Below are 72,089 nucleotides of genomic sequence, written 5' to 3'. Positions count from 1 at the left end.
CAATATTTTTCTGCTATATTATTAATGGCGAAGATATGGTCTATAGTGGATCTATGTGGCCTGAATCCTGTTTGGTTTTCCTCCATGATTTTTTCGGTAAGCACCTGTGTTCTCTTTTGTATAATTCGAATGAATAGTTTATAACTGACTTAAAAGTGTTATGGGTCTATAATTTTCACATTGTTTTGTCTCCTTTTTTTTTGTGAATTAGTATAATAATTCCTGTTTTCCAGTCAGTTGGAATTACTCCAGTATAAAGAATTTGATGAAATAAATTCTTTAAAAGCCATTAAGAAATTAATGGCTTCCTTGCCACCATAATTCTATAGATATTTCATCTTTACCCGTAGCTTTTGAAAGTTTCATTTGGTTTATTGCATTTATAATTTCTACTGAGGTTATGGGTGCCTTTTCATATATCGTTTCTGTTATACTTTCCTCCTCCTGTTCTTTTTGAAATAATGTTTGACAATAGTCCTTCCAAATTATCTTAATATTTTGTATTGACCCAGTTTCTAGATTGTTTTTATCTTTCATTGTTAATGGTTTATCTTTATAGATCTTAGTTAATTCTTTGATAATTTTGTAAACCGTTTTATTATCATTTCTTTTATTAGCTTCTTCGCAGAGTTTTGCTTTTTCCTCCAACCAGTTATTTTGGGCAGATGTGCACATTTTATCAATTTTGTTTTTAAGATTCTTATAATGTTGTTTATTTTCTTCTGTATTTTTTATATTTAATATATGCTTCGCTGTTCTTTTTTCTTCTAAAGTATTTAGAATTTCAGGGGTTATCCATTCATGATTTGGTCTTGATGTTGTACCAAGTATGTTTCTTGCAGTACTTAAGGTACTACTTAATGAGGCAAAAACCTTAAGAGAGCGAACTCAAGCTCTCGAATCTCAGCGTTCAATTAGTCGCCTCTCACGACATGCTTGGATTTGCATTGGTGCTATCCTTATCCCGGCAAACACACGGGGAGCTTGGTGGACTGGAGGATCCAAGTGAACCCCCAAAAGATCACAATTAAAAAATACCTCGAAGACAATAATTTATGACTTTTTATAGTAAATTAATAAAGGTGTCTTTAATTTTTCTGTTAATTTTTGGTGAAATTTTCAATCTATTTTTGAATATTTTAAGAAATTACAATTGTTTTTATTTAAATCTTAAAACAAAAGCAAGACCCTGAAAAAATATTTAAAAATTTTGAAAAGTATCCTCATGTTTATAGAGAAGCATGTTTTAAAATTTTTTTAAAGGGAATGATGATATTCAATAATTACAAATGAATGAAGTTTCATAATATCAAATGAAATCTTTTACGATCTTATTATGATATTCATTTTTTTTTTTTTTTTTTTTTTTGTTAAGGATCATATTACTGGTTGGCTGAATGCTGAGTGGTTGCGTATCCAGTAAGTCTTCCTCTGCGTGTTCAAATCCCTTCCAAGAATGATTGTCATTGGCTTCCACCTTCCTACATTTATTCATACAAAGATATTTACACTCTCCAATTGTGGGTCACCATGAGCGGAGTAGACCCAACCCTCTCCCAATGGAAGAATCCTTTACCCAGCAATTGGGAAGATTTTGTTTAATATTCGATTATATTATTTAATCCACTGAAAAGGTAAGACGTCTTCTTGCAATAGCACAATATGACCTTCATATTTGTGGTTGCCTTGCAATGAACAGACGCTCCCTATAGAACAGGCCAGCGCTGAAACAGGGCGTTTATGATAAAATCCATGAGCGATATGAGAGGGGGGGGTATCACCTATTAGCGGATCGTCCTCTTCAGTATATCATCAAGAATTCTTGGTGAGGTTTTGAGTGCACCTCCCGAAATGTGGGAACAATATTCCAAGGTTGGTCGGATCTGAAATTTATAAAGTGTTCTAAAGATGGCAGCTTGTTCAGGTGACCTCGTTGATGGACACAGTCGAATGCCTCTGAAATATCGAAAGCAAATTCACGAGTGTCTCCACATCTTTCTCCTGAGTCCAAAGGTGGATGAGATTAGTAAGGAGATCAGCTGAAGGACGAAAATGGCGTTTTGAATCTCCAGGTAGTGAAGAAGCTGATTGTTGATAAGGTTCACCATTACTTTTGATAGTACTAAGATGGAAGCAATGGGAGCAGTAAGATGAATGAATTTTGCCTCAATTTTTAGGTACATGTAAAGACTCGCTTCCATGCTACGGAATAAATGGAAGGTAAAATATATAGCTTACAGAAGCAATATAGGATAGGTGTTGATTCTGTAGTACGTGTGAACACAAGAGGAATGCCATCTGAACTTGTAATCTAGACTAAGAGCTATTAAGTAGCTGATAATCCTCTTCTTATGGTTGGGAAAATTTTGTCCATCATCCCTCGCATCGGATTGCTATCGAAGATTGATGGTTGCAACTATCAACCTCCCACTATTAATATTCAAATTCATCGCTGAAAATAGAAGTCTTTAAAAAAGAGTTTAATGACACTATTATTTATTTAATAGTTACTAAAAAGTTACTTAAAGTTACTAAAAGAGGATTATTTTTATTGACAAATATACCTTGATCACAATTATTTATAACAATATATGATATATCAATAACGAAGTTTTTAATTTTGCTATTAGATTATGATCAAAATTTTAATTGTACATAACTAATTTGTTATTTTAAAAATGATTTTAAAAATACAGTTGTTTTCTTATAAATATTCTAAGAATAAAAATTAGAAACGGATTAAATCTTTATTCGATTTTTTAAGCTCAAATTTTAATATCAAATAACGCTAACCACTTTCCAAACTCATCTCTTATGTTGATCCAGGCAATTCAGACTCCAATCACCCAAGATGCAACAGTTGTAAAACTACTTAGCATACTTTCTATGCTTTAAACAGCATAACTACCAGTTTATTAATGTAATTCAAATTCTTTATCAAAAATATAAATTACTTTATAGTTTTAATTAGGCTGTGCATTAGTTTAGTTTAAGTTTTATAATTCTCTTGCAGCTTACGTTATAACCGGAACTCCAAACAAACTGTTCTGTGAATGTTTACAGAACAAGAACGATAAAATAGTCTTAAAGACTTATTTCATCGTTTACAATTTACAATACTCACTAAATTCATTTGCATGAGTAAGGATAGTCATGTCGATTAAAAGCATAATGCCTCAAAGTCGTGACCCTAAAGTGCTTTGTAAAATATTCCTGGCATTTTAAACAGTATTTATTGGTACTTCAGTAAATAACCTTAAATCTGTAAATGATATTAAACTCAAATTCCAGTACGTCATTTTTAAATTCAAATATTAGCAAGTGTATTGTAACCACGGGTTTATTCCTATTGTTCTACAATCATGTCACAGACGAACTCATCATAATATATTTCACGTGAGTCAAATATGAGAAACACTCCGGTCATTTCTCGTGAATGTTTATTAAGTGCTAATACAAAATTAGGCAGCGAATAATAGGAATGAGCAACTTATAGCAACTCGGCTTGATTTCTAAGAAGCTGAAATTTGTTATGAAATTTCAGCTTCTTAGAAATCAAGCGAAAAGAAAAAAATATTTGCGAAAAGAAGTACGCAAATATCCTTTCTATAAAACTTTAAAACTTCCTTCGCGTGCTGAAGAAATGGGAAAAATTCAAATAATTCCTAAAGATGACATGTATGAAACGATAGCATACATACACAATACACAACAGTGTTTAAAAACTATTTAATTTTAAATTATTAATATATTTTAAAGGTGTTTAAAACTAATAAAACTGTTTTAAAGAAAATTTTAAAATAAATTATTTTCATTGTAGTTATTATTTAAGATGAAATATTTTAATATAACATTTATGAAAATATACGAAGCTATTTTTAGTATTTTGAAGAAAACATTAGTAATTTGTACTAATTAACATTAGTAAGTTGACACTGCTTTTCTCGGATTTTTTTTGGCTTAAAAACAACAGTATAACATTAATAACTGAATACAAATGGAATCTAAATTAACTTCAATGATTACAAGTAATTGACAGTTACGAAAATAAATGCTAAACTTTTTTTTTTTTTTTTTTTGTAATAGAGGGCGGCTCTAAACGTCTTACATCTTGAGACATTAAGGATTCATACTTGAGTTGTCTTGCAATAGCAACAATATAAATCTTACATTAGACAATAAAAGTATCAATGCTGTATGGATATCGAAGTGCTATTTTTTAAATAACTAACTATAAAATCGTGGACTTTACGTTCGCTTCACATAATTCATTTAATCGTTTTAAATTTGAAGTTTGAGTTTAGTTTTATAAATTTATAATTACATTATTTATATTAAAATAATGTAATTATAAAATTACATTATTTTATTTTGTTATAAAATAATAGTGTTTAAATAAGAAATTTCGGACATTACTCTAAAATACACCATTTTTAGATTCAAATATTTATTATTAAATTATCCATCGTACATTAATATTTTATTACGATTGGGTGATTGATTCATTCAATCCAATACCCTTGGAGAGTAATGGATGGCAATGCTGTAGCCAAAGAAGTTCTAACTGAGGCTCGGATATTGCTGTTACCCTCCTGCCATGATCAGAGCTTTAATAGCTCAATAACACCTTATCCCTACACTGTCCTCTACAGATAGCTCAATAACACCTTATCCCTACACTGTCCTCTACAGAAATAACACCTTATCCCTACACTGTCCTCTACAGATAGCTCAATAACACCTTATCCCTACACTGTCCTCTACAGATACAAATAACGGGTAATATGAAAAGCATTCTTGCTTCGCCCCTTTAAGCCAGTCCTTATAAGGACTACATTAATATTTTATTTTATAAATATATAAATATTATAAATGTTAATAATAATATTAATATTTTATTTTATCTTCTTTTACGAGAGTTTAGAAAACAGTGTTTGTGTTATGTGTTATATATATTGTCCGGAACTAAATTGTGGGGAATGAGATTTGATTGTCGGTTATTTACTAGTGTTTGTGCGAAGTGGAAGCTGTTTCACAGGTAAGTTACTTCCTTAAATTATGGATAATCTTGACACTGATGACTTAATCCAAAAATTGGATAAAAATCTTGCACTTGACTGCTTAAAGCAACTATTAAAGAAATTTGAAATCCAGTGACCAGGATACTTAAAACTTTTACTCGCCTTTACAAACAGTGACACAAGAGCAGCAGAAAAAAAAATTGACTTGTTGGGTTCCCTATCTAAAGAATTTCAACAAGTACATGCGCGTAAAAAAGGCAGAACTGAAGGAGTGCGCAGAGATGACAAGATGGATGATGACACCCCCTAATACTGATCCTTCTAGCTCTGTTAATGAGAAGGTGCCTCCACTCATCCTACGAGAAGGGAGAAAAAAAAAATGGACAATTCATTTCGATCATGAAAGAACAAAATTTTCCTCGATTTATGGGCTAAAAACACGGACCGGAGCATAAAGATACAGCCCACTACAATGAGAGACTATCGTCATCTAATCAAGTTAATCAATATCACACATTCATTCTCCCTCAGTTTAAAAAAAAAAAAACAACTAAAAATAGTTCTGAGAGAAGTTAATGAAGATATCACTATGGAGGAGATAGCGACTGATCTCTGCTGTCACAGTTTGCCTCTGGTCAAAGTAAGCAGAATGTTTGGAGCTGATAAGAGACCAATGCCACTTCTTTTGGTGGAAATTCAAAACTCACACAAGAATATTTATGATTTAACATCGATCTGTGGGTTCAAGATAACACCTGAATCTAAGTAAAAGAGCGTATCAGCAGGGGAGTGCCACAGATGTCAAAAATATGGCCATGCTCAAAAATTATGTACAGCTGATCACAGGTATTTAAAATGTGGAGAGAACCACGCCACTAACACCTGTACCAAGCCTAGAACCACATCGACCAGATAAGCCAACTGCAATGGCCCACATCCGGCAAATTATGAAGGATGCACCCACTGTCAAAAAAAAAAAAAAAAAAAAAACCGGCCTAACTTAGCCTTTATAATGCTTATATTCGACTTTGTAGAGCTATTGATATGATAATTCCTGTAGGATATCAATCATTAATGCTAGATCTTTTAAAAATTCCAAATTGAGAAGTCGGTTTAAAAAGCCCTTATATTTATCGTTCGATGCAAAATGCTTGCATAAAGCTGGGTAATTTCTCCACACAGCAAGAGCTGTTCGTAAACTGCAAGCTGCCCATCGTGGTCCAAACACACGGCCGATCTTTAAAATTTCGATACCAAGGTCTTTTGCAATCGTATTTAAATCCCGTTGATTTTTTCGTGATTGATGATAAAAAGCATATAATTTATCCATAAATATTTCAAAATGATTTATTTCTTTACTTTTTCTTTATTGAATCGTCTAATGCTAAATGTAAACGATGAGCACAATGCCAAATCACAACGTTGGGAAATATTTGTAGAAGTTTGATTGCAACACCTGAATTTGTTTCCTAACATTACACTGGCTCCATCACAACAAAATGCAATGAAATGATTTTTTAAATAGTTATCAGAAAAGTCATATGAATTTAATGTAGCAATTATAGTAGCATGTATGCATTCCGTGGTGGTCGCAAATTTGAGAGAAAATTAACAAAGGGCTCGCGCCAGCCTCTTATAGCTCACCACTGATCACAACCCTATCTTACTTAAATTAGGCAATCTAGAACAACTATCCCCCATTCACTCCTTCATAGCTTGGGAAAGATAATCCAAAGTATTTCCCGAATACATTGGTCCAGTAGCCAACATGAGATCGATGGAAGCGATTGATAATGCAATAGAAAACCAAACTAATAAATCAATAAAACACTAGCAACAGTCACCAAAACTACAACTATTTACAAGCCTAACCGTGTTTCGGAATATATCATAAAGAAAAAATAGAAAACGCTCCAGGTCCGGATGGCATTCCAAACAAAGTCATCAAATTACTACTGCGCAAAGCTATAGTGCATCCTGTCAACATCATGAATGCAATCCTTAGAATACAATATTTCCTTTTCTCCTGGAAAATTTCTGATTGCAGTTCATAAATCCTCATTTGCCTCAAAATTATCGCTCCATCAGCCTGTTATCAAGTTTAGGAAAAATCGCCGAAAAAAATTATCCTCTCCAGACTTTAAGAATCAGTAGACAGATTAAATATTATACAATGTGAACAATTTGGCTTTCTTCGAAATCACAGTACCACCCAACACATTCATCGTTCAAATTGAGTACATAACTACGGGATACAAGTGGAAGCAACACAAATTTGATCAAATTTGGCACTAAGGTTTGCTTTATAAACTTATCACTGCTAACATATCAATGAATATGATGCGTTTAATGAGGTCATACCTTACCAATAGAAAACAATGCAGATCAAAATAAACGGAACAAGCTCTACTCAAAAAAAAAAAAAAAAAAGTGTAGCCTTTTTTTTTCTTTCTTTCTTTTTTTTTTTTTTTTTTTGAGCATCTCCCAAAGGTGACATTATTCTGTTCTGTACCAAAATCCTATGACAAATAGAAACCAATCTCGGGTTACTACTAAACAAAAGATTGTGCTTCAGTAACCATGTCAGGCACATCTGTGTGAAAGCATCCAAAACTATCGCTCAGCTCTATCATTTGATTAATCGACCTTGCAAATTAAACACAAGGAACAAACTATTACTCTACCAAATGGTGTTTCGTTTTCGTCCTATAATTACCTTTGCTAATTACCCAGCTTGGAGCACACCTCCAAAGTTACCATACTAAAATTAGTACAAAACATGCTTGCGAATGATACTAAATGCTCCGTAGTTCAACAGAAACGAACCGATTCATCGTGATGCCAATATTCCATATATCTTCACATTCCTTTGCTCTTTAGCAGCAAAGTTCTTTTCAAAAGCGGCTACTCACCCTAGTCAACCGATAGAACAAGCTGTAGACTACAGCGAATATAATTTCTACAAGCACAGAAGACCTAAAGCCGTTTTACTTTGCACTATCGATTAATCCTTCAGCCCCCACGGGCGAGCTAAATGCGCATAAATTATTATTATTATTATTACATAACACCTCCAGAGAGTCCGAAGATTCATCGATGGAGGGCACCTACTCTACAACTCTCCGTCTCCACTACTCCACCAACAGCAACTACCTTCGTCATCTACACCAACTCCATCTACCGCCGACCAATTTTCACAGACAATATTCCTACCAATGTTTTCTTTGATTCGTTAAAAAGCGGTTAGGCTTCACTCTTTGCAACAGTACCGTTATGCGTATTTCACATGAGTAACATCTGTTTTTGGCATTCCAAACTGAATTTCCTATTCTCAACATAGAGCTGGAAACCTTAGGCAACTAAAATTTAGGGAAACATGGAGCAGTCTACCCATTTCATGTACCTTGAGAGATGGCAGACCAACTCTATGGATTCGTTGGACTCTATGGAAGGGGCAGATCATCCGGGTACCGGTCACCCTCTTGTTCTAACAAGGGTCTGATATACAGCAGTAACCTAAATCTCAGTATTCTGTTTAATTTCACATCCTGATACATAAAAACATTAAAGAATTTGTCTAAAGGCAGGTGGGTGATGGCAGATTGAAGTGTACAGGTTTTCGATTGGTAGAAACAATCTACATATTTAAGAGTTTATTTTATTTCTCTAGTTGTCGCTTAGAAACCTGAAAAATTAACAAGCTTACTACTGGTGTTCACTTTAAAACAGCTAACTGAAGCACAAATAGCGCATCATAAATACGCATCCTTTATATATTTGGCTATCGAAATTTGTTAAAATCGAGTTACCTCCACACTTAAAGAAATCGGTGATATATTTGGCTATCGAAATTTGTTAAAATCGAGTTACCTCCACACTTAAAGAAATCGGTGATAATTAAGATAAGGAAACGTTTTGAACAGTGAAACCAATAAGTTGAGAATGGATTTAAAAAATAAAAATAAAAATATATAGGTGTCAGGTAGGAATGAGTCATGTCTCTTATTATATCTACATAAAATTTGTAAAGATTACCTTACAAATATTTTTATCTATTCTGTGGTTGTATTACTACTGTAGTATTTCATATACTGTAGTATTTCATATTTATCTATTCATGAAATTGATATAATGGTAAAGCGAAAATTCTACAAGAATACAATTAATCAGAAATGCTAATACAGAACTATTTTACGACTGTGACAACAGTGTTAGTAAATAAAGTATGAGAAATCTGATAAATTAGGAAAATAGCTTCAAATGGTTTTCGGCTCTGTCGTGTGTGTGTGTGTGTGTGTGTGTGTGTGTGTGTGTGTGTGTGTGTGTGTGTGTGTGTGTGTGTGTGTGTGTGTGTGTGTGTGTGTGTGTGTGTGTGTGTGTGTGTGTGTGTGTGTGTGTGTGTGTGTGTGATTTTGTAGTAATATAAGCAACAACGAAGAAACATCCAAAATGAAATTATTAAATAGTGTCCAAATGATACGTTTTTTTTTTTTTTTTTGCTAACCTCGTATTGTACGGAAGTGAAATGTGGACCATGCAGAAAAAATAGACTAAGGAAGAATTCTGGTTTTGTCAAAAAAAATAAAAAATTCAGAACAGAATACATTAGATGAGAGACAGTTTTACTGGAATCAACCTTACATAAATGAAGAAATAAAGGAGTTCAACATATGAATATCACATCACTCAATACACTACCAAAGAAAATAAATAAAGGACATCAGAGATGATGTGACACTGAAACAGATTAAAAGACGACGACAGTTCTTTTAAATTGGAAAAATTTCATATTTGAAGTCCATTGCTACGTATTTGTTTATATTATATATACACACATCCAATCAGGATGATTGTGCATAGAAGGAAACAGCTGAGAAATGACTTAAGTGTTTTACTTGTTCTGCACGAAGTTTCAGTAGATGTGGCGTTTGCACAGCACAGCGCTTGACCCCACGAAGGAAGACTTCTTGGTTTCAAATCTAGTCGGCGACTAGAAGAAATTTTTCTAAGCATTTCTTCGACGGGTTCTCGGGTTAGTCAATCTCTGGTACGGCAAGCAGGATTTTCGTCCCGTTAACTCAAGAAAATCGACCGTAGAACCCATATTATTTCAGACATTAATTACGAGTGTTAGAGTTAGGGACCACGAGATGGCGGCACTTGTTGAGACGTCTCTCTTCGCTGCGTGCCGCTTAATCAGTGATAGCCTTGGGCCAGCTATCTCTGATTGGGTGCTTAGGAGATTGAACTTCCCACTCAGTCTCCAAAAGTTAGGTAGGGCTAAAACGAAGATTGAAATTAATCTGTCATATTCACCTTCTGTTTGTATTTTATCCTTGCTGTTAACGAGATATCCATCCCTACCCTAATTACTGAACTTATAAAGCCTTCAACTCCACCAACATTATTCAAGTAACATCGTCTTTCAAATATTGCGGTACATATGGGTTGGGTTGCAGTAGGTTTCCTTTACTCTCCTTTTTCATTTCTTTGTGAAATCATACACGTAAATATTGAAGTAAGCATACAAGTGGTTTTCGTTTAATACTTATTAGTTTTATTTTGCTTTTAATACAATAAAATATTTTTAAACGGCAGTTTAAAAGCTTACTCCGATTCACCAAGCATTGACCTTGAAATTTATTTGCAATGAGTACATCCAATTGTCTATTGAAATCGCACTCTGTTGATCATCAAATATCCTTGAATGGATTTTTTCCCCCAAATAAGATAGGTTTGAAGCTTCATAATTAAATACTTAGTATGAAAAAAAAAACAAGAAAAAAAAACATTAGCGTACTAACATTCGTCAATAATATAATAAAATATAATAAAAGAACCAATGATTTGTTGTCTATTGTAATTAATTTCTCACAAAGACGTCTTTATAGCTGTCACTTTTTCTCATTTGAGTCTGACTAATCGGTATTGGACCAGTTTCATGGAGATCAGCAGGTAATTCACCCCAATTGACTGGGGATAATCTGGGCTGTTAAAGAGTTTTGCCTCCAGATGGAGGAGGACTATGTTGCGATACGAGCTGAGATTATTTATCGTACCCAACTAACAGTTGCGTACGATAAATCGCACTCTGTTGATCGAAACTTTTAACAATAAATGATTTTATGATGCCTGTGTTGTCTTACAATTCGATAAAACTGGCCTAAGGGGGCTACATACCCTCGAGCTGGCACTGTGTTCCAGGTAGTGTTTTTGAGTTTAGATTTCGAAATCCGAAACATACACTACACAGTTGGAGTTGAGCATCTCAATTGCATCATATTCTAGTCCCTCTTTGCTATGCAGGGATTGCAAAGAGTATATACTTAACCCTGACATTTCGGTGTACGAAGTAATTTCTGAATTTTGAATTATGGGTTGGGCGGATGTGCGTTTTGATAAGGATTATCTCAAAATGGATTTCTTATTTTCCTAGGACATTTGCTTTCCACAACATTATCGTCTGTAATTCAATTGACCTTCTGTTGGTGTTAACCACCGATCAACAATACCCAGCTCACTGTCGAATGTTGGAAGTTTCCGATCCCTGAGAGAAACTCTTAGACAGTTTCCATAGCGATTGATCTGCAACTGAAACTTTCTTCACAATTGGTTTCTGTAATCTTTCTAGAGCACAATGAACAAGATTAATGGTCATGTTAGGTGTCTGGAGATTTTGGACTAACGATCTTGAAATTCATTCTTGTTGCAGATGAGTTTCGTAATTTCTTCCGGAATTTGGTCAGAGTTTCTCGCACAGCAGTAGAAACTCTGGGGGTTGACTATTTGTTTTTTCAACTTCATTACAGCGACGTTAATTTCCTCCATCTATTTTATGTTTGGTACTGAATCGAGGTTGAAAAGGCCAGATTGAAGCTTTTTTTTTACAATTGACAATAGATGGGCAATCAGGAAACTTTGTTTTGCAGCCAAATTCCGTTGTTTTGACACCTCTAGGGAGTCCAAGGATTCATCGAGGGAGGGCACCTAGTCTACAACTCCGTCTCCACCATTCAGTCACCAGCTGACCGCAACTACACCAACGCCATTTACCGCCCACCGCCACCACTAGTATTTTCACAGACAATCACAGTTGTTCATTCAGAACAATTCACAACTGACCTGTTCAAGAAGACAATCTTCTTGAACAGGTCAAGCAACTGATCTTTGCAAAAGGCTTGAACAATATCGCCCGTGATGTTCATACTGGGATAAAGAGCGCCTTGGCAGACATACCTCTTGTTCAGTTATGCCTGTTTAGGCAATCCTGTAGGCTTATTGCCTACAGGATTGCCTAATCAGATCCTGTAGCCTCACGAGGAAGTTTACTAGCTAAGTAACACAAGTTTGTAATGTCCAACTAAAAGAGGAAAGGAGTGTCAAGAACTCACTTGCACAGAGTGAAAACCTACCTCCTTAAAATACCATAAATCCACCACTGGTCCTCGTTTCAGTTGGGACCTACACGCCATCAGACCTCGTACATTTTTCATGCAGAGGTGGAGACGGTAGGATTCAAACTGTGTCAGCGCCAGTGCAATGTGAGATTCCCGTAAAATCTTACATAAAATCAAATCAGGCTCAATCTAAAATTACACGTCTAATCTCGTCAAAAGTTCAAGCAAAAGTCATCTCTTTACCAGTTATCGAATAGCTGTGATTTTTTTATATGAAAAATTTGTATAAAATCAAAGGTTTTATACAAATTTATTAAAGATTATGCTGATTAAAAACTTATCTATTCATTTATTTTTTAAATTTTCATTAGATTTTAAGGTTATATAAAAGTTTCATACTAATTTTTTTATGAAATTCTTACATATTTGCATAATAAACTTAAATATTATTCAAGAATCAAAGTAAGGCGAGGGTTGTATTTAATTAATCATAACATTGAACTTACGTGTATTTTATAAATTATTTAATATTTGTCAAAACTTTCAAACTGACTGTAAAATACAATTACTAAATGATAACTATTAAAAATAGATAAAACGAAATCCTTGAACTAATCCCTGATTAGTAGAATCAGCTCGCATTTATTTTAAACAGTTGCTAACAGAATAGATTTAGCATGATTATTGTTCATATATGAAGTAACACCCACAGACAACTGGGAAATATGCGTGGGATCATCTTTTATCAAGCCATTACAATTACTGAATTATTGCTATGTAGGATTTTTTGCCTTTTTATATCAAAAACGAAGTTGAATCAATTAAGTGCGAATCAGTAGCTACGTTATAGGGAATTTTCAATTGAGAAATTTCTAGATTCCAACATTTTATTATTTAGTGTATCTGGAATAACATATAGTTAATTTATAATATGAAATTTTTCCAGTAACTTCTAAATGGACCACACAGTGTCCAAAATTGGCAAATACTACAGTGAGATACAGATAATTTGAATTTTCATACGATTTTTAAATACAGCCATATAATACGAACAGAAATTGGAAACAGTAATCACTTGGTAAATTATTATTTTGGTACAAAACGGGATTCAGTACATCGTTCAACACTTTTTATAATTGTAAATATGAGCAAAAAGTTAAAATTATTTATTTAAAAAAATATATATATATATATATTAAAAACTTGTGTATGTCTGTGTCAAACACGTCAGTTCACACTTCACGCACGTAAGACAGATGAAACTCAGAAAACAAAAACAGCAATTTTTAATAAATGACAACGTTTAATTGTATTGGTCCACACAATAACCAATCACAGTCACTATCGACTTCTGAGTGCTATTGTCTCGTTGGGCACCCTGCCTCGCCTTCTGGGTCTTTTAAAACTACTGGACCACTAAGAATTTGACCCGCTGCGTCATCTGTACGTCTGCTCAAAAGTGTCCCTATTTTTGACTGCACACCCGAGCTATTAAAGCTATGATGTGTCCTTTTCATGAAGCATTAATATATTGTGTTTAATTTTAGGAATCACGCGAGGCCAGGAAAGAATTAGCCGAGTCGTTAACAGGAATAAATTCACAAATATAATATCGGTGATGTTGGTATTCTGTGGATGTGCACCGCACACCTGGAATATTCGCCCCCTTATATATATTTCAGTGATGATTTCAACAAGAATCTGTATTTAAGTAGGGGGAAACAACCTGATGATGAATCTTCCTATTTGGTATTGTAGTGCCAAAGGACACGAGATTAAGAATGACTTATGAAGGGGGGAGGGGGCGTTCCATTAGAGATGAAACTTGTAAGAAATTATGAGTAACCACGAGGAAACGTCATCCGAAACAAAAAAAAAAAAAAAACTGTACTGTGAAGGTGAATTGCTTTAAAAAATAACCTAGTGTTGGTGAGTGGAGAGGTTGGTCAATCACAGTGTTTTGTAAACTTTTTGAAACTTAGATCTGCACACACCGCACGGTTAGCCTAGTGGCTATGCTCTTCGCAACCATATCCCTGGAATGTCCTAGGTTCGATTCCCGTCGACGGTGAGAGGACCTTAAGAATCTTCCTCAGCCATAGCCAAGTTAGCCGGTCTTGCGCGGGGAGAGCAAGGCCCCCCCCAGTTTATCTGGGGGTTTTCACCCCGCAAGCAGGCAAACCGACCCTGTGAACATCCATGGATACAATCATGAATATCGCCCTTAGGAGACGCAGTGGAGAAGTGGCGAACCGGCTGCATTAATACGCCAGTAACCTCACATTAATAGGGAACTCAACTCGTCCTAGACGGAGGAGAAGGACAGGATAGATCTGTACAAGAAATGTATTTAGAGAAACCATCATAAAATTATTAGAAGCGAATTATGACAATGAACAGTTAACAAAATAATCTGGGAATGATACATCCTATAATTTTGAAGTATTCTTCAAAATTTCTGAAGAATATTTCAAAGATTTGTTTTAAGTGATGACGATATTAAGATGAAATTCTTAAAAACAGGCAGAAAACGATCTGAGTTGGAAAAAACAAGTGGAAAGTGAAAAATCAATACATATATGAACGATATATGATATATGATACAAACGACAAAAAGATAGATATAAAACCATGAACACAAAACATTTTTGAACGATGGGTTTGAAGATCGTAAAAAGAACCTGCAAGTTTTTCCTTCCAGTAAATACTTTTGCTTTCTCCTAGTTTGGATAGTGGAACTGGAAAAATTGGGATGCGGTTAAAGTTGTGAATATTAAATTCATCAAGAATTTAATGTTCAAAGTGGTCAAAATGATTTTCAGAATTAGGGAGGAGAGAACTACATATAAATGATACATAATGAAGTAAAGAAATCTTAAGCTGTAGAAGTTCTAAAAAGAGGAGATTTCACATCCTCTGGCAAAAAATATCAGTGTGCACAAAAGTATATATGCTATCCTTGTAGCAGAAAAGATAGATTTTGATTTGGATAATTAAATTGGACTCGCTTAGGTTTAGATGTATGCATATAGTATAGGATATTATTTAACTCGGCGTTAATACAACGAGTGGAAGTGGAAGTGTTACTTTTGTTAAGGAGACTTTTTGAGGTTTCAGATTTTGGGGGATTTTTTGAGAAACGTTTTTGAAAAAAAAATCGGAAGAACATGCAATCCACTGAGAGAGATAAATTCTTACATATACAGAGAACATCCAGTCTCTGATATACATGCATATTAACTCCACACACATGAGAGGTTGCAAAATCTAGAGCCCATCTGTTTGAGCAAGTGGCAAGAAAAAATAAGGAACCTGATGATATTTTCTAACAACTATAGATTGTATTTCCTTTGAGAAACTGTGTGGAGAAAGACTGTTCCAAAGCATTGAGGTAGAAGGAATGAAACAGGACAATGAGACGTTCATTCAATATGTTTGGAGCTGGTTAGTGATGTTGGCAAATGTTCGTGTGTATCCGGAGGAACATTGTCTTTAAGTCAGAGGTACAGCACCCTTAAAAATACTTGCGAAATAAGCATAAACCAGAAACAGTACGTCTGAGATAGTGACTAGAGGGAATATATGAAAGAGGAGTCGTCAGTTATCTGGCTCACTTTTCTTGTACAGGTAGGACTTGTACAGGTAAGACGTAATGCTTAGAACAAAAAAGTACACTTTGTGCTTTGGAGGCAGAGGCAGATCTGGATGTGATATGCTTCTGCCAGAAGTGTTTACATGTAGAATTCAGTTTTAGAATAGATGTCTAATCTGGCGTGGAGATATGAGTATAATTAAAGGTGAGGGAGAGACAAAGTATTATCTTTCTTGGAATAAGATAGGGCTGTATTTCGATGGCACTGAAGATGACAAAGTTGTCCTCGTTCCAAAAACAGATACTCACCCAGCATATTAACAGAATGTTACTGGCGTACTTCCTTATAGGAAGTATGCCAGGAAGTTCATTAAAATCATTTTGCCATAGGCATTCTTTCTTTTACTTGCAGTGTATCGAAACAACTGTTTGGGATTCTCTTTAACCAGCATTGCCAACTTCCTTTCATAATTTGCTTTTGCGTTTCTTATCACAGTAGTTACCCTTCTGGCCTGTACCGTGTACTGTTCATGTGCCTGCAGGTCACCTTTCTCCTCCACAATTGTTTCTTCTTTTTTTTTGCAGCTCCAGCTTGGTGATGATATTCATCCATTTAACACCTATTTGATTTACTCTCCTGACTCTAGGTATGCAGTCTACCATTATCTCCCTGAAACACTCCTTTACCATTTCCCATATACTATCAACATCCAGCCCTTGCAGTTTTACATATCATTACACCGATCTGCGCAATCACTTAAGTTTGTCATACTTATCAGCCCTATGTTCCACATATCATCTTAACTGAAAATTCTACACATTTGGCCATCTCCCAGGTCAAAACCATATTATCACTCTCAGTAATTGGTGGCAACGTAGTCATATTTGTTATAGTGAAATTCTCAGATGCAATTATTAGATCGAGCACTCTCGAACCCCTAGTATATTCCCTCACATACTGTCTCAAGTAATTATCCCATTACTAACTTCATAATTTCCATTTCCTTCTTCCCACGTGTCCTCTCCTCCTTCTACTTTATGTTCCCATAGTTGAAATTCCCCATAATAATTACCTTTCCTTCACTCATTGAATCTATTTGCCGATGCCTACTATCTCCATCTTCTTTTCTATCCCCCCTGGTCTATTGCAGCAACCAACTGTATATTTTGTTATGTTGGCCTCAATCTCACACCAGATAGTCACAAAGATGCTATTTTACTCGCTTGTAGTTGATTGTCTATCTACTCTCTTTGGCTGGAGTTCATCAGCTATCATCAATAACAATAACTCTTTCCCATTCTTTTCTTTCTATACTACTAACTATATCAACTTCTGTTAGCCATGTACAGCCATGATTAGATGAGATACTAGCTTGTGGGGATGTGCAAGAAAACTGGCCGATGCCTTGGACCAGGTTGTTTAATTTAAATATAAGCTCTGGAAAGTCCCGATGGAGTGGAAGGGGCGGAGAAATAATTGTTTTGCATAAAGGAGGAATAAGTCTGTGGTAGCAAATTATAAACCAATCAGTATATCATGATTGGTGGTAAAATTACTGGAAAAGTTTATCAAAAAAGAAATTCAGGAATCGGTGAATAAGAATATAAAAAAAAACTTCGCATGCTGCCCATTCTAAAATATCATATCTTTTTTTTATAAGTTATTTAAGAGAGGCAGCATTCGAAGGATTGTTGATACCTGAATATCCACAAACTTTTTATAATAGAGTGACAGATGAGTTGAATAAAGGGAACGGATATACCATGATTAGGCTGACCATACGTACCGTTAAACTATAATATATAATTTAATATTGGACAGTCATAAATTACTATTCAAAACTTATAATCGTATATCAATATCATGGATACCAGTAATTTGTATAACCAGGGAGTCGCATTGTTCGATACTAAATATTGATATCTGCAGTGATTTATTCAGAGAAAATAAAAAATACAGCTTGGTAACTCTTGTGTGTCTCAGACGCAGGATCTGTTCTGCTGTAGCGTTAGTTTCTGTTTTGCTTGTATGCTAACCGGTGGCTCTGTTATTCAATGCCGGTGGTTTAAATTTCTTTATTTTATAAACTTTTAAGTCTTATTTTTTAAAGCTTTAAGTCTATCTTGCAATGTCAAAGAGATGAAACTGCAGTTTTAATGACGATCTCTAGAAAGAATTAAATTGATTAAGTTGGACAAGCTATGCAGTGATGGAACAAAAGTGGTATGCCAAAATTGTAATATTCATTTTTCCCCTGATCATGGAGGCAGAAGCGACATTAACCGACATCTACTTAGCCAGAAACATAAGGATACTGAAAAGACTCTGGCTTCAGTTAAAAACATCAGTCGTTTATGGTGAGACGTGATGGTGATAGGCGAAAGTGATGAAATTGCAGCAAGTGAAGTTCTTGTTGCTTATCATACTGTGAGTCACGGCCAAAGTTTTAGCGCAAATGACTGCTTGTCGACATTGATCAATAAAATTTATGAACCAAAATTTTCTTCAGCATTTACCAAATCAGAAGCAATAATTACTAACGTTTTATCACCATACATATTGGGCAAAGTTAAACTTTTTTTATCGTCTTACTTTTCATGAATACAGAATATTACACAACCCCTTCCCGTTTTTTGCTATCCCAATGTCCCGTTTTTGTCTCAAGGAAATATGGTCAGCCTAACGATGATACTAGTAGATTTTTCAAAGGCGTTTGTCAGAATACCACATGGACTTTGTTTTGTTTTGCAAACGGGAATTAATGGGGATAGATATGAAACTGGTCATATAGACAAGGGTGGTGATGAATGGTCCTAATTAATAATAAAGGCCGAGAGAACAAACAAGAAAAACAAGTTAAGTAGAAAATTGATCAGTGATCAAGGGAGTACTTAATGAAAGCGTGACAAAATCATGTTTCCATGCACGAAAAATTCACCATATTAGTCACGCCAAACGGATGCAAAAAGGTAAATTGAAGGAAAGAATTGTCTTGGTTGGTAAAAATGATTTCAGAGGCGATATCCTCCCTCATAGAGAAGACTCTATGAGGAAGGATATAAACCCAAATCTCTGGCTTCGTCAACTTTTTGGAGTACAGTTCCACCAATGTGATATACTGCTGCTAATTTTTTCACCCCAAAATGCATAACCTCACACTTTGTTACATTAAAGTGACATGCATTCTCATTAGTCCAGACTGTCAATCTATCCAAATCATCCTGCAAAAGTTTGACCTTCATGTGCATTCACTATTGCTCTACCCAACTTTGCATCAGCAAATAAATTAACACAGAAATATTATATACATTCTTACACTCAACTGCCTCACTGATGTCTGCATGTCCACTTAACAGCATTCCCACCCTCCCTAAAAGCACTAATTTCCCTGATTCTATAGGCAAAAAATAATGGATTTCAGTTTACTGTAGAGAAATGTAAATTTATGCATTTTGGGATAAACAGATTAAGATCTGTGTATCACATTGATGGCACTGTACTCCAGGAAATAGATGAAGCTAGAGATATATGGGTGGTGGTAGGCAGAGAGTTAAAGTTTTGAAAACATATTGCTCAGGTTGCTAAGGTGGCACATAACATTACTTGACTATTGAAGAACACATTAACAAGTAGAGATAAGGAAGTTGCTATTCGTATATATAAGGCCTTGTATGTTCTCATTTGGATTACTGTGCTGAAGTCTAGTCTCCTTGGTTTCTTGGGGATGAAGTGGTGGAAAAGATTCAGTGGCAAGTGACCAACATAGTGAGTAGTCTGTGGAATGTTTCCAATGAAGGTATATTAAGGGTGCATGGATTGCAGAAGTTGGTTCATAGGAGTAAAAAGAGGAGATATGATAAAAACATTTATACTGCATAAAGGGTTTTATAGGATAGATGAAGGGGAAATGTTTCAGAACTTGTCTAGAGAGACGAAAACAAGGGGTCATCCCTGGAAATTGAATAAAGGTGTGGTTAATGGGGGTATGAGGACTAGATTTTCTGCTTGGGTAGTTGTGAATGAGTGGAATGGGTTATCATCGTAGTTAATTGTGAGTGCTTTGTCTGTTAATGGGTTCATGGAGAGGTATGATAGATTGCGTGGATAGTTTAGGTCTCCTGTGATGAGTCTTCGGACTCCATGTAGGTTTCCTTATAAAATAAATAAACATAAATAATAATAATAATAATAATTTTGTTACTATAATTATATTATTGTAATTTGATCTTAAATTTGTATTTCGTTTTTCTTATTAAGAAAATCGATCACATAGGAGTATGTATTTTATAAAAATATTATATTTAATAGCATATAAATGTTTAATAAATTGGCCAGCGTGTTCCTTATAGACATTTTAATTTGGCTCTCCATTTAAAGAGGTTACACATCCCCACTTTGGGATATCCTTTGGTCTGCACAGCTAATTACTCTTTGACTTAAGCTAACTATGGAGAAGTCGCATAATAATAATATTAATAATAATAATAAGTTGAGTTAAGTCCCGTTGTGTTCTCATTATTGTACTCAGTTGTAAGGACACACAACACACACACACACACTATTTGCTTTCATGCTCTGTAATGTCAACAGAAATGTATCTCGTAAAGAAAGTTGTATTTTCGTTTACACGTTGCAAGCCAATAAATTTTCCTTTTATCATCATCATCATTATTATTATTATTACATGATATCTCCAAGGGATCTAAAGACTAATCAAAGGAAAGAGAGAAACTGCGAAAACCTGGGACGAACGAAGGACCTTCAGTTCTAACACTCTTGCAACTGAGCTATTTCGGCTTTTTACTGATTTACGATCCCAAGCACGATGCGTACTGACATCATCCTTTTCATACAACACCGGTCAAATAACATAGAAATATCGATGTTTTTTATTTAATTTATTTTTTCTGTGTTGTTTTAATTTTACTGATTGTGTCCACCTGCAATCTTGCTTATAACTTTTGGCTATACGTGGCAAGTTGGGCTGTTTATAAGAACACCCTAACGTTCTCACTATACTGGAGTATCCCTCTAGCGGACGTCTATTTAACGACATAAATTCTTAGATATTTTATGTCGTAAGATTAACGGCAAGGCGAGAAGATGGTAAGTTGTAATTATAAAAATAACTTTTTATAATCATTGCAATCTATTTTCATTAGTTTTATGTGGTGGAGTGTGTAACAAGTACATATTTTGAAATTTACTGTGCCTGTGTTATTTTTTGATACCTGCGTATGTTCAATAATATATACGTGCTTATATTGCACTTTTCTTGGATTTGCTTGATTTTAATTTAAGTGTGGGTTTCTTTGTTTCGTAATATCAAAATAATTTAATGATAGACAAATTCGTTTTTCTAAACTTCTGTAATATCGCAGTGAAATTCAAAAATGATAGTCATGATGAACTACTTAAACGTTTGACGTTAGGGATCTTGTCTTTAAATTTACAGTCGATGTGTTCATAGTATGCAATTAAAATTGACATTTATAATGGTAAATGTTTAATGATATTAGTACCACGTAAAAATGTTTAATTTAAAATATGTAATCAAACCATGCATATTCATGTTTGTTAATTGCATGGTATTACCAGCTCATTCAGTTTTGCATATAATATACTTCTTGTTGCAGTACTACTACTAAATACTATTCGATTGCTAACAGTGATTCACTGTCAGGATATAACACCATTTCACTTCAACAAAATTACTTCTGAGAAGCTATTTAAAAATCTGAATTGGTTTTTATTTTCAAGTACATATCTAAAAATTATTTTGCTTCACATTGCACAATTTTTTTTTTCATTCTGTTCATCATAACATGACTGAATCCTTCTGTTAGGAACACATGGAAAATACTTCCATGTAGAAGATAAATTACATTAAACATGTGGTACTTATGTTGTATGGTTACCTGGTAGACAATATTTCTCCATTTACGATGAATGGAGAAATATTGTCTTCCAAATGATTACATGGAATAGTAAATTTAGACACCAGGAATGCAACCTCCAATTCAAATAACATATGAATTTGAATTTTCTTCAAACACACTTACACTGATGCAGTATAGGTTTCACAATCTTTCATGTTTGAGCCATATATATATATATATATATATATATATATATAAAAGGAATGATTAATTAGGTATTTGATTGTACTGCTTTTGGAAGTATAAATTGCTGAGGGTTGTTTTTGTGGTGGAGTGTTTGTTTAATCTTAATTTTTATGACTTCAGTGCTCAAGTAGGAAAAATTATATAGATTTTCTACTGTACACAAATTATTGTGTGTTATGTAATCTGTCACGTAGATTATATAATTAGTAAAGTTAGAGCTTTACTAATAGTAAATTAGTAGTAAAGTTTGCGCTTGAACAGCAAAATGCATTGAGTGTACCTCTTTTGTTATAATGCTCTGCAAAGTAAGAATTTTGGTATAGACAGCAGAAATTTTCATTTTTGTGGTAGAGAGAGAGAGATGATTGTACTGTCAGGATGATGCAACATTTGGCCTTTGGAGAAGTTGGTTGATAGGAGAAAAAGGGGGGATATGATAAAAACTGGATTCAAATCCATTCATACAAAAGTGGTAGGGTTTCGTCCTACTCATGCCTCCAAAGCTCAGTTTCTATTTGATTGGAAAGAGTGCATTCAAATCCCACCTGGAATACAACTTTTATAGCCTTGTAAGAGCTTTTTCATCAGAAGTCAAGTTATGGAAGTTTGTAAGCCATTTGGCTGGGGGCCTTAGTAACCTTGCCTGTAATCTCAAACAGTTGGGTAGTGGTGGGGAGGGGACCCAAATTTGCACTTTAATAAAGCAAATTATTATTATTATTAGATCTCTAGGGAGTCCATACATCACCCACACTAGCTGTCATACCCACTTTAAGCTTATCCACACTAGAGATGTGCTCACTACTACTTCAGTAGGCAAACTGTTCCATGATAGCCATACACAAACTTAACTTCCACAGATGATCCCTTTTCCTCTCTCCACCTTTCATATAATGAGAAGTAGTCTGGGCGCAATCATATCAAGGCCTTGTGAAGAGATAACTTCCATACATGTCCAGTGTTCATTTCAACATTTCAGTTATCTTGTCAATTGTATTTTCAGTTTTTGCTATGTGACCCTTGAATTTCAACTTTCTATCCACCATAATTCCAAGATCGTTAGCATTGTCAGTTATTCCAGGCATAATCCCGCCAGTATAATATGCCATTGGATATCTTGTTATGCCATAGGGCATAACTTTACACTTACTAACATTGAATTGATTGTCGATTTTGTTTACTCATGCTTCCACATTCAAGGTGATTTGATCACCCTGTATATCAGAAGGATCACTGATTATTCTGCCTATCTTTGTATCATTAGCAAACATTTGATTATCTCTGGTCTGGCCTTTCCCATTAATGTTAATTATATATAGGTCAAACAATGGTCTAAGGACTGATCCCTGTGGCACATTATTGGTCACCTTAAATTTGGTAGATTCCCCTCACATACACACACACCACTTTCTGATACTGTCCATCAGCCACCCACCTACAAATAATATTTAAGTATAAGAAAAAGATACATAAATGCCAGGAGCATTAGAAGCAAAGTGGTTGGGTTTGTTGCTTGGTGAATACATTGTGGCCTAAACTGCAGTAACTGTAATGAAGCATAAAGGGTATAGTATTTTTAGGAATGACAAGAGATGGGGGAGGTTACTAATTGTATCAGATGACCTTATGGTTTTGACTTGGACAATGAATAGACATGCAAGAGTATCAAAGAAAAGGGAATGTATGTGGAATTATAAGGCAGGTGATTATAATAGACTTAGAGATATCGACTTGGGACAGTTCCATGGAGGGAGAAATTGGAAGGGCGAGATATCATTAGTGCTTGGGAAATTGTGAAGGAATATTTGTTAGCAGCAGTAGTAAGCTGTATTTCACGAGTGAAGAAGAAAACACAATTTGGTGTAAAGTGGATGACAAACAATATCAAACAGGAACTGCAATTGAAAAAGAGATTATGGAAGAGATATAAGGAGAGGGAGTAGAGAGCAGGTGCATGAAGAATATAAGACTCAGGCCAGGAGAGTGACTAGTATGGTGAGGAAGGCAAAACTGGAATATGAGAAGATTGGCATTAAGATCTAAAGAAAATCCTAGGGAATGTTTTAGCTATGTGGCCAGTAGGAGGAGATATGATTGTGGAAGAACATTGTGGGATAAAAATGAGAATAGAGTAACTAATGCAGAGGACATAGTGGAGTTGTTCAGTGAACACTATTGGAGTATTTCATCCTGGAGAAATAGGTTTTAATACTAGAGGGGTAGGGCAGCTTCGAGGTTTAGAGGTGCACGAGGAGAGTGTTCCAAATAGTACTCTGGATGTCAGTAAAAGTGTCGGACTGGATGGTATTTCACCATGGGTTTTGAGAGAATGTGCTAAAGAATTGACACCTCCATCGACCTGGCTTTTCAGTGAAAGTCTGTCTATGGGGAAATGTACCCAGGGAATGGAAGGAAGGTAAGATAGTGCCATTGCATAAGAGTGGAGTGGTAGCAGACTGGAAGTGTCTAATTATAGGCCAGTTTGTGCAGTAATGTGTCATCAGTAGTTAAGGGTCTTGGAGAAATTGGTTAGAGGACCATATACAGCATTGAGCATGAGGGTAATGTTATTTGTGAGAATCAACATGGATTTGTTAAGGAGTGCTCTTGCTTTAGTAACATGATTGCCTTTTATAATAAAGTGACAAGAGCAGTTGATGAGGGAAAGGCATATACTGCCATTTTTTTGGATTTTGCAAAGGCATTTGACAGGGTGCCACATGATAAGTTGATATTTAAGTTACAGCACATGGGTTTAGATGTTTAGTCAGTTGGATTTGTACCTATCAGACAGCCAATATGGAGCAATATCAAGGAAGCAGAAGGTTGCAAGTGGAGTTCCACAGGGCTTAGTACTGGGACCTGTATTGTTTAACCTTTATATGAATGACATTGTCAATGGATTGTAAGGGGATATTCAGTTATCTTCAGATGATGTGAAGCTGGGAAGAGCTATTAGTAATAGTGCAGATGTGGCAGCCTTGCAGGAAAATTTGAATGAACTAGACAGATGGGCAAATGAATGGAGGTGCCAGTTTAATGCAGCAAAATGTAAAGTCTTGAAGTTTGGGATACATTGATGGGTGGCTGCATACTTGATTGGAGGAGCTGTACTGGAAAAAGTAGGGGAGACGAGACATCTGGGGGAAGGATGATGATTGATAGAAAACTGAAATTCATGGAGCATATTGCAAAAGTCAAGGTAACCTAGAAGATTGCTGCAATACTGAGAAGGATGCTGACCTGCAGAGAGTTATCATTCCATTGTATAAAACCCTGATCAGACCACACTTAGACTATTGTTCTCAAATTTGGTCCTCAGGATTTGAAGGGGATAAATTAACTGCGGGAAAGGTACAGAGGTGGATAACAAAGATGGTTTCAGGACTGTCGGCTGAGGGAATGTGAAGTGCAGAATTTGGATAGGAGGAGAAAAGGTAATATAATTGAGACTTGAGACTGTTGAGAGGCAGTTACAGCGTTGACACTGGGGAGTTCTTTCACTTCGAATAGCAAGAAGGAGTGAAGGGGTCATCCCTGGAAGTTACAAAAGAAAGTTTTGAGCAAGAGGGTGGGGAGTGGTTTCTTTGCATGGAGGGTGGTTGGACCGTGGAATGCGTTGCCTGATAGTGGTGAGAGCAAGAACGGTCAATCAGTTCAAGGAGTGGTATGATAGACTTCGTGTTTCCTAGGAAGGACGTCCCACAATGAGTTTTGACTCCATGAAGGCCTAAATAATAATAATAATAATATATAAGCCTCATAACTTGCTTGTCACCCTATATGAACAGAACTTAATGACACTTCTGATTTTAAACTTAAATTTTTTTTTTTTTTTTTTAGTAAAAAAAAAGTGATTTATGGATATTTAATACTTGAAATAAATAACATGGAGAATTAAATGTATAATATAAAAACTTCAGTGATTTTGATTACTGTGTGTGCTATATTTTGCATACGGTCTTCTGGAATTTAATAATTAGAGAAAATTTAAGAACTTAAAAAAAAATCAAAGAACATCTTTGTTTCAACTTAGTTTTTGAGGTTTATGTTCCACATTTCTCTTGCAAACAAGAGACATGTTAATAACCTATTTCAAGTGGAGCTATTTTATATAGTGAAAAATATGTAGAATGTGATCATTTGCAAAAATTTCAATTGAAATAATTGTAAACTTATCATTTAGGTTTGAAATTTGCTTCTTAATGACACTTATGATTATAAACTTTTTTCAGTAAAAAAAAAAAATTGGATTTATAGATATATTTAATACTTGTTCTGTTCATATAGGGTGGCAACAGCAAGTTATGAGTCTTATACAGTGAATGTTATTTCTGGCCAGTCATTTTGATGTAATAATGTATTACTAATTTGTACAATGCTAATACACATTAATGAGGTTAATCATGTGTTGAGGAATATATACATTTTTTTTATATTTTTTTTGTAATCATTCCATAATGGTAATCAATTTAAAGGTTTGTTAAAAAGTTGCTTCACAGATGGCTTGTGAAGAAACAGTAGGCAGAAAAGTTAATTTAACTCTTTCAAGTTATATATAGTGGGAGTTGTTCAGAATTGTGGCTTAGGTAGTACTCCTTGCAACATCAAACAGGACTTTTTCTTCTTTTTTTTTTTTCTGGCATTTGCCTTTTTATCATTTGGATAATTACACCTGGAAGTCCACAACATTCACTGTTGTGGACTGTCAGGTGTAATGATCAAATTGACCAAAACAACCATGCATATTCTAAAAGTTGCCATCACTTTTTGTGTAAACTGAGATGAGTTAGCCAGTGTCACGGAAGTGGCAATATTACCTTATGCAATGCAACCTACACATAGCATTCAGAATGAACATGTACATTTGTTGCTGCTTAGTATCCCTAGACAGCCAAAATCTATCCCATACTCGGAATGTCATGAGCCTTTTTTTGCTGAATTCTGTGTTAACCTCAGGGGACCTTTCAGCATACTATTAGTTTAATGATGCTGTCTTGATGACTTCTCACTCAGTGACAAGTCTTCAGTAACAGATGGGATTCCATCTGATAGCTGACATGATTATCTGTACTACCTAAGTCGTGTTTTGATTGCCTTGCTGCAGCAGCATTTGACAAGCTGTGATGTAATGTCCATTTGTGAATTTATGTGATTACTTTCATTCATGCACTCATCTGACCATATTCAGACTTGATGCTATTTCCCTTACATATGGAATTGGCATTGTGATATTGGCCTCTTCTGTCAGCCAACACATTGATCATAGAAACAGGTCACTGCCTATAGTAGGAAACTCGCATTTCTCTCAGACACCGAGAAATATAATTTTTCATTATCAAAATAATTTCTATACATGAAAAATATTAATTAGGTTTTTTTAATCCCTTGAATAATATGCAAAAACATTAGGCACTATTTTAGGTTTTCTTTGCTTAGGACCACAAAGTTACATCATTCCAAAGATTATCACTTATGGAATTCTCAACTAATACATAAAATCATTTAACAAAAAAAACCCTTTGAGAGAAAAATTACACCTCTGAAAAGGTGTAGGACATGTGATTTATCATTTCAGTCTATAAAAATAAAGTATTTATGGTTCCCAAATTCATCTCAGAAAATAAATTTTTCTTCACTTTTTTTATTTATTCATACAGCATGTTTTGCATTTTTCTTTTCAGTCGCTTGTAATACCAGAGAAGTTCCAGCACATTCTTCGTGTTATGAACACAAATATTGATGGAAGGAGGAAAGTTATGTTTGCTCTAACAGCTATAAAGGTAAAAAATTTGTTTACTGTAATTTGCATTTATATTTCTTGATCAGTGCTTAAATTCAGTATACTGCTTTATTTCACTAAGGTATAAAGATTATTTTTTAAAATTCATAGGTAAGCAAATATTTCATTTAGAATTTTTGTTTTTTCCTTATGAAGTCTTGAAAAAAATTGCTCATTTTCTGATGTGAAATAAATATATATATATATATATATATATATATATATATAGAATATATGGTAAGCTTTAACATCACCTCACTGTTCACCATAGCTGTTCCCCCCACCCCACTTGCCAATGTTTACTTGGAAAACTGAAAAATGACTCAGACTCAGCCCCCACTCCTGAAACCTTCCATCTGGCTAAGATATGTAGATGTGTTATCCAATTGACCTCCCCAGACACATTGGACTCCTTCCTGTCACCTCAGTAATCTACATCCAGGAATACAGTTTACAATGGAAAAGGAAATCAACAATAGTTTACCCTTCTTAGACACTTTAGTAACACCTTCTGAATATTAAACTCTCCATCACTGCATGCAGAAATCTCACTTAGAGGTATATACATTCACTTACTTTCCACCACCACCCTTTCCAAACAATATGGCATTATTAAAATTAACCAATAGAGGGTAAGGCCAGTGTGAGGAGGGGTAAGAGTTTGCAAGCTGTTTTGACAATTTGTAGTATGGAGCATCAGTGGTATCTGTATAGGTTTTAGGAGGGAATTAAGTATGAATTTTTGGTAAACCATATATCTGGTGGGGGGGGACAAGAATAGAAGGATTAGAGTTTTTTTTTGTGATGTCAGGTGTCCAGGAAGATACGTTTTTTAAGTAGATTTTTTTAAATTTTTATTTTTAACTTCTCGGAGAATAATATCTATTTTCTCTGTGGCATTATCATTATTTGCTTTGGTGGTGACAATAGTTTTATCTTTTCATAACTTTCTGAGAGCAAGTTGGCTAGAAGATAATCTCTTGGATATTCCAGAAAGATCTGCAAAAAAAATCCTAAAAATAAAATTTAAAAAAATGTATATATAATCTATGCAATTCTAAAATTGCAACTGCATATTCAACTTCACCATACCATAGAGAATCTGTCTTTGAAAAGGCTCAGCAAAGATGCCATTAGTGCCCTAAGCCTCAGCCATAATTTTGCTGGCACCCAAAGAATGCCAGTGTTATACCTAATGTACAATTTTTAGAACATGGAATGTGTCACTTAGCTCCAGAAATCATTAACATCAGAGTTAACGTAGCCATTATCTTCTCCTAGTCTTTACCTCCAAAAATAATTAATCAGTTAATTTATCTGTTTTAAGTTAATAAAAATTAGTCATAGCATTAACAGAAGCTCAGAAATTGACCAGGTCTGAGACTGAACATGCAACTCATATTTGGCAACCATGTCTGACTGGTGAGCTGGCATAAAATTTGTCCAATCCCTGTCAATAAGTCATAAGGAAATAACTTTGAAAGACATTTATGAAACGAATGAAGCATAGTATACCATACAAATCATTGGTAAACTTTCATTGTGTAATTTGGAAAAGAAGAGCTTCCTTTTTTTTTAACAGGTTTAGTATTAAATACACTAGTACCCAACATCCTAGTGCTTATAAATGGATAAGATGTGGTTCTGAATTTTTCTGAAGAAAATTTTATATATGCACGTCTCACCTGCTCCCCTATCAGTGATTGATATATATATATATATATATATATATATATATATATCACTGATAGGGGAGCAGGTGAAGGTAAGAATTGAGAAAGAAATCTGTTGACCTTGAAGGTTTGAAGTTACTGGAAAATGCATTAGGAGGAAGGATATTCCAGAGGACATTTAAATTTAATAAATGAATTTTAGAATCAGGTTCTATGAATTGATAGTTATACTGAAAAGGGGATGTTGGGGACCCACTACTCTTGTTTTAACATGTCCAGTAGAAATTAGAGAATGATCATTAAAACAGCTGCTATGGAATTATCTTGCATTGAGGAAAAATTAAATCCATCTGTCAGGTATAAATATTTGTACATAATTTCTTTGTATTATTTTAATAAAACCTTTTTTTATAATTAATGTTATGAGTCAAAGGTAATTTGATCATTAGAAAATAAATTATTTGGTTTTGCTTTCCATCTCAATGGACACTGATGCCAATTCTATAACCAGCCACCTCATTCTTTGTTTTTCTGGAACTTGTTTGTCAGTACTTGAATATTTTATGGAAATATTGATTGTCAATATTAAATGTAACATGGAATTCAGTATAAGTAGCTTCAGTTTGCCACAGTCAGTATGAAAATAATTTAAATTGGATTGGGTTAAATGGAATAATTAGGTCTAATTATGTAAAACTTGCACACTATAATTTTGTAATTATGCAAAATCTGCAAGAAATTGCACCTGCACAGGGAATTACATATAATATACAACTATAATAATTGATATTTCTCTAATACAAGAGAATATATAAAGAGAATCTGGTGTTGACATATTGCCTACTGTTTGCTTATTCATGTAATGTGTATAATATATTTATAAAAATTATATAATTTTCATTTCTTCTCTCTTAATTTTCATTTTAATATTAAAGAATCAAAATTGTAATTCATTAACTACTGATGCACCAGCAAACTTTTAGCTCTCCCTTAGTAGGAGAGCCGAAATGACCTTTATAAGAACATGAGCCTAAGGCGAGTTAGCAGTTTCATTTGGAAGTGGCAAGGTTATTCTTTCTACAAAACAGGTCAGAACACGTGCAGTCTCATAGCCTTAGTTAATTTTGCTCTTTATTAACACTCCTTATTAGGAGAAGATAAATTACTTAGATTAATGTCATACCGTTTGAATCATTTTAGTAATATCCCAGAATTCATAATTTTGGATTTAGCTATTATCATGCTTTTGTTGCATAATATACTATATCATGCACGGGCATTGTATACATGGTATGCTATGTGTCTGTATCTTTTGATGAATGCAAACAATTAAATATTATGATTGAATGATGACTGTATTTTTTATTTGCAAGATAGTGATTCCCTTTACAGAAAACATGTTTTCTGTTGGTAATCATGCATTTGCTAAGAATTCCTGTGAAATATGGCACTGAAGATAACTAACTAGATAGGAAACAAAACTAAGACAATAGAACTGAAGTAGTAAGGCAATTTTCATACAGAACTGAACTAGAAAGCAAGCTGGGATACTGCCTTATATGAATTGTGATGCAAAAGCATAATGTTATGCTAGAAAAGTTTGATAATTTCTTATTGTTTTGTCTTGCTCCTTCTTCGTTCCTGATATCGCACCTCTTCTCTCTCTAAGACATCCTCTCCAAAACAGTATGGTCTAGTTTCTCTGTTGTATTTTGTTGAAGCATTACTGAAAGGCAAACAAAGTTGCATAATTATTAGACAACATGGAACCAATTTTTAAATTACTTAGTATCTTCTGTAGGGAAAAAAAATTGCCAGATTTATGCAAAACAATTACCAGCTCTTGTATATGTGTAGCATATGAATTTGGCCATGACTTTTTTTTTTTGAAATAACATTAAAATATTAATTATAAAAACTAATTCTTTCCTATATTTTGGCAATGTAACATTGCCATCATCAGGGGATCACAAAAAGTGTAGATATGTAAATTTATTTACATATCTACATATATTATCAAATAAAATACTTAGATATTTTACGTAATTATTCAGTTTTGTTAATTTAAGTTTTCTAGTTTTTGGATGACTCCTATTGCTCATCCTTGTTAGTTATAAATTTTTTGGGAAAAAAATTATTATTTTTATAGTTTTAGCTTAAGAATTGCTTGAAATACTTGGCAGAGATGTATTGATGCTTTTGCAAATTAATTGCCTAATTGATGGTATTTTGCAACCATGGGTATTGATCAGCAGTGGTTAATGAATATGAGGAGAAAGTTACTCAAGGAAGATTTATTGAGTGAGTGAGTGGAAAGGCTTGCAATGAGAATTTGTTGGTTAGATATAATATTTAATTTTCTACTGAAGGTAAGAAATTTATGAACCTCTAGTTTAGGGAATATATGGGATTGATGGAAGTATATAAACGAATCACGACCTATGTATAAATTCATGAAAAGGAGGCAAACATACAATGATTTTTTCTCCTAAAGTTACTGTAAATTTATTGTAAAATTTATAAAATAAACAATTTATAAATCTTAGTTTTTTTTTTTTTTTTTTCCTTCAAAATGCAGGGTGTTGGACGTCGGTTTTCAAATATTGTGTGCAAGAAAGCAGATATTGATTTGAATAAACGAGCTGGAGAACTTACAGATGAAGAGGTAAGATTTTAGATAATGTAGTTTTTTTTTGAAAATACAAAATGAATCCAATGATCAAGTACCTTTTTGAAATGTTTGTGGAGATTTTTTTATGATGATGAATACCAAAATTACCAGTCTTTAATTAAATTCTAGGTAAAATTTCTGATAAACCTAACTTATAACATGGTTCACCATGACATCTCACTCTTGTTACTATTAACTAGTATAATGGTGTAAAGCAACCCCCTCACCCACTTGTATGTGCATGAGAACTATTTCACCACCCAAATGTATTCTATATTATCATGGTTGCACAGGGCATTACTTCACATGTTATGCTTGCTGCCAATGTGAACTTGTTTTACTGTATGTACGTATGTCCCTTCCATGTCGGTAGGCACATTTTCAAAGTTTATATGGTATTTTAAACTTTTTCGAAGTCATTTCAAGTTATATGCCTATATATCTGTTTGCTTTTCGTAAATCATTGCTTTCTGTACCCAATGACTGAATTATCAACAGGCATTACCACATTTTCTGCAACTGAAAATTTAAAACAGGATGCGAGGACAATTGTATTTAGTTCATGTGTTTCGTGCTACAATAAAATTGTTTTGCTTGTATGTATGCAGTATAGAGTCTTTTGGAAGGGAGGTGTTTTTCATTATGTAAGGTAATTTTATTTCAGTTGTCACAGATTACTAATTGTTATTAAATATGTACTGTATTCAGCTATTATGTTTTGTATTTTGTGATCCAATAAAGTTGTTTTTCTTCTATCTGCAGTATAGTTTTGACAATGGGATGTTTCTCATAATATAGGGACATTTCATTCCAGTCTTGGAAAAGAATATATATAATGAGTAAAAATTCATCTATTCCTGAATACAATGAATCCTATGTATTATAAGAAGTGTGCATCTGTTGACCTCCAGCAAAATACTCATGCAGGATATCTATTACTGATAAAATTGAAGAGCCCTTGACAAAAAAAAAAAAAAAAAAAAAAAAATCACAAAGGTAGAATTTGCAAACTGGTTGATAATTCCAAAGATTGGAAATTGTTTATATTCCTGTGTAAAAAAAAAAAAAAAAAAAAAAAAAAAAATTAAAAAAAAATCTTAAAGCAAAATATAAAACCTAGAAATAAATACGCAAAACAAACAACAAATTGTTCGACATGACTTGCTGCTTAATCATTCCACGTGTATTCTTGCCACCTAGATGAATCACCTGATTTACATTAGTTCATTGGATAATCCCCTCCCTATAGTTAATTACTGTATTAATGTATACAATTACTTCATTATTTGTTAGTTTGTGCTTGTGTTTGGGAAAAATCTTTCTCATATTTTTTAATTGTCATCATTATCAATTTCCTAATATATATCCCTAAGTTCTGTTCAGGTTACTATGACAGCACTACATGATTAAGTTTACATTATTATTAATCTCCTATCAACAATTTTCCTTCAAATTAGTCTATTACTTGTAAGCACTTCAGTATTGTCATATCTAACATTTCATTCTTCTAAGGCAGTTCTGACAATCAATCCACATTGATCTTGGGTCTCTTTCCTGCCATCTTGGCATCAAACACTCGTTTTGCTATTCTTTCTTCACCCATTCTATTTAAGTGGCCTTACCACCTTAGATTAGCTCTGCTTACACATTCTTGAATACCAATAGTGTCAAATTCTTTTCTAATATACTTTTCCTCTATGCGTTTATTCCACTTCCAATGCAGGGTCCATGTGTTACATTGATGTGACTTTGTTAGTACAATTCCCCAACTGGCTTGCCTTTTATTACTTCAAACTGGCCCTGCATATGTTCACAGGGCCAGTTTGCCTGTTCTGAGAGACAAAAAACCTCTAGTTTCTGGGGAAAAAAAAAGCCCTTGAACTCCTTAAAAGATGAGCTAACTCAACTTTAGTCGAAAGAGACCAGTTAAAGATTCCTCATGTCGCTGACAGGAATCAAACCCAAGTCTTTCCAGTCAAAGGGCTTTGTCTATGCTGACAGCTATGGAGGCTCCAAGTTCCTTTCTAATATCTTCATTTTTAATATGATTATGCCATTGGTTCACTTTTCTAATTTTTCTCAGAACCCTGTTATCTCTGATCTCCAGTCATTGATCAAGTGCTTTATTTCTAGCCCAACTCTCAGATTACATAATGTAAAACTGGTTTGAACACAGTGTCTTGTATACTGCTAGTTTGGTATTTTGGCTAATTTCTCTTTTATTCCATATAAATTTATTCGCTGGCAACCTGCCATAATACCAGCTTTGCTTATTCTGTTTTCTATTTCCATATTTAACCTGCCATCTTCACCAGAGACTGCCTAAATAGTTGAAATATAGGATCTCTATTCAGAATGCAGCTGAAGTTTTTTATGTTCCTGCCTATTTTCATAGTTTTTGTCTTTTTATTGCTGATTTTCATGCCGAATTTGTTATTCAATTTAGTTAGAGAATCCTGGAGACTTGCCACAGATGTATTTAGGAGTACATTTGCATAAAGCAAAGAGCTGAGTTGATCATCTCGAATTCTAATATCAGGCCTAACATCACTTTCTTTCATAATGTGATCTATAAGTTTCTCTTCAACGATCTTCTCAACCTCTTCAAGTATGCTTGCATAAATCTTACCGGAACACTTAGTAGGGAAATTCCTCTGTAATTCTCATATTCAGCTTTATTCTCTTTTTTTATATATGGATACTGTTATGTCATTACTTTTCCTATAATAATTTACTTTCTTTATGAATTTACCTCTACAATGACTATAAGACTTACAAAATTTCCCTGACTCTAATATCTGTATTACTTCTTACGTGTTCATTCTATAAGGAAAGCAAATTCTATATCTCTAGCCGATTCCTAATTTTACTCACTTGCTTACCCTGACTGATAAAGGTTATTCCTTGCTAAAAGAAACAAATCTTCTAATTTCTTTCTGGGGCCCGTCTCCTCTTCAGATGTTGACAAATTTATTTTTTAAAGCTGTGCCAGCCAATATCTTAGAATAGAGGGGACTCTTATTCAGGGAGCTTTTCTAGACTTTTGGTGCACATAAGTGAATAAATTTAATGCTTAAACTCATAAATTAAATGCTTTATTGTGGCTAAGTAAATTCTGGTTTGCAGTCGTAACCTCTATAACAACACGTTATACCTTTCTTTCAATCTCCCCCCCTATGGTTCAGATTAATGAGTAGTAGTTTTGATTCATATCAGAGGCAAAACTGAGGTATAGAAGAAAAAACATTTATTGGAATCTAAAGACATACACTTAGACCAATCTCACTTTGAATTAATTCAATGACATGCTCAATCAAACTGTATCAAACTGATTAATACTCTAATGCATGAACAATAAATCCTTCTTTTGAGTTATGAGTGATTAAACACACATAATATACACATACACTTCTAATCAATATTCTACCTATGCTAGTCTTGCACATTAAACTAGTCACAGTCATCTATGATCATTCCAGACAAATCTTATGGACATTAGCCACTGGTAAATAATCACTTAAAGTTCTTAAATATTGTCCATACTCGATTATTACACTACAATGATCTTTCCCTTTTACTGACTGGGTAATTATACAACAAAATCTGTACTTTACCATTTCTTGGGGCGGAATCTCCAGGTCTGTCTGAACTGTACTTCTTTGTTTGTATTACCTCTCGATACTTCCATAAGCCTGCGTCCACATGGTGGGTCACTATGGTCATCAGATTAAGCTATGCTCTGCACCTGGCGTTTTTCCCTCGTCTATTCTCGATCTGTTTTGGGCCATCCTCGTTTCTACTGCCGGTTCATAGGATACGTTCGCGATATTATTCCATCGGAACTTTCAGTGAAGGAGCAAAGATAGTATATGCCGACATCTCGTGCTTTAGTACTGGCAGAAATTCAGACATCGAAGGGAAAGGCGCACTGTCCGATATCGTACTATCGCCAAGAAACACCATCAGGAACTTCCGGTCCACGGGAGAAGTCAAATCATCATCCATCGAAAAAAGCCTTGAGAAAGGAGTGCATACCCTTTTTTATTCTGCCTTCACTTCCTCCCCTTTTTAGCACCCTGTTACTAGCTGCGATAACGCCCTCTTACTTTCTTCGTCTGTGGGAATTTCTGTACATCACTAGATGTCTAGCAGTGTCTTCCGGGAAACGAATGTACGATGCTTTCCAAGATTGCCAATGCCATAGGCGGGCATTGGTAATCAATAGTCTAACCTTTGGACTATTGTTTACATCTAATTTACCCATTCATTGTATACATGATGCATTCATATAATACCAGTTTATACACAAAGTTCTTTACATGGTCTTACAATTCTACTAAAATAAAAGGAGGTATTTCTATTTACAGTTAGTACTTTATTTCTTCTGCTTGAGTACAAGTTTTTTCTCTCAGCTGATTTTTCTGACTTGTTGAATCCTGAATGAATTGTTTCTTTTTTAAAGTTCTTCATTCAGGATGTAACAATACTCCAATGAGAGCTCTACTCCAGTCATTGGGAATTCGACTTCTGTCCAAGCTTTTTGAATTAAGCAGTGTAGCACTGCAAAACGTTTATACCTCCGTACTTGAGCATTTCTGGTTGAATATCATCTATTCCAGCTGCCTTTCCACATTCCAAGTTTTTGATGACTTTTTCTACCTCAAGGTATTGATATGTACTCCTCTTGAAAATTTTCTAGTATGGTTCTGTCACTGTTTGGTTCATTTAAGTGTTTCAAAGTAATTACTACAGATGTCTAGGATATCCTTATCAGTTTTGATTCCTTTTACAGTACTTTCTAAGCTTCTTCAAAGGGATTCAGAACATTTTGCTGCCTTCGTGATATTATTTTCTATATTGTTACCAAAGTTGTTAAATTGTGCCTATCATAAATGCATGCATGTCTAGATTTTATAGAATTGCATGTAATTCACTCCATCTCAGGAACTTGTTAAACATAAATGTAATAACACAGTTGCGAATTTAATTATTCATTTGCTAGTAGTGAAATTATTTCTATTGTCACCTCTTCATCATCAAATTCCTGATATGTACCTCCAAGGGATATACAGGATATGATAGTACTACATGAAAAACTTGCATCATTACCAACTTCCTATCTACAATTTTCCTCTAAATCAATCTCTTACCTATCAAGATTCCAACATTATCAGATCTTATATTTGTCTTCTAAGGCACTTTACTGTATCAATCCACCTACATCTGGGTCTTTTCCTGCCATCCTAGCAGAGAACACTTCTTTTGCTGATCTTTCCTTTCCCATTCTGTTTAAGTGACCATACCACCTGAGATTAGCTCTGCTAACATATTCCTGGATGCTAACAATGTTAATTTCTTCAATATCCTCCTTTTTAATATGATATTGCCATTTAGTCAGGGAATCTTGCAGATTTATTTAGAAGTATAACTTCATCTGCATAGAGTATCATCATCATCATCATCATCAAATTCCTGCCATGTACCCTCAAGGGGTGTACAGGATATGACAGTACTACATGAAAAAATTACATCATTACTAACTTCCTATCTACAATTTTCCTCCAAATCAGTCTGTTACTTGTCAAGACTCCAACATTATCAGATCTTATATTTCTATCGTCTAAGGCACTTTATACCGTATCAATCCACCTATATCTTGGTCTTCCTCTGGGTCGTTTTCCTGCCAACCTGGCAGAGAACACTTGTTTTGCTAATCTTTCCTCTCCCATTCTATTTAAGTGACCATACCATCTGAGATTAGCTCTGCTAACGCATTCCTGGATGCTGACAATGTCAAGTTCTTTCCTAATATCCTCATTTTTAATATGATATTGCCATTGATGCCATCTGTTCACGCCTCTAATCTTTCTCAGGACTCTCATATCTGCGGTCTCTAGTCTTTGGTCAAGTGTTTTACTTCTGACCCAGCTCTCAGATCCATAAGTTAAAATTGGTTTGAACACAGTCTTGTATACAGCTAATTTAGTGTTCCGACTAATTTCTTTCTTATTCCATATGAATTTATTCAATTGACTTCCCACGATACCAGCTTTGCTGATTCTGTTGTCTATTTCTATATTTAGTTTACCATCTTCAGTAAAAATTGTGCCTAAGTAGCTGAAATGTTTTACTTGTTCCACAGGTTCTCCATTCACAACACAGTTGACATTTTCAATGATTCTGCCTATTTTCATTGTCTTTGTCTTTTTATTGCTGACCTTCATACCATATCTATTACAACAGCTATTCAATTTAGTCAGAGAATCTTGCAGACTTGTAGCGGATTTATTTACAAGTATAACATCATCCGCATAAAGCAAAGAGCTGACATTAACATCTCCAATTTTGATATCAGGTTTAATACCACATTCCTTCATAGTGTGATCCATATAGATAATGAATAACAGAGGGGATAATGTACATCCTTGTCTCACACCAGATTTAACATTAAACCATCTTCCTGTACTTCCTTCAATTCTAACTGCTGACTCACAACTCAAATAAAGACTAAGTATTGCTTGATATAATGCCCCATTGACACCATATAACTGCAGCGTATTGAATAGCTTCTCTCTTGGCATCTTGTCATATGCCTTTTCCAAATCGACAAAACTTAAATACAGATCTTTGTTATATTCCCATGCTTTCTCGACTATTTGTCGTAAAGTGAAGATCTGATCCTGACAGCCTCTATTTGGCCTGAATCCAGCTTGTTCTTCACCAAGCTTTTCTTTCACAATTCTTCTCAACCGTTTCTCAAGTATACTTGCATAGATCTTGTCAGGAACACTCAGTAGGGAAATACCTCTGTAATTCTCACATTCAGTTTTATTTCCCTTTTTATATATGGGTACTATGAGAGCTCTACTCCAATCATCGGGAATTCGTCCCTCTGTCCAGGCTTTCTGAACTGTGCAGTGCAGCCACTGTAAGACTCTTATACCACCATACTTCAGCATTTCTGGTCGAATATCATCTACCCCTGCTGCCTTTCCACATTTCAAGCCTTTGATGGCTTTTTCTACTTCAAGTATGGATATGTATTCCTGACTGCATGTCTGGTCAGTGTTTTTTATCACTGTGCTGTCATCACTGCTTGTTTCATTTAGCAGTTTTTCAAAGTAATTACTCCATACTTCAAGGATATCTTTTTCTCCTGTTTTCATTTCACCTTTATCATCTCTAATTCCTTTTACAGCACTCTTTCCTCCATTCCTAAGCTTCTTCAACAACCTCCAGAATATTTTGCCACCTTCTTGATATTTATTTTCTATATTCTTGCCAAAGTCCTCCCATGACTTTTGTTTAGCTAGTTTTACACACTGTTTAGCTTTCTTACATTTGTCTCTGTATTCTGTAAGAGTAAAAGCTGACTTATTTGCCAGGAACTTTTGATATGCTGTCTTCTTTTCCTTCACTGCCTCTTTAACTTCCTGTGTCCACCAGGGAGTTCTGATTTTTTTATCTTTGCACACAACCTCACTACATGCCTCTCTGGCAGAATCAATCAATGTTTCCTTCAGAGTTTGCCACTGAATCTCCAAGGTTTGATTCCTGTTCTCAAACTCTTTCATTTTCTTTTCAATAATATTTCTGTATTTTAGTCTACAGTTTACATCTGAGAGCTGCTCAACTTTTATTCGCTTTAAAACTTTCTTACATGTTATTCTTTTCAATATGAAATTCAATTTTATGCTGCTCAAGACTAAATAGTGATCACTTCCAATTTCAAATCCTCTGTACACTCTGGTGTCCTGCACCAGGGAGAAAACATCACTATCAACAGTAACATAGTCAATGAGACTTTTCTTATTCCTAGCCTCTTCTCTCCATGTGAATTTGTGCACATTTTTATGTTGGAACATGGTGTTAGTAATAACCAGTCCATGTCCTGAGCAGAAATCCAACAGATATTTGCCATTATTATTAGCTTTGCTCTTTTCTCCAAATTTTCCCAAAATATTTTTGTATGTCTCACAATCATTTCCTACTCTGCTATTTAGATCCCCTACAAGGACCAACTTTTCCTTTTTCATTGTGTCAGTTGCTTTTTCTAGAGCGTCAAAAAATTCCTCCACTTCTACCTTAGTAGAACCTTCTGTGGGACCATAGGCACAAATAAGTCTCATTGTCCAGTTCCCCATTCTCATATTTGCCCACATTACTCTACTTGAGACTGACTGCCATTCAAGAAGATTAGCCTCGTATTTTGTGTTGAATACTATGGCTACTCCTTCTTTTCCTTGATTGTCATTGCCTGAATATAACATTTTGTATTTATTGCTTAGAAAGATCTCACCAGTTTTGGTCTTTTTTTGTTTCAGTCACCCCTATTATGTCGATCTGGTACTTATCTAATTCCTCAGCTAGCTCCATTTCTTTGCCATTCAGGCTTCTTAGAGTAAAGAGTAAAGAGCTGATATTAACACCTCCAATTTTGATATTGGGTATAATACCACTTTCCTTCATAATGCAATCCATATAGATAATGAATAACAGAGGAGATAATGTACATCCTTGTTTGACACCAGATTTAACATTAAACCATTTTCCTGTACTTCAATTCTAACTGCCGACTTACAACTCGGAGACTAAGTATTGCTTGATATGATGCCCCATTGACATCATATAACTGTAGCGTTTTGAATAGCTTTTCTCTTGGCACCTTGTCACATGCCTTTTCCAGACCTACAAAACTTACAGATCTTTGTTATAATCTCTTGATTTCTCAACTATTTGTCATAAAGTGAAAATCAGATCCTGACATCCTGTATTTGGCCTGAATCCAGCTTATTCTTCAAAAAACTTCCCTTCCACAATCCTCAATCGTTTCTTAATTATGCTTGCATAAATCTTATCAGGAACACTCAGTAGGGAAATACCTCTGTAATCTCACATTCAGTTTTTTTTATTTTTTTTTTTATATATATATATGGGTATTATGTGAGCTCTACTGCAATCATCTGGAATTCGTCCCTGTGTCCAGGACTTCTGAATTATGCAGTGCAGCCACTGTAAGACTTATACCTCCATACTTGAACATTTCTAGTCGACTTCTTTTCCTTCACTGCCTCTTTAACTTCCTGTATCCACCATGGAGTTCTCGTTTTTCTATCCTTGCAGACACTCTCACCACGTGCCTCTCTGGCTGAATCAATGTTTTCTTCAGGATTTGCCACTGAATCTTGAGGGTTTGGTTCCTGTTCTCGAGCATTTTTTATTCAGTAATGTTTGTGTATTTTAGTCTACAGTTTACCCACTTGACCAACTAGGCTGACAATTACCACAAAGTAATAATAATTCATATTAAGGGTACAAAACATGTTGGACACGAAGCTTGGAGAACAAGCTGGGTTTGGGACAAACGGAGGTTGCCAGCAATATGGAGAATGCTACATTTGGTTTGTATATCTGAATTACTAAAAGGTGTAAATATGGGAGCCAGCATATTTTCACCTTAATGAGCTATGTGAGAATTGTAAATAAGGACAAGAAAGAAGAGAATTTGTGACATAATTTCATGCCCACTGGAGTGTTGCCTAGTTAAACGAGGCCCAACATTGTTTTCGCCAGGGAACCTGGTAAACAGTGAAAAGTCAGCTACTGGAACAAATCCTGAAACACATCCCAACTCAACAGAGTTCTAGATCAGTGCTGTCAACCATAAGAAGCCTGAATGTCAAAAAAAAAATGGAGATAGCAGGGGAATTGGATAAGTTCCAGATTGACATAATAGCAGTGTATGAAACAAAAAAAAAAGACAATCTGGTGAGATTTTTCTGAGCAATAAATACAAAATGTTATATTCGGGTGATGACAATCAAGGAAAAAGAAGGTGTAGCCATAGTACTGAACACAAAATAGAAGACTAATATTCCTGACTGGCAGGCAATATCAAGTAGAGTGATGTGGGCAAATATCAGAAATGGGGGAAATAAACAATGAGACTTATTTAATGCCTATGGTCTCACACAAAATAGAATGTTCTACTAAGGTAAAAGTAGAGGAATTTTTTTAGGCTTTAGAGAAAGCAACTGACACAAAAAAAGGAAAAGTTGGTCCTTTTGGGGATCTAAATAGCAGAATAGGAAATGATTGTCACACATGCAAAAATATTTTGGGGAAAAGAGAAAGCTATTAAAAATGGCAAATGCCTGTTGGATTTCTGCTCAGGACATGGACTGGTTGTTACTAAGTACAGTTGATATTGAATATGGGCAGGAAGGAACTTAACATTTAGTTTGAAGAGCTGTGGATTATATTCCTTATAGGACTGTTCTAGAATGCAACAGTAAAAAGGATAAATAAGTTCTGTGGATGTGAAGTGGTGTTGAGAAGCTGCTGCATGTGTTTCAGTAGATATAACAAAGAATGAAGGAATTATTGGTGCCACTTTGGATGAACATTGAATGGAAGCATTTTGTAGAAAATGCAAGAAGCAGAAATTGTATGCTAGTTATAGTGGGTGGAGTGAATTGGTGAGATGGGTCATTAATCGGCCTAATTGCTTTCTTCTGTATTGAGCCAAGTAATTCTAGGGAGCTCTTGATACTGAATATGGGCAGGAAGGAACTTCACATTTAGTTTGAAGAGCTGTGGATTATATTCCTTGGGAGGACTGTTCTAGAAAGCAACAGTAAAAAGGATAAATAAGTTAAGAGCTTCACCCCAGATAGCAAAATATATTCAATAGTTGGGTGGATTTGATTAGTACAGAGTTAATAACTATTCTGAGGTGAAGTAACTCCTTTTGAAAGGGATCCTAGTTGTTTGGATGCTGTGAAAGCAATAGTTATGTGCCTGCTTCTTAGGAATGCGGTCAAAATCTGTGACTTTTCTCTTTATATTAATGTTTTAATATTACTAATAACCAGTTTTAGCTTTATAAGCTTATAAAGACCTTATGACAAATTCAGAAATGCTTTAATAGTAATAAAAGTAGAGATTAAAACATGATCTTTGCACTTCTGATTATTACTCAAAATTCTTGCCTTTTTTGTACACACTAATGCTATTTAGATTTCTGTGTAGTACTATAGTGACTATTAGATAAACTGCACTGATGTAGTGATTAGAGGAATGATATACAAGTTCAATTGTTTATTTGAAGTCCGTACTTAAATGTTTTTATTGCAGGTAGAGAAGTTGGTAACCATTATGTCAAATCCTCGTCAGTACAAAATTCCTGATTGGTTTTTGAATCGTCAGAAAGACATTAAGGATGGAAAATATAGTCAGGTAACTTCTAATGCACTGGAAAATAAACTTCGTGAAGATTTGGAACGCTTGAAGAAGATCCGTGCACATAGAGGTCTTCGTCATTATTGGGGGTATGTATCATTCATTTGCAGTTATTAAATATTTTTTATTAATACATGTTGTGTGAAATTGCTATAAAAGCCTTTCTTTATAAAAAAATAAAGCTTTGATCACATTAAATGCACACAGCAAATCATTTCATCATAGTGAAATGATGCGCAATAACTGGTAAAGACCCGGTTTGTGTTCATTAGAAGCAACATTATTTTAAGCTCACTCTTGCAAACAGTTCATTTTTTACATTAAAACTAGACATAAAGGACAACTTTTTTTTTCCCTTTGCATAGAAATTTGTTTCATATTGCATTATTTCAATAAATAACAATTTTTTTGTGTTTGGTGTTTGCATTGTCTAAATCAAATTCATACTGTGAATCAGCTGTAAAGACATTAAAGTCAGTTTTGTTAACAAAATGGGGGGGGGGGGACTGAGCTGAGTGGAGAGAAACCCAAGATAAACCAGCATGGAGAACTGCTGCTTGAAAAACAAGACAGAAGTTTATAAATACCCAACATAACCAAAACAGTGATTTTCTACTGAAGAGGATAAATTAGGGAAGAACACTGTAGTTAAGGTCATTAAACAAAAATGATGAGAAATCAAACCTTGCTGATGTTGCAGAGGATTTACGACATGAAAAGTACAAATGGAAACAGTAATGGATAGATCTAATTAGATATTAGATTTGTTCAATTAGGAAGTTAACTTGTTTATACCAATGCATCAGTTCTTCCTCTGCTGATTAATACACAGTAGCTGTTCATCACTTTCTTTCATACTGTTCTCTTATGTTTCCTGTTGCTTTCATGTACATTTTTCATGTTTTTTTACTTTTAATAGTTTTTTTCCAATCCTTTCTATTCTGTTTCCTACCACTTACTGACATCAGCTACAGTTTTCTCCCCAACTTTATCTCATTATGATGTTTAGTTGTTATTTCAGTATTGCCAGCTATTAATTCTTAAAGTTCAGTGCATGGAGGGAAGTAAATTATGGACCACTTGAGGGTGGGGGGGGGGGATATATGAGAGAGAGAGAGAGAGAGATTGCAACAGATGACCTGCTGAACTTTTCAAACCAATTTAGAATGAAGTTCAAGAAGCTGTTAGCCATCTGAATGATATTATCTTCATATATATTTCCTAGGAATGGAGTGCTAGATTATATTTTTTCTGTTATAGTTTTGTATGGCAAGCATCTTATACTTTCTTTTAACTAAGTTATTAATTTTAAAATCAGTAGACTTCAATAATTAATAACATGCCATAAACTGCTAATTATCATTTAATAATTCATCAAGTTCTTAAACGATATTTCAGATGAGGTGAACCACTTTAAAATCCTGTTTAAGACCAGATAGGAATGACACGAAATTTTGTGGTATCTAGTGATGTAGCTGAATGAACATTAATCAAGTTTCAATTCAAATTTCACATTTATAGATATTCACTTGAAATACAAAATGCATGCCAAAATTGTTTATTTTTGTAAGGACTGCTTCATGGGTGATGTTTAAAGAGCTCTTTTATATTTGATAACTAAAGTAATGTCATTAGAATTTTTATGGTTCTGCTGGTGTTGCCATGTGTTGACTCTTACTTTTCATTGGAACTTATCTTGTCTCCAGTAATTTTGTATTTTTAACCCATCTCTCTGATCCATATGTTAAAATTTGTTTCAACTGCTGGTTGGTATAATGCTAGCTTCATTTTTATGGTTGATGTTTATTGTTCTGTATAAATTTTCAGATTTTCCACTGGGTTTTATGGTTCCTGTTTTTAAACAATTTTTTTCTATAATAATTTCGATTCCTTTTAAAAATATTTACATCTTCACAATATGATACACTGATGTCTGCTTAATGTTCTAATACTTATGACATTGACCTTACCACAAATTTTCTTCTTTTTTGAAACACATTAAAAACATTTGCAGTCAAATCTACTTAACTGATTTTCCCAGGCATCTGGAATTCTCCCCCCCCCCCCCCAATTGCAGCAAGCACAATTTCATGTTGACTATGACATAGTGGGAAGTAAAGCAATAAAGCACAAGATGTTGCACCATAAAATAAATAATAAACAAATGTGCAATCCACTTCTTTACTCAAACTACATGTTTTTAAGCCACACTTTAAATATGTAGTAGTTTTTTTTTTGTTTCCAGTTATCACAAATGGTGAGTTTTGTCATATGAGAAATTTTTCTGGTAGCACTAAATATAAAAAAAAAAAAAAAAAAAGTGGAATAAAATGTGTCAAGAGACAAAATGTATTGATAGAACTGATTTATGAGAAGGCAAAGTTTGTGATCAAAAATTTGCTTAATTTTTCACTCTTTTACATCAGCATAATTTACAGTTCTTTATTTTAATATTTCTTGAAAAGATTATGAAAGCACTTTTTTACATAATCTTTATTAGAACATTGTATTCTAAAATCATAATAATGTATCATGATTTTATTTTTGGTGGGTTATCATCAATTTGTGCACATCTTTGGAATCTACCTACAATTCTACCTCAATTAGTCATTAACCTACAATAGATTGTAGGTTAATGACTAATTGATGTTCTGAGCAGAAATCCAGCAAGTCATTACCATTATTATTAGTCTTATCTTTTTTCTCCAAATTTTTCAATAACATTTCTGTAGGTCTGTGATACATTTCTACTCTTAGGTCTAAAACAAATTGTGTTAGTTTCACTGACTTGGTTTCTCTACTTCATGATTGGTTTCATTAGTAGAACCATAGAAACAGACAAGTGATATTTTTCATTACAATTTTGAAATTTGCCAATGTGCAATACAGTAAACCCTTGCCAAACGCGGGGGTTACGTCATTAATACATTGCACGCACTGCAATGTCTTAAATCTTAACTTTCTATGGAAAAAAATGCATTAGGTATAGTTCAAATTAAGAAGGTATGTATGTATAATTTAAACTAACCTAAATATTGTTGTAATTAAAAGGGAAAAATGAAACATGTTAATTGAAAGGATTTTTATTACTGCTTAATAAGTAGGTACATGATACAATTATTTTTTTAAAAAGCTAGTGATTTTTGCTTGGAACAATGACTGACGCAACTCTTTAAAAGTTAAAGGAGCATAGAGTTTTTCAATGCTTTTCATAGAGTGTCCTCTTCTTTCTAAATTTGGGTCAATCTCCATTGCAAAATCAGACAGTTCCTGTGCCTTTTTTTAACAATTCGTTTAACTTCTTGTAAGTTAAAGGCGCTTCATATTCTTCTTCACTATAGCTGCTTTCACTGTCGGCTGGTGTTACAAGATCATCCAATTCGTCATTCTCGATTAATTCTTTGACTTCTCCTTCTTCCATATCTGAAAATCCTTTGCCGCCAATTGCTTTTGCAATTTGTACGATTTCTTTGGCTTCATTTTCAGTCAATGGAAATCCTTTAAAATCATTGACAACTTCTGGCCAGAGCTGATGCCAGCAAGCATTCAATGTTGATGAATTCACTTGTTCCCATGCGAGTTTAATCATTTCTATGCAGTGGCTTATGTTGAATCGCTTCCAAAATGCCATTTGCCTGTCATGCTTTCCTTCATCTAGTGCTTTATTTGCAGACGTGTAAACATGCCTGATATAATAGGCTTTGAATGTTTTTATGATCCATTGGTTGGATTAAGGAAGTGGGATGAATAAAACCTACATTTGGATGCAATGTTGTGATGGCTTCAGCATTGTGTCCTGGAGCATTATCGAGAATTAAGAGAACTTTAAAGCACAGGTTTTGCTGTTTAAGTAATGTTTGACTTCTTTAACAGATGATCTTTTCTTTATTCTCTCATATTGCTCTTATGCTTGATTCGTTTATAGCTATTTCTCTTGCAAGCGATGAAACATGTGTACCATTTTTTAACTTATCTAAAATTTCAATTTCCTGAGGTAATGTCAAAACTTTGCATCTTTTTGCTGCTTTATCATCTTCATTCTTCCTCTTAGATGTCATATTGAATTTTTGAAATTGAAAGAAATACAAATGCAAAAGGAGAAGAGGATAAACACTGATAAAGACGTGATTACAGCTCTGCTAACGTGAGTGAAATGATCGCAACTCGGCCTGGGTCACTCAGCTAGCGGGCAGCGCCAAGCAGGGTTGCCGGCCGATGCTCTGCAACGTACCGCGTATGAATGAAATTCTAGCGTTGGACAAATTAAATTGAAACAATTAAGATAAAGCGCATGTGCAAATCCGCACTCGGCAAGGGTTTACTGTACTTGAAATTCCTTTTGTTCAAGAAGTTGCTTGAATGTTACATCTGTTATTTAAAAAGGATCTGAACTATATTAGGCTTTTTTCTTGATACTTAGTCCATATGGCATTTCTATAATTCTGATAGCTCTGTTTTTCATTAATGCTTAAATGCAAATAATGCATATCTACTCATCCATGACATGAGAATTTTTAGGTGAGTAAAATACTTAGATGTGGAGCATAATCATCAATTTTATTTACAGAATGCTGATTTGGCATTTTTTTTTTAATATGTTTATTACACCTAATAGGAAATGCATTACAAATGTTTGTTGATTTTTGACTAATTTTGTTATACTGCAACATGTACTATCTTTTTGTGATGTTTATTGTTCTATATAAATTTTCAGATTTTCCACTGGGTTTTATGGTTGCATATGCAGGTATCATAAAATTTTTGTTTAAAGGCATAATGCAAACTAACCAACTATTCAAATAAAGGAAATCTGATTTAGACAGCCTTTATTTGGCCTGGACCTGCCTTGTTCTTCTCAAAAGCTTCTTTTCCATAATTTTTCTTAGTCATTTCTAGAGTATATATACTTGCATAAATCTTACCAAGAACACTATTAAAATTGCTGTCATTCTCGCTTTCAAATTTTCTCTTTTTATACCTAGTATGAGAGCTCTATTCCAATAATCTGGAATTTGACTCTCTGACCAAGCCTTTTGAGTTATGCATTATAGCTACTGTAAAACTTCTGTGCTTCCATATTTGAGCATTTCTGGTTGAATATCATCTATTCCAGCTGCCTTTCCACCTGTCGGGTTTTTGATAGCTTTTCTACCTGATTGCATTCCTCTTGAATGTTTTTTTACCATGTTGTTGCAACTTGTTTCATTTAGCAGTCTTTCAAATTACTCCAGGCATCTAAAATATTTATATAGAATAAAATGAATATTATTGACGCATATGTAGCATGGAATCTGTCTTCAGTTTTCATGGCACCTTTAACATCTAATTCCTTTTTACAGTACTCTTTCCTCCATTTCTATTTTAATAGTCTCCAGAAATTGTCTATTTATTAATATTCATCTGTTATATTCTTATCAAAGCCAATCAGTCATAGACAAGAATTTGTCCCTAGTGGCATAAAAAAATAATTAAAATCCAAAATATTTCTGAAATCGAACCTACAGAAATGTTATGGAAAAATTTGGAGAAAACGATAAAATAAATAATATTCCAAGGAACAAAAATTATTGAAAGAACATTTGATTAAAATGTTATCCATCTTCAAGACCCACCTTTCCTAATTGGGTTGTGGGGACAGCAGCTGCAGGAGTGACTTCCGATGGTCACGATCCTCCACCACCAAGCTCAGGCATTCTAGTGGTACTCCCAGACGTGTCCACCCAAGGTTTTGGATATAATCTATCCAGTGAGTCCTTGGCCTGTCACATGCCCCCCCCCCCCCCCCCCCCCCGGCTTGGCAAAGAGGGCCTGCTGGGGAACCCTCTCTTGTGGCATCTGACCAGGTGCCCGTACTATTGTACGTGTGTTTTCAACACGGAGAAGCAGCGGTTGAGTATTTTGGGTTTCCCGAAATGCAGAGTTTCTGACCCTGTCGAGTCTTGTTAGCCCCACAACCCCTTGAAGGAACCTCATTTCAGCCACTTTGATTCGTGTCTGCATTGTTTTGGTCATTACCCAGCTCTCATGACCATAAGTGAGGATGGTGACACAGACTGTAATGAGACAGCCATCTTTGCCTTCTGGCTTAACTCCCACTTCAGTACTACTGAACAGCCAAGCTCCTACAACTGCACTTGCTGAGCCAATTTGAGTATCTAGCTCTTCCTCCCACTTTCCATCACTTGTGAATGTGGAACCAAGGTATTTAAACTTCTCCACCTGCCTCAGTGGGACTCCACTCATATGTAGATGGTTGTCTTCAGACCACAAATGTTTCAGTTTTGGCCACACTGATCTTCATCCCAACTTCTGCACGAACAGCTACAAACCTATCCAGGGTCCTCTTTAACTCATCTGTGGCAGAGCTAAGCAGAACTAGGTCATCTGCAAAAAGCAGACATCAGTGCTACATCTTCCATTTCTGACACACTCACTGCCTTAGCTGTGCCTATCAATCCAGTCCATAAATATTATGAAAAGGAGGGGTGACAGAACACACCCTTGACAGAGACTGTGAAAAGTTCAGACTTTGTGCTGTGTTTACCCTGACACAAAACTCCAGGCATTCATACAGGGACTTGATGACAGCTAAGTTGGCAATCCACTCCATACTCCTGTACTACTTGCCAAAGCTTATCCTGAGGAACCTGGTCATATACCTTCTCCAAGTCTGCAAAACATGTAGACATTCTTGGCATATTCCCAAGATTTCTCAAAGAAGTGAAGATTTGGTCAGTTGTGCTTCTACCAGGACGAAAGCCACATTGTTCTTCTTGGAACTTTGACTCAGTTATGCTCCTGCACCTTCTTTCAAAGCACCTAGCATGTATTTTCCCAGGCAGGCTGAGTAGAGATATGCCACAATAGTTGCTGCAATCTCTCTGGTCTCCCTTCTTGAAGACTAGTATTATTATGCCTGTCTGCCACTGCTTTGGTGTTCACCCAGCTATCCAACCAGCCTCATGCACTCAAGTCAGCCAGAGAACACGGTCTCAATTTCAGGCGGAATTTCATCATCACCAGCAGCCCTGCCCAATTTTAGCGATTTTATTGCTAAATGGACTTCTTCTGCTGTGAGACTAGTCATCGCCTTGATCTGCACCTCTTGGATGTCCACAGCTGCCAAGCCACCTGGGTTAAGAGGCTCAAAGTATTCCCTCCATCTGTGGAGGATATCCTTCTCGGTTGTTAAAAGTGAACCATCAAAGGCCTTTATTGCCCTTGCTGTGCACGATTTCCTCTTGAAGGTGGCAGATGGTCTGCCAGAATACCTTGTTTGTATTTGCATAGGATGAGTCTAATGTTTCTCCAAAGAATTCCCAAGCCCTTTGTTTTGTTGTCTTTACTGCTGCAGCAGCTTTTTGTGCATCGGTGTGCCGGAAACGCATCTCAGGTGACTTGACCCTAAGCCATGTTATGTAGGCCTCCTTTTTTACACGGACAGCTTTTTGGACCTCTAAGTTCCACCGAGGTGTCCTTTTCTCACTGCCCGTCGCCACACCGAGTCGTTTTTTGCTACAGCATGAGAGTGCAGAGGCAGTGACAGCTGTCACTCCTCCTCAACATCTGCAGTGTCTGGGAATCTCTGAACCTGAATGAGATTGTTATCTGAAATTCCTTCTCACAGCCTCATTTTCCAATGCCTCCCATTTCACACTGTATAGCTGCTTAGGTCCGCCAGCATTGATGGTAGTGTTTGGTTTCTGTAGTCATACATTGCAGACAACTAGGTGGTCGTCAGTTGAGTTCTTCCCCCTCTCCTCACACGAACGTCCAGCACTGAGGAAAATAGGTCTCCTGAGACTATAAAGAAGTCAATCAGGGACCTTTGTTCAAGTGTGTCCCTGTACTAGGTATACTTATGGACAAGTTTGTACAGCAGAAGTCCAATAATTTCAACCCATTCACATTAATGTCAGGATCTCTGTTCCTTTCAACCACCCCCTCCATGTGTGGTCATCTGTTATAACATGTGCATTGAAGGTCACCCATTAGCAGGACTGATTCCATGTCTGCCACCCTGTCAAAAGCAGCATCCACTTCATCTAAGAAGGCAGAGTATTTCGACTCCAGATTAGGTGCATAGGCTTGCACCACAGCCAAGTAGTGGTTTTTCATCTGGAGCCTTAACAGATATCCCCCCAATGGGATCCACTCAGCAATAGTGACAGCTGGGGGCTTGTGAGTATCCCCACACCCACCTGAGGGGTGGAAACTCTACTACACACCAGAGTAGTAAAGTTTCCACCTCTCATCCAGGTCGACAGTTCCAGAGCCTCTCCTCTTCCCCTGTCTTTGAAATTAAAATGTTATTTCAAAAAAATTTACTTTGACATTAAAAAAAGTTAACATATGCAACTAATATGCTTCTTTATTGTAACTGAAATGTTATCCATAATCTATTTCTATTTTATAGATTACGTGTAAGAGGACAGCATACAAAGACTACTGGTAGGAGAGGCAGAACAGTTGGTGTGTCTAAGAAGAAGGGTTAAAATATGTAACATAAAAATCAATTAATAGCAAAATAAAACATTTGAGAATCTGTTTGTTTGTAAACATAAATGTTCAAAATACTAAATCTTTCATTATTGAATTGAAATATAAATGAAATGGAATGAATTCACTTATGTGCAGCATTACTAGCAGTGTTGCACAAAAGTGAGCCTCCCAGTTAAATTTCCAAATACAGAAATTATATTTAAAAAAGAACTCCTTTAATTTCATAATGAATTTTTTGAAATTTTTATAGCATCATAAGCTTTTACACAGGGAGGGGAAGATGATAGATCTCTTATCAATCATTTAGTTTCCAGAATCAGCATCTGGATGAACAGTTAAATAAGCTTCCAGCTTTAACCTCTGGGAACTTTAATTTCACTAGACTCAACACTGCTTCAGTTTTGGAACAGATATACAAAATGAAAGTTCAAAAATATATTGCATATATTATTGGTAACCATCAACTAAAGGGTTTCTTCAGAGTTATAAAATCAACCCTGCACAGGTGATTGGATGAGTGTTTTAAGCCCTATACGTTCCAAGTGTCTTTCCTCAATCATGGATAATGGTTGATAGAAATATCTTTATTCATATTATCCATTTGATGTCTCTATTTCAAAACAAATGCTTATGGGGAATACATTCTACTGAACTAGCCCTTCTGTAACTCATAACATTTGATGGCATTTTTTTTTTTTTTTAATTTTGATAAAAGTATATTATTATATACTTAATTATTCATGCTACTGAATGAATTCAGAAATTGTTTATGTAGCTTTTTATAGTGAAATATGAAGGTGTTGAAAAATTGAGTCACCATGAAGGAATTAGGTGGAACCACGTAACTTGCACATTATTCTACATATTCCTTACGAAGTGTCATACGTTTGTTACAATGCTACTGAATCATTAGCAGTCCTGAGATAAAAAGCCTTTTCCTTTTGTTGCACAAAGCAGTCCTGAGATACGACTTCATTTGTGGTAAATTTTGTTCCTTTCAAGTGTTTCTTTAAATTTTGAAATAGGAAATAGTCAGATGGCGTCAGGTCTGGCAAATTGAGTCGGTGAGGCAGACCGACGTGAAAGCCCAATTCCTTCAGAGCTGTTGAACAAACTGCTGCTGTAACAGTTTCACTGTTTTTGAGATACTTGGTAAGGATTACACCATCCATATTCCAAAAACACAATGGCAAGAACCTTCCCCGCTGACTGTTGGGTATGGAACTTCTTTGGTGATGGAGAACCTTTTTGCATCTCCGCTCCATTGACTGTTTGGACATGTTTCATCAACAGTCAAAATATGAACCAAAAGCCATTGAGATGACAGCACACATTCTCTTTTGGTCAGCATTCAAACGTTTGGGGGACCTACTTCACTGAGATCTACGTTTCCATATGTTGGTGGATAATGATCCCAACTTGATCCCTGGATATCCCCAGAAGTCTTTGCAATCATGGCGTGTACTGCCTTGATGTTATTGCTGTGGAAGGTCTTCCTCACCTTGAGCATACTTGTCTCTGGATTCCCAGTTTTTAACTTGGTCACCCATCTGGCCACTGTTGGATATGCTAGGACACAGTCCTCTAAAGTCTCACCAAGTTTTGTAAATCTCAGTTACAGACTTTTCTTGCAGTACAAAAAACTTACAAAGGCTCTGTGTCTTCAAATTTCTTAAATCTCTGATGTCTTATATAACCTAAAAGAACAAATTACAGTTTGATGAAACATGGGGGGTTAAAAGGGTTTAAGATATATTTTCTTTCTTGTGGTTGTATCAGTTGCTTTAATATCATTTTTGTTCTAGGTGTTTATCATTAAAAGTTGAGCACTTAATTTTTGATACAGACATATAAAATTATTTATTATTATTTTATTATAATAAACTGATTACTATCAATTGTAAATATGAGGGTTTTTTTTTTACAAGTCTTAGTGTAACCTTGAAGAATCGCTGCATACTTGGGATGCATGTTTTGTGAGCAACCATTAACTTTTTTTTTTTCAAGTGCAAACAGTTAGTACTGGAGTTTGCACTTGATTTTAGAAGGGTTAGAAAAAGTAACCACTTTTTCTGTGATAGGTTTCTATTTGCAAATTAGTTGAAGGTTGGTGTTTTGATTGTATGCATATTGGCCACTGAATTAGAAACATTTTATGTACGGGCATGCATGCTCTTTGATTCCCTGCACATAGTTCGGTGAGATATGCTTTGGTCAATTGCAGCACACAGAAAGCTCTAATTTGTCCATACAAGCCTTCTCAGGTGACCTTGTTCTTGACAAAATGTTTTAGGACCAATTACAACTCTTAGCCAAGCAATGCGAGTTATTTTTTGCTGATTAAACAGTCTGGATATTTCACCTTTGAGAAACCAGTCAGTTCTGTTTTCAAAATCTTGGCCCATCAAACAGGCACCCACATTTAAGCTCTTGATCGAACTTCGAAAGATTTCTTTGTGCTTCCCATTGTGATCGACACTTTTGAATGAGCTGCAGCATTCTTAAGGTGCCTAGAGCATGTGACCAAGTATTTTGCATATATGTTGTGTAAGCGATGTTTATATAAACTCATGAGCAGTTGAATTAAAGATAGCTGGTAGCACCCATTTTCGCCTTGATGGTGGTGGCGATGCAGCATGGCATGGACTCCACAAAGCACTGGAAGCGTTGGGAAGCCAAATTGATCCATGACTGCTGCATAGCCTCCCACAATGCATGGAGATTGGTTGGAGCAGGGTCCAGAGATAAACACTCACTCACCACAGTTTGGGAGTGGTGGGTCAGTGCATTGTCTTGCTGTAGGTGCAGGAATGGGTGCACATGATCTGGCAGCAGGTCCTATATCGTTCGCCGGTGAGGGAAGATGGTAAATATACTAGGGGACCCATTTCATCCCATGTAAACAGTCCCCATACGAGGATACCGCCAGCCTGAACTGCACCCTGCTGGCACGAGGGATCCATCGCTTCATGTGCTTGGTGATGCACTCATACCCTGCCATCAGTTGTGTACCTCTACTCATCGGTCCAGATGACCTTTTTCCATGCATCAAGGGTCCAGTGGCGGTGTTCCTGCACCCATGCTAATCATTGTGTCTTGTGACGTGCGGTGAGCAGTAGTAACCTAGTCGGGTGGTGGCTTCTGTACCCATAGCGAGGAGATAGTTCTGGATGGTGTGGCTGCTCACACGTCATCCAGCATTGAATTGGCAAGTGAGCTGCGGCACTGGCCCGTCTATTCGCTGTTGCCATCCGAGCTAGCTGATGGCGTCCCCTGTCATCGACGCATTGTGCACCACAGCAGTTTTCTCTGGCGGCTGTGGTTTTACCAGATTCAGTGTACTCATGGTACACAGTGGCCCGTGAAAAGCCCAGTGCCTGCATGACTTCGGAGATGGAGTGCCCCCATACGTCTGGCTCTGACTGCGATCAAATTCGCTGAGATCTCGAGTCTTCCCCATTCTGTGCTCGACTATTACTCAGACGATCAATACAAGGTCTGACAACATCCCTGTCAGGTGCCACGTGGCACTATTCCATTCGCCAGGGCTACCACAGCACTATTTCGCCAACATGGCAGGTATCTCTTAATTCAACTGCTCATGAGTGTATATACAACTGCATAGGTTTCTCATTTAATGATCATGTTTATTATGTATTCACATTGCATACTGCACTGCATAGTTCAGAAGGCCTGGACAAAGGGACGAATTCCAGATGATTGGAGTAGAGCTCTCTCATAGTACCAATATATAAAAAGGGAAATAAAACAATGTGAGAATTAGAGGTATTTCCCTACTGAGTGGTCTTGGTAAGATTTATGCAAGTGTACTTAAGAAACAGTTCAGAAGGATTGTGAAAGAGAAGCTTGATAAAGAACAAGCTGGATTCAGGCCAAATAGAGACTATCAGGTTCAGATTTTCACTTTCATGAGAGAGAATTGAGAAATCATGGGGATATATAACAAGGATCTCTATTTAGGTTTTGTAGATCTGGAAAAGGCATATGAAAAGGTGCCAAGAGAAAAGCTATTCAAAACACTACAGTTGTATGCTGTCAATGGGGCATTATATTATCAAGGAATACTGAGTGTTTGAGTTGTCAGCATTAGAATTGAAGGAAGTATAGGAGACAAGGATATACATTATCCCCTCTGTTATCTATATGGATCGCATTATGAATTCAAGTGTTATTAAACTAGATATCAAAATTGGAGACAACTCAGCTTTATGCAGATGTTATACTTCTAAATAAATCTGCTGCAAGATTCCCTGACTAAGTGAATAACTGCTGTAATAGATATGGTATGAAGGTCAGCATTAAAAAAAGACCATGAAAATAGGCAGAAGCATTGAAAATATCGACTGCATTGTGAATGGAGAACCTATAGAACAAGTAAAACATTTTAGTTACTTAGGCACGATTTTTAGTGAAGATGGTAAATTAAATATGGAAATAGACAACAGAATCAACAAAGCTGGTATGGTAGGAAGTCAACTGAATGAATTTATATGGAATAAGAGAGAAATTAGTCAAAACACTGAATTAGCTGTATACAAGACAGTGTTCAAACCAGTTTTAACTTATGGATCTGAGAGCTGGGTCAGAAGTAAAACACTTTCCCAAAGACTAGAGATCGCAGATATGAGTCTCCTGAGGAAGATTAGAGGAGTGATCGGTGGCAATATCATTAAAAACGAGGATATATTAGAAAAGAAATTGACATTGTCAGCATCCAGGAATGCATAAAGTGGTATGGTCACTTAAGAAGAATGGGAGAGGAAAGATTAGCAAAAAAGTCTTCTCTGCCATGTTGGCAGGAGGAAAACCAAGATATAGGTGGATTGATACAGTAAAAAAGTGCCTTAGAAGATTGAAATATAAGATCTGATAATGTTGAAGTCTTAACAGGTAAAAGACTGATTTGGAGGAAAATTGTAGATAGGAAGTTAGTAATGATGTAAATTTTTCATGTATTACTATCAGATCCTGTACACCTCTTGAGGGTATATATCAGGAATTTGATGAGGATGATGTAAAATGTAATGAAATGAGAATTGTCAGAGTCTAGGAATGCTATTTTAAAGAAAATTCACTAATAATTCCACTACAAATTCTTTCTTTAGTCATTATCCTTGTCATTGTTAGCAAGTTGACTATCAAGAGACGAGATGAGACTGATTATGGTCCAGAATGCTTTGTTCTCCGATATTCCCATTTGTCCATCCTGGTGTGAGGAGAATGCACAGTAAGAGACTTACAAATTATGGATCGTGTGTGTTATTGAAATGCAGTGAAAGCTGTTTAAATAGCTACCAACAGTTTTCTAAATGATCCTTTATATGGGGGGTTACTTATTTTGTTCTATACACAATATAAATATTGACCATTTCAGTTAGTTTACTTACAGACTGGAGGAAAGTTAGCCAAACTTTTCCAGTGTCAGAACAATGGAATAAAGACCTAGATGGCAGGGGCGAATGCTGGTCATGAAATTTACGCTTGCTCTTGTTATTCAGGGAATGAGAGGCGTGATTGAAGTCTGATTAGCGGAATAATGTATTACTGAGCATTTAAAACTATGTACAGGTAATCCTCGTCTCGTATAACGGGATGTTAGGTTAGGCAGAAACGCTGCGTTATATATAAATCGTGTTATGTGAGTCTCAGATCACATAGAAAAAGTAGGGTTATGTTCCGAAATCGTTTTTATTTTTTTTTATTATGTAAACAACAATGATATATCCAACAAAAAATATATTTTTATTTAATTCAGGTAATTCATGTAAGTTAAGAAAACAAACTATGAAACAAATACATAGTATAAAAATTACAAATTGTACTTAAACTTCATTGCACATAATGCATAAATGTTTTAGGCAAAATAAAATAGTGCATATTTTAATCTTTCATAGCACGAGAATTTGAGGATTGGTTAATAAACACTGGTTTTGTCATGTAATTAATCACCTGATGCATTACTACAAAACAGTAGAGTAATTCTATCTTTGGAAACTTTGAATCCAGGAGCTGATCTTTCATTTTTCGAAATATAGGTGCGTTTTTGCACTTTTTTCCAATATGACCCTGATTCATCTGCATTGAACACTTGGTCTGCACTATAAATGTTTTTATAAACTTTGAGAGTTTTTTTGTTTAATAAGATTTCCATCCGTAGGAATTTTCTTTTGAGGTGCAATCTTCTATCGAAATCATTAGAGATTTCTCCATTTTTCTATTAGAATATCGCGCGCACGAGCAACGCGCTTTGCACTTATTGCTGACCTAGTAATAAACACTTTCTCGCATTTTATGTTCATTTTGTTTGATTGTTCGAATTGTTGATTCATTTAAATTCAGTCCCTGCAAAAACTGGTTTTTCTGCATTTTTCAACCGATCCAAGATTTTGAATATTTTTCTTCGAGAGAAATTAATTTTGTTTTCAATGTTGGTTTTTCCATTTCGTTGCAGTTTGTGGCCATTACTATAAAAATAATTTTTTACACAAAAGCAAGCATTACATATTGTATGTAATTTATCAGAAAATAAAGTGCTCAGCTTGAGATGAACACACTTATGATTTTTAATGCACTTTCCTAGCAGAAACGAGGACAGTTTTCAACAATAAACTTATTATTCCTGACACCTCCAAGGAGTCCGAAGACTCATCGCGGGAGGACACCTACAACTGTCTCAACCTCTACTACGAACCAACGCCATCTACCGCCCACCACCACTAGTTTTTTTTTTGTCAGTAAATCGCGTGTGTCCTTAAGGGCCGATTTGTCTGTATGCGGGATGAAAAACCCGAGTTTCCGGGAGAAAAAACCCTGCTACCGCCGTATGAGATCGGCTAACTCACCTTCGATTGAAATCGTCCAGATAAAGATTCTCGTCGCGACTAGAATCGAACTTAGGCCTATTCCAATCGAAGGGCGCAATGTACCGTCGTTCTTCCAATTGCGCTACGTAGGCTTATATGGTAAACAATTGAGGTACGTGCGTGCTAAAGGGTATTTTCCCTAATATAAATTCGCTACTTATAATTGCATGCAGGATACAGGCAGACACAAATTTAACGAAGATAAAATTTGATTTTTAAGTCGCGCGGTGAAAAACATGAAAAGATAAAAGGTTACTATAATTTGTAGACCGTGTTGTATAAGTACCGCGTTCAATTTTTTTCAATTTAGCTACTTGGATACAAATTGAAAAATGTGAATATGAACTGGTCAATATCATCGTCATAAAAAGTTGGTTGCAACTTATTTTTCCCAAGCAACATGCATACTTGTAAAGGCTGGCTGAAGCTCACTGGCTAGAGCTACTTTGCGTATGGCCCGAAGCAACAAGGTGAAATGACATTGAGGGAGCGGAAATGGCTATGTGCACGTATGAAATCACGGTGCTGAAGCGAGGACCTGGATGCTCCCACAACCGAGCAAGCCAAGGTAGCTTGACTACGTCGGCCTTCGATACACAACGCAAAACTCAATTATTGCCGCGCAAGCTTAAAACGTCTGCTGTCTACAAAAATAAAAGCCTAAGTGGGATGCTTATAAATGCATGCATTTATTAACAAATAAATATTACTTCTTTCACAATTAATGAGCTTGCGCAGCAAGCATGGAGAATTCGCCACTGCTAGAGGGACTGAAGAATGACATGGCAATATTGGAATTCCGGTAAAAATAATTTGGAGAAAAATTTTGGTAGATGTTATTAATAATAGAAACTACTTGTATTATCACAATCCCCTCTGTGCATATAAAATTTTAATATTAAATTTTGAATTTGAATTAATAAAGATTAATGCAAATGAAGGCATATTTATAAACTCACATTCTTACTTGTGAGTATATGTGTCTCATAACTTCCATAGTATTAATAACCATAAAGATTTGCATGTCCATTTGTCCTCAATATGCACTCAGTTTGTAATGATTAGGGATGGATTCTAGGTGTCAACTGATTTCCATTATTATACAATGAAACTTGTGGAGTATTTATGACTAAACAAACACGTACTAACCACGGTAATAAATTTTAATAAGTAAATATTTCATCCTAAGTATCTTAGGACATCGTCAGTACAGTTAATTCAAACAATACTAGGAATAACATACAGTTAGGCGAATGATTACAATGGAATCCCAATATGCGTGTTATAGAATTAAATTAAAATATATCTGGAGGGAGAAAAAAATATATTGATTACATTAAAATAAGATAACATATATAAAACATTATTTTACACAATTTTGTATGACAATTTCCCGTACTTTAGGAATAGCAAGAACGTCATTACGGTTTAGATTTGGTCTGTGAAGTAGGGCTTCAGCACTTTCTTTATACAGGGTGTTCGGGATAAATTTGACAGTTTCGTAAGGAAAAAGAAAATCTTTGTATCTATTAAATTTAATGAATTGACAAAAAAACATTACAGGCAGAGTTAATTACAATACTATCAACAAGATTTACTCAAAATAACCACCATTAGCATCGATCACAGCTTCAATTCTGCTTCGGAACCTCGAACAAGCTGATGCTACAGTCTCCCTGGGAAGGGCCGCAAAAACTGTTTTAATTTTATCCATTAACTGGGCTTTTGTATTACTGGAAGTGCGATTGGTGTCTTTTTCAACTGCGCCCCATACAAAATAATCCATGGGGTTAAGGTCTGGGGAGTTTGGAGGCCAAACATTTGGACTGGTGAAGTAGAAATTTTCAGACAACCATTTTTGACTTTTCCCAGAGGTGTGGCAAGGGGCCGAATCCTGCTGCCATACATACGGCCTACCATTGGCTACCCTTGTTATCCAGGGCTTGACTACAGTTAGCAACTCCACGAACAATGCCCGAATTCCAATGCCAGGGTTCTTCAACACCTGTTCCTGCAGATTTGCGAGGAATTCTGCTGTACGAACGCAATCAGATCGTCTGCTAGGGATCTTTCTTCTTGCTACATCCTCGTAGTCACCATTGCAAGTCTCTAGTTCATGCCTGATTGTTTTTACTGTATTCAGGGAGCATTGGGCAGCAGTCGTAACATCCTTATTTTGATGGCGGGCACGAATCATCATGATACAAGTTATTCTCTTCCATGATTCAGGTGGGTTCCAGCTATCCATCCTTTCTGACATCTTGTATATGAATGAAGAAGGGTCCAAACTTTTAAATGAAGAGAAGTGTTAATTTATCCCGAACACCCTGTATATATATATAAACGTTCAAAAAAAAATGTTCACGTTTGTTTTTATATATATATATATATATATATATATATAAACAAACGTGTACATTTTTTTTTAATAATAAAATTTGGGTGATGAGTTTCCCAGTCTTTATTATGAAATCTATGTTCTGCCTGCAATCATCGAAGTGGGGGGGGGGAGAGTTTTCTAAGAATACTGTGACAGTCCAGTAATAAGATGCACTTAGCTTTAACTATACAGAACTAGGTTGAGCACTAAAGAAATAGTTTGCTACAATGAATCTCAAACTAGCATTTGTGTTACATATATAAAGCTTTAAAGTCACAATGTGCATTTTTCCTTTAAGGACTGTCCTTAAAAGCATCTCAATGCCATGTTTATAAATTTCTTTTGACAAATATTTTGGATTGATTAATTTCACTTTCTGAGATTTGTTAAGTAGTGTCAAACTTTTTGAGATGGAATGTGGTCTTATGAATAATTCGTAACCTGATTGCACATTGGCTAGGGAACATAATGCATCTCCTGATTTATGCTTCTGGTTTTGCCAAAATTATGGCAGTGATGTATTATGAATAAACAGCATCATGGTAAATGGTTAATTTCTTATAATGAGGAATGTATGGAGACACAACACGTTAAAATAATTACTTATCGTTAAGAAAGTAACTTTCTACCTTTGTATTGAGGTCATCAGGAAAACATATGTACACAATATAAGCTTACATGACACTACACAAAATAGTGATTATTAGGGACAAGATAGTGAGGAAGTGAATGGTTCTTCCCTGAAACTTCCAGTCCATAGACTTGATGTCCTGCAATATCTTTTTGTATATTGCAAAACCCATCTAGAATAGACTGATGAACAAGAATTCCATTCTGTATGTTAGAGACACCATACTGGCGATGAAGATGTACTTCTAACAACTGGCAAAAACTCATCACCAGTTGGTTGAAGTACTGTACAGAGAACAAATGTTATATATCTCGTCAAAAATAGGTTTGGGTTTCGTGTAATGCTCTTGCTAATGGTGCGAAAGATGTCCACAAGTAGAGGGTAGTTACGGCGATACATCCGGGAAGTTCTGGACATTCTTGCACCTCTGCTAAATCTTGCATCCAGTAATTTTTCATTTTTTTGGTCTGCTGAAGAACACTTGGCTATCAGTTCATGTGCAACAATATTTTTGGAAAAAACCCTCGTAATCCATACTTTATTTTTCCAATTAATAATGGCAATATAGAAGATAAAATTTTCCCTGTGTGCTTTTTAAGAATGAATCTGAATACAACATATTCATGATCTTGGATCCTTTTAACTCACTGTTCTGTACTGTGTGCAGTGGTGCACTCGGGATTTAATCTTGGGAGGAGATGCCGAGTTAAGTAGATTTGAGAATACACATTACATACGACCTGTGACTGAGCATCTGCCAGTGATCGCCAATATGATACCCATGATCTCCTTTGGCTCGGCTCTGACGAACGAAGTAGCGCTCGGTCCGACGGAACATTGAGTATCTTACGTTATGATTAGCTATAAGACCGTACCCCACTAAGAAATACAAATTTCAAAATGTATTCATAAGCATGGATCATGGCCGTTGGTTAACATGGTATCTTTTTGGAACAAGGTAGCATCGATCAACACCGAACCATTAACATGTATGGAACTTCATTCGACCTCACTAGTAGAATTGAGTGGTTTTGTTAGTAAATTTAAATTGACGAAAAAGAGCAAACCGAGATGTTACGTTCCTGGTTACGAAAGGAACTGTGTGTAGGGGGGTCATTTTATAAATATATATAATTTATATATATACAGGGTGTTCGGGATAAATTTGACAGTTTCGTAAGGAAAAAGAAAATCTTCTTTGTATCTATTAAATTTAATGAATTGACAAAAAAACATTACAGGCAGAGTTAATTACAATACTATCAACAAGATTTACTCAAAATAACCACCATTAGCATCGATCACAGCTTCAATTCTGCTTCGGAACCTCGAACAAGCTGATGCTACAGTCTCCCTGGGAAGGGCCGCAAAAACTGTTTTAATTTTATCCATTAACTGGGCTTTTGTATTACTGGGAGTGCGATTGGTGTCTTTTTCAACTGCGCCCCATACAAAATAATCCATGGGGTTAAGGTCTGGGGAGTTTGGAGGCCAAACATTTGGAATGGTGAAGTCGTAGAAATTTTCAGACAACCATTTTTGACTTTTCCCAGAGGTGTGGCAAGGGGCCGAATCCTGCTGCCATACATACGGCCTACCATTGGCTACCCTTGTTATCCAGGGCTTGACTACAGTTAGCAACTCCACGAACAAAGCCCGAATTCCAATGTCAGGGTTCTTCAACACCTGTTCCTGCAGATTTGCGAGGAATTCTGCTGTACGAACGCAATCAGATCGTCTGCTAGGGATCTTTCTTCTTGCTACATCCTCGTAGTCACCATTGCAAGTCTCTAGTTCATGCCTGATTGTTTTTACTGTATTCAGGGAGCATTGGGCAGCAGTCGTAATATCCTTATTTTGATGGCGGGCACGAATCATCATGATACAAGTTATTCTCTTCCATGATTCAGGTGGGTTCCAGCTATCCATCCTTTCTGACATCTTGTATATGAATGAAGAAGGGTCCAAACTTTTAAATGAAGAGAAGTGTGTGTTAATACATGTAACTTACGGAAAAATATAATTAATTATAAATATGTCAAATTTATCCCGAACACCCTGTATATATATAATTTTCGATAAATTTAGAACTTTATTGACCTTATTTACAATTGAAAACAATATTTGTAAATAAGAGAAAAAGATTTATAAATTTATCGAAAAATTATTAAAAACTTGCTTATCAATTCAGTTCGCACGCAAAACAAATGAAACTCAGAAAACTAAAACAGCGTTCTACTGAACTAGTTGACACAATACCCAAACACGGCTTTAGGTGCTATTGTCTCAGAGCTCGCCTTCTGAGCGGTTTAAAACTACTAGAATGCTCACAATTTGACCCGCTGTTCATCTTTTCGAAGGTGTATGTACTTTGAACACAAAGAGGATTTCTTCGGGTGCAAATAATCAAAGTAGTAGACAAAACAGGACTAACAAAAGTGACAGCTGTTATGCAGTTATACAAAAGAGAGTGATGTTATTATTTATTTTTTTCAATTTAAAAAAATTATTGTTCCGAACATTCTTGACTAATGAAGGGTAGGATGTATTTAGAGAAGTTAATACTGTGGTAAATATTTAGGATCTGCTATTTCCAAAGATTCCCTGCCCTTTTTTTTTCTGTTGTATCATAGCAACGGTGTTAGAGTTCTGCTTTATTCCATAAAACATGTCTCATTTGCAAAGGGCCTTGTGGATCAACTGAAGAGAATACATATGATGACAAAGCTGAGGCTTCACCTCTATGGTATTCAATATCTCGAACGGGTTCTTCAATGCATTGTTCAGTTGATTTTACTGTCTGTCCATGGTAAAACGAAAGTCGCCCCATAGCCGATAAACACCGGGATATTGAAGTGGGCTATGTCGAAGTTTTGTGGATCTTAGTAATCATCTCATCTTGATAAAGGGGTTAAATATTATTTTGATTTTATATTCCTTAAGTATTTTTGCTAGTTTTATGGAGAAACAGCTAATATACGGGAGATGAATCCACTGTTTTCTTCTGCATTAGAAATTTCTCTGATCTCATGTCGGTTGAGTTGTCTGGAGATGGTGTACTCACTATGGCTATTTTGAAGGAAAGTGTTTCTTAAATGTTGAAGTTCTTTGAAGCCAATATATTTGAAGATCATTATAAGCTTAAAAAAATCAAAATTTAATCAGTTTTGAATTTTAATATTATTAAAATATTTATTAAAAAAAACTATCTTTTAAAAATGATTATGTAAAATTAAAATTTTGCTCATAATCTAATAGCAAAATTAAAAAAAAAATCTGCTATATATTATTATCTGAGACCTTCAGAGAGTCAAGGACTCATCGGTGGAGGCTATAAATCACCCAAACTGGCTGTCATACATTCCTTTAAACTAGCACTAGATGCACTCACTCAAAAGAAAAATCATTCCTCACTAACTGCTCTGTGGTAGAAAAACCTAGGCTCTTACTCCTTTCTTGACTTCGGATAAACTTAACTTCCATGGATGCCACCGTGTTCTCTCTCTCCTCATCTTCTATATACCGAAAATTTTCAGACACTCTCCTATAACACCCATTCAAAAGTTTATAGACCTCTATCATATCACCCCTCTTTCTACTGTTCACCAGAGTCCGTAATCCACATACTTGCAATTTGTCTTCATAATCTAAATCCCATAATCAGGATATAATTTTTGTAACTTTGCACCCTTTCCACAGCTTCTTTATCCCCTTAGAACGCAGGAGATCAAATCTGCGCACAGTAGTCCAGGTGTGATCTTATCAAAGCCTTATAAAGAGCTAAAATGTCTTCCTTATCCTTAGGTATCATGGTTCGCTTCAACATCACAATTATCCTCTGAGTTGTATTTATAACTTTTGCTATGTGATCTTTTGATCTTGAAATTCCAATAAGCCAAGAAGTCTCGCCTCCTCAGTTTCTTGTAGAATAATCCCACTATTCTACAAGAAACATCGTATGCCGCTGGAAATCTCCTCATGCCAAAGTGAATAACTTTACACTTATGAACATTAAACTGATAGCCATTTTCGTTTGCCTAAATTTTTAGTGCTGAATATCAGTGGCAGCTCGTGGCTTGAAATCGTAAGGGTGCTGCAACTACTTTCGAAATATACATACTCACTGTAAATACAGTGTATACGTGTTTGGATAAAATATTAAAATTATGTTAAAAATTAAAAAAAAAAAATTAAAATACATTGTTTAAAGACATGGAAAGATATTTTTTATTATCGACAAAATTATACAGTCTAGTATAATTCAAAATTACTTAAAAATAAAATCCATTCCTTTAATTGTATAATTAAAGTAATAGATGGATTTAAATTTTTTGGGCACTATGAACAGTCTACTACTAGCGCAAACTGCATATAAACAACAGTGGAACTGCGCGACGGACAGTGCCGCATTACGCTAATAGCTCGCATCTCACTATGACGTACATATGCTTGCGCGCGCAGCAATATGATACTGTGGTAAACACAGTACTGCTAGCGTCCTTCACCCTCCTAAGTGCTACAAGATGGATTTTAATTTTTATACAAAATCAGAAAATTGTATAAGATTGTTGATAAAATTAAATATTACAAGCAAATATAAATTAATACATTTATATAGCGAGAATAATTAGAGGTGCTGCAGTGCGTATGCACGAGCCGCCCCTCATTCTTATACACCAATACGCCAAGCAGTATTTCCCCCTCAGTTTCTTGTAGAATAATCCCACTAATATCATATGCCGCTGGAAATCTCATCAGGGATGCTACTGATATTCAGCACTGGAAATTTAGGCAAACGAAAATGGCTATCAGTTTGGCTAACATCAAACTGATAGCCATTTTCGTTTGCCTAAATTTCCAGTGCTGAATATCAGTAGCATCCCTGATTGACCTACCTATCATCGCATCATGAACAAACAATTGCACATCTCCCATTAGGCACAGTCTAACTGGTGCCTAATGGGAGATGTTATATTAGCTATTGTTCCATCTAACATTAATGTATAGATGGAACAATAGTGGCTCAAGGATTGAATTCTGAGGTACACCACTGGATTCACATCGTTATAAATATATCCGTATAAATAATTATCAAGAGGTATGTTATTATTATTATGCCTTCTTTATTAAATAAATGAAAGTGCCATTAAACTCTTTTTTAAAGACTTCTATTTTCAGCTATGAATTTGAATATTAATAGTGGTAGTGGGAGGTTGATAGTTGCAACCATCAACATCCGATGCGAGGGATGATGGACACAACAGCGATTACTGTCTTTTCTAAAGACAGTATTTTATTTTACTTCAGAACAAGGCTGATGGTTTGCAAATTTTTCCCAGCCAGAAGAGGGCTATCAGCTATTTAGTAGCTCCTAGTCTATATTACGTGGCGTTTTATTATTTAATTTGCCCTCCCTCCACTAACCCTGACGTGTAACCATCGCAAGTTAACCTGCATAACCTGCAACTGTCGGCATCTTATTGCCGAATGATACTAAATCCATCCGGAATCTTAATGTAAAACACCAACGTACTGTAAGATGCCCCGACTATTATGGTCTGAAACAGATATAATCAAGTCGTTTCTTTTGACGTTACAACACCACCATCCCCTTTCCCGAGCACTAAAATTCATCATCTGTAAAGATAATCCACTTTCGTCAAAAAATGCCTTCGATGGCATCACCAATTGGTTCGTCAAGATTCGGAACCGTGCTTAGACATTACCCACGAATAGATCTATTTCAGAATTGATCTTGTCGCCTCTCTACAGATGCAATATCCTGATTACCATACGAATCCATGTTCTTAGTCCTTTTTCTTCAAACCAGGGTCAATATTACCATCGTCACGCGTCACACTGTTCTGCCTTTAAAAAGCACGGCACCATACGGGTTAAGAATCCCCAGAACACCGAATTCTTAACGATGGAAAAAATGCAGTAATGCAATTTATAAGCGGCAACAATATTTAATTTTAAACAATTATATATGACGTCACCATTAGATTTGAATGAACTTGATTTAATTCGTCATTGGTGTGACGTCATCCATTCGATTTAAAAGGACTTCATTTAATTTGGCGTCAATATGCCATTGTTTATATTCATTGTTCAAATAACAAATCCAAAATGTAGATTAAAATAACTTTATTACACTATCCTGTTTTTAGCCATTTGTAATATATTTGAATTCTAATACGGTTTTGTTTTGTAACATATGTAGTTTTTTTTTTTATTTTAGTTGATTTTCGTAAATGCTAAAGCTCCAGCTTGTTCAATTTTTATATACTTTGCTTTTTGCTCAGTGTTTGACTGGAATAAGGTCCAACCTCAACTTCCTTATTCTAATCCTTCATTCTTTTACTTTTATCTAATCCCTTATTAAGCTTATAATTAGCTCCCCTAGTTCGGGATATCTAAAGAGGAGAAAAAATTCAACTTGTTCAATCCTTAAACATCTTACAAACTTCAATCCACTTCCTGCTGATTCACCTTGTCTCTATAGTTTACAACTTACAAATTCCTCATCGAGGACTTTTAATTAATGCAACATTTCGGTTTGGAGTCGAGATGTCTTCAATGTTTCGAAATTTTCATACTAGTGGACACTTTTAAAGTGCTTTTTATATTTTGCTGTTTTCAGTTTATTCAGGTTGGAAGTTCAGATGGCATTCCTCTTGTGTTCGAAACCCCTGTACTACAGAATCAACACCCATCCTATATTGCTTCTATAAGCTATACATTTACCTTCCATTTACTCCACAGCATGGAAGCGAGTCTTCATCCTGCCTGTACCTAAAAATTGAGGCAAAATTTATTCATCTTACTGTCTTCCATTGCTTCCATCTTAGTACTATCAAAAGTAATGGTGAACCCAACAATCAGCTTCTTCACTACCTGCAGACTCAGAACGCCATTTTCGTCCTTCATCTGGTCTCCTTACTAATCTCATCCATCTTTGGACTCAGGAGAAAGATGTGGAGAAACTCGTGAGTTCGCGTTCGATATTTCAAAGGCATTCGATTGGGTCCATTATCGAGGTCACCTGAACAAGCTGCCATCTTTAGAACACTTTATAAATTTCAGATCCGACCAACCTTGGAATATTGTTCCCACATTTCGGGAGGTGCACTCAAAACCTCACCAAGAATTCTTGGTGATATACTGAAGAGGACGATCTGCTAATAGGTGACCCCCCCCTCTCATATCGCTCATGGATTTTATCATAAACGATCTGTTTCAGCGCTGGCGTGTTCTCTAGGTAGCGTCTGTTCATAGCAAGGCAACCACAAATATAAAGGTCATATTATGCTATTGCAAGAAGACGTCTTACCTTTTCAGTAGATTAAATAATATAATCGAATATTAAATTGAATCTTCCCCATTGCTGGGTAAAGGTCTCTTCCATTCGGAGAGGATTCGGCTACTTCCTCATGGTGACCCACTCCGTAATTGGAGAGTGTAAATATATTTGTATAGTACGCCCACAGATTCGAGACACTTGTAGAAAATTTTACCTATAAAGCACGTGATTTCGCGTGTTGGCGATCAATTCAGACTTCCTTCGTTTCTTTCTCCCCTTCAGCATGAATCGACTATTTTTGGCAAGACGCCAAGCAGAAATCTTCAAACTGTGGGCGAACTAGATGAATGAATGTATGAAGGTGGAAGACAACGACAGACATTCCTTCCCTGGTTGGGATTCGAACACGCAGACTTTTGGAGGAAGACTTGATACGCTAACCACTCGGCCAACCAGGACATCCTGTGTTATTATTCTTAGCAAAAAATGTATACACGAAAACATCCCTTAACGCAAATTTGATATGCGCGATTGAGCTACCATTTCTCGCTTTAAGCGAGTGATCAATCAGTTAACGCGATTTGTTTAGGTTATGAGAATTTTTTTTTTATGCCAATCTGCAGCGAGCGGCGACACTTTTCAATGTAGCAGCCAGTGCGTAGTGGCAGTGCTGAGGGCGGTGGTAGGAGACAATCGGCAATTGACAATCGTCATCACAAGCGCACGTGCAAACTCTGTTCTTTTGCTCAATCACTTTTCCTTCATTTTGCTTTAATTTAGATCCCATAAAGGCTTTATTATACTCAACTCCTGATAAGGAAAAGAGAAACGCTGATAAAGAAAGGGGTAGTAATAAAAAGATGAGTAATTATGTTTAAGGAAAAGCTGGAAGTCGTTAAGAGCGTGAAAGTGGTGCTATTAATACAATGATCGTGCGAGACCTGGAATACAGCGAGTTTACAGTTTGGACTATAAGAGCAAAGAATACAAAGAACAAGGAAAAGGTCTACTGCCTTTTTAAGTATGAGGATCAACCGAAATAGAAGCTATTTAATGATCGAGATGGGGCGTCTTCTATCGCTCTGGATTGAGGATTATCACCAAAAAACGAACACCTCTTAGTACAAGGGACATTCACGCAAACGCTCTCAATATTTTTACCTCATTGAAAGGAACGAAATTTCAAGAGGAATGTAAAAGCTTTACTCCGATTTAGGATGGTTTGACCTTTTTAAAAATTGAACTGGACTGCATAACTTAAGAATAACTGGAGAATTTGCTAGTGCTCATAATGATTCTGGGGCCAAGTTTCCTGAAGAACTGTAAAGGATGATTCAGGAGGCTTCAACGGGTCTCTTTTGGAAGCGTGTGCCAACAAAAACTTTCGTAGCTAAAACGGAAGCATCTCACAACCAAGATACAAAATATCTAAAGATCGTCTTACGCTTTTATTAGGAGGCAATGGGGAAGCGACTTTAAACTCAAGCCTATGTTTAGTTTATTGTGCGGCAAAAATTTAAGATCTAATATTATTGAAGAAATCAGCGCAATTAGAAAACAAAAAAACTTGGGTACGATGAACTGGATAATAGAGATGTAAGAAACTTGCTCGATGTCCATTCAGAACATTTAAGCGAGAATGATCTCCTTCAACTAGAAGAATAGCGTGCATATGAACAAGCAGAAGATAAGGAGTGCGAACAAGAAGAGAATGTTACGACTAAGAAGCTAACTGCGGAAGAACTTGAGCTAGTTTTCAATCACGATGAGCATGCTAAGGAAATTTTGTTTGGTGCTGATCCTGATATGGAAAGAAGCTTCGAAGTCCGTCGAAATCTTGAGAAAGCCATCGCTAGCTGTCGCAAATTGCATGACAAGACGAAAAGTCGAGCACGATTCAAACATCTTTACTTATTTATTATTATTTTTTTTTGTAAAAAATAGCTTAATCAAATGTTTAGACATTAAATAAAAATTTAAGCAATTGATTTTTATTTTGATAATTTTATATTAACTTTGATAATTTTTCCTCTAATATAGCTTATAAATTTCTTTTTCAAATTTACGCTAACTGATGGATGAATTGTAATTATTCCTATTGTTTACTGCATTCGCTTCACGCGATGTAGTTTATCGCGCATTAATTGATGGATTAATTAATCACGTTAAGCGAAGTTTTCCTGTATTATATTAATAGTAGTAGTAGTAGTAGTAATAATAATAATAATAATAATAATAATAATATCGTAAATGATTTAATTTTATGTTATGAAACAATATATTAATATTTGAATATCCATATTCGCTTAAAAAATTTAAAAAATGCTTTTCTATCAACACGAGGTTACCTTTTTAACTTTTTAAGTAATTTTTCAGGGTCTGGTTTTTACGTGTGAATCTGTGACAAGAGAGGGCGAGCTAAAATACTGAAAAGTAGATTTACATGACATTCAGGAAAGGCTTATATCAAAGAGGAATCAGATAAAGATTTAATTCGTCTCGAGTTTTAATATTATTGAAAGATTTAAATAAAAACAATTGTATTTTTTTAAAATATTCAAAAATTAGCTAAACAAAACTATTAGGTTGAAATATTTATCATACATTAACAGAAAAAGTAAAGACACCTTTATTAATTTACTATAAAAGCAATAAACAATGTCTTCAAGGTATATTTCTCATTATTATCTGGGTTGTTGAAACAGAGAGCATTTTTTGGACTTCCAAGGTTGCGGATGGCAATGCTGTAGCCAATGAAGTTTTAACTGAGGTTCGGCTATTGCCGTTACCCAGCCATGAAGACTAGAGCTTTTAGCTCAATAACACCCAAACACACAGATTCTCTTCATTCGAATGACGGGATAAAGGGTCAAGGACTCAGTCCAT

At 35.4% G+C, this 72,089-nt stretch overlaps 1 protein-coding gene across 1 annotated transcript; it reads left to right on the top strand.

The window, feature by feature from the left end:
* Window positions 1-21,057: 21,057 nt before the first annotated feature.
* Window positions 21,058-52,052, top strand: RpS18 (ribosomal protein S18). The gene is made up of 5 exons (XM_090405119.1): window positions 21,058-21,117; window positions 27,821-27,919; window positions 32,170-32,256; window positions 43,399-43,592; window positions 51,920-52,052. Exons 1-5 carry the CDS (start codon window positions 21,115-21,117, stop codon window positions 51,996-51,998), a joined length of 462 nt encoding a protein of 153 aa, XP_090261245.1. The 5' UTR covers window positions 21,058-21,114; the 3' UTR covers window positions 51,999-52,052.
* Window positions 52,053-72,089: the final 20,037 nt, after the last annotated feature.

This window comes from Typopeltis vanoorti, chromosome 15 (assembly GCF_054136105.1).
Source record: "Typopeltis vanoorti isolate ZY-2024b chromosome 15, IOZ_Tvanoo_1.0, whole genome shotgun sequence".
Classification (NCBI taxonomy): domain Eukaryota; kingdom Metazoa; phylum Arthropoda; class Arachnida; order Uropygi; family Thelyphonidae; genus Typopeltis; species Typopeltis vanoorti.
This window is presented reverse-complemented; position numbering and strand designations above follow the sequence as displayed.

What these genes read in the sequence shown, in the direction of transcription:
- RpS18 (XM_090405119.1), top strand. An exon ending in TTGCTCTAACAGCTATAAAG is followed by an intron (nt 27,920 to 32,169) that starts GTAAAAAATTTG and finishes TTCAAAATGCAG; the next exon opens with GGTGTTGGACGTCGGTTTTC. An exon ending in GAGAACTTACAGATGAAGAG is followed by an intron (nt 32,257 to 43,398) that starts GTAAGATTTTAG and finishes TTTTTATTGCAG; the next exon opens with GTAGAGAAGTTGGTAACCAT.